Source organism: Typha latifolia, chromosome 6, assembly GCF_019914945.1.
Source record: "Typha latifolia isolate L0001 chromosome 6, TyphaL0001v2, whole genome shotgun sequence".
Lineage (NCBI taxonomy): Eukaryota > Viridiplantae > Streptophyta > Magnoliopsida > Poales > Typhaceae > Typha > Typha latifolia.
Genome location: NC_133091.1, coordinates 6,371,133 through 6,433,366, shown reverse-complemented (window position 1 = coordinate 6,433,366; position 62,234 = coordinate 6,371,133). Strand labels below are relative to the sequence as shown.

The following is a 62,234-nucleotide window of genomic DNA, read 5'->3' as shown; positions in this document are numbered from 1 at the left end:
AAGTTGATAAGAAAAAGCATGAGGGTACCCGAGTAGGTGCCAGGGTTAGGGGTGTATGATGTGATGATTATGGTCGCTGATATGCAATATCTTGTGGCCCATGTCCGAAGTTAATTGAGTCTGTGCGCACAGACAATCGGACACCTACCGTTCGCTAGGGCATGCGTGTGACGAGTTACCCTCATGTGATTTGAGGAACCCGATCTGGATGGATTTTGATATACCCTTAGCGTATAGTATGGTATGATTATGAGCCTTTGAGCAGAATGATGAGATCAAGTACCGGGTGTTGACTGTGCACAGTGGTCTAGTATGATGATGTTATCCAAAGTTGATATTGATGACTGAGATGTTGAAAAAGTATATGATTTTATTATCATCTAGTATACCTTATTTTCGAGTGGTCATTATGCATCATATATATGTGGTTGTATTTGATATCATAACATGGTCATGGTCAGCAAGCATCATATGTGTCATATTTGAAAGAGTTATGATGATGACATAACATTGAGATTTGTTTATACATTGTCGAGAATTATATTTGATCAGTTAGGATATAATATCCACTATACATTTATATATTATTGAGGATACATTTATATACTCATTCATGACATAATGCTATTTTTGATTTATATTATTCAGTATATGATTTACTCTCTGTTTGGTATCACTGGTTCGAGGTAAAGTCTATTCACTGAGCCTTTAGCTTATGACTCTCCTTATTTCTTTTTTAGTTCCCTCAGATATGTGGTATGTGATAGCAACTTGAGATATCTTATTAAAGTGATGATGAGGTGAGCTATAGATGCGAGACAATATAGATGATAGTTTATATAGAAATTGAGTTATATTATTATTTGATATTTGTACTCCATTGTATTAGATGTTGAGATTATTAAGTTTTGATACTTTGACGATATTGATAGAAATAATTTGTGATGTTAGTATATTGAGAATTTATTTGAGCGACTAATGAATAAGAAGAGATATTACTAAATCATGCGTTGATGTTATTGATATTGAGGTGTTATAGTCTATAGAGCATAATCTTGGATATATAAACTTATTCATATGTTGTGATAAAGTGTAGAAATTTGTAAATATGTGGAAATATATATTTTGTACAGAAGAATTATTATCGGTAGATTTGAGGTTATTCGGAGTAGACATGGCATATTTTTGGATTTTTGATCTTTTATGGATATATTTGATATTAGAAGGTTGATGTAAAGAGATATATGTGTAGAGAGACTATTCTGATTTTTATGAAAGTTATAAATATGGATTGTGGATGGATGAGTAAGACATATGATGATTTTGTATAGTGGAAAAGAAATTAAGTGATGTGATATAGATGATTGTAGATTATATATAGAAAAGAATTTTCAGACGACTAGTATGATAAATTATGTTTGCAAGATACTTGTGTTAGTAGGTATGACATTTTGATTGTATCAATAAGATAGGTGATTTAGTATGGATATGTGTGTCTAACAATATTGTTAGAAGATTAATGTCTCATTTAAATCCTTGAGTTGATTACCAAATGAGTAATGGGTATAGGAAATATGGCATGGATACAATTATTGGATTGTGAATGATGTTAGTAGTTGAGAAGTAATGTATATCTTTCTGGATGACATAATAGTAGGTTTAGTTTAGAAGTTGCTGATTGTGTGAATTTGATTAGATAGAAAGAATGATAATAAAATGAATTATATAGGGTGATGATAGTTGTTAAAGTTGATAGTCTCGGGATATATCTTGTATGACAGTGAAAATATATTATAGTTATTAGTTTAGTTTTGAACATTGATTTAGAGGATAAGAATATTATAGCCTGAAGATCGTGTATGTTGAGTGAAAAATTTTAATTACAGGTATACATTCTTATTTTATTATGATTATTAGGTGATATTAATGATGTTGTAGAAGGATGTTGATGCTACTATACGATTAATTTGTGCAGTATATATAGTGGACTTTGTATAAAGGATGTGATAGAATATTAAATTGAGACTCTTGAAGAAATATGAGGTTTAAGTGATTTAATTAGGAATGAGATATGTTGGTATAAATATTAAATTGAGATATTATGTGTTTTGACATGTTAGTTGTTCCGATGATACTAATTGGAGAGATAATTTGATAGAGTTATTCATAGAACCTATAGACTTGATCATTTGTTATGACTGATAGATAATTTGGAAGTTGAACTAATTGCTTAATAGGACGATAATGAAAGAAATATAGAGGACTATGATATTTCATGTACAATGTTTCGACGGATGTTTATTATACTGATAGATGATAAACAGATAATGATGTATAGGAAAGTGATTATATTAGCAATTATTTAACCGTTGACTTACATGTTCGATTATTACTAGAGGTTATTGAGTGAGCCTTTTTGAATTATGAGATTGATTTAATGATTGTAAAAACTTACAGGTTTACATTTAAGTCTTAAGATAAAGACATTTGATTGGAAGATAATGATTTCATGTTTGGGAGATAATGATTTCATGATTGGTTCTATTATAGTTTGTGGAAATTTGATCTTTTAATAAATTGCAAAGTTAAGGATGTGAGAAGGTTGTTATCTATATTTTTGGATGTCTTCTAATCTATAGGAATCAGTTAGTGTCAGTTAGTTTATTAGCATATCATAATAGCATTATGAATTCGGGAGATTAATCTTAGTAACTTTAGTTCATGTATAATGATTTTATAGATTTGTTTAAGATGTGTTTATGTATTTTTAAAAGATCAAATATGATAAATTAGTATATAATTGTGTGGCAATGGATTAATATTATGAACTGAATATTTCTACTTATCTTTATAACTAGTTAGATTTACATTATAAATAAACATCTAATGTTAAGAATATACTATTATTATAAAAGGTCAGATATGAATTAAGAATAAAAGAGTTGCTTCAGATAAAATAGTCTAAGAATGATATTATAAAATAAAATAAAATAAAAAGGCTAAATATATAATTATATATATATATATAGTATATCTATTAATCTAATAGATATATAAATAAATAAATAAATATAAGTATGACCTATATTTAAAAGTAATAGCTTATAAGATAATTAATCATTAATTATACTAAGTGTAATTAATAACAATATATTGATGAATATATATTATTAATAAAATAATTAATGTCTAAATAATCTAATTGCATTAATTAATAAAGAAAATATCTAAATAAATAAATAAAAATAAAATAAAATAATTTAAGAGAGCATTTAGTGCTAGGCTCGGCCTAGCACTGTTGCAGAAAGAGGAGGAGGAACCGAGGAAGAAAAAGAAAGTAGGAAGAAAAAGAAAGGAAGAGAAGGAAGAAGAGAAGGGAGAGAGAGGAGGGGAGGGAGGAGAGACGGGCCGGTGAGGAGGGGCTCGGCCGCTGCTAGCCAGCCAGTGGCCAGCCTCTCGCTAACGGCTTAGTTCCTACAAACCCGTGAGAGAAAATGAAAGAAAGGGAGAGAGAGAGGAGAGAGAGGAGAGAGAGGAGGAGGAGGAGGAGGAGAAGGAGGAGGAGGAGGAGGAAGGCTCAGCGACACTTGGTGAAGGTGGTAGTGGTGGGTTCCAAGGACGGCGGTGATAGGCTAGTATCGGCAAGAGAGAGAGAGAGAGAGGTTTAGAAGGATAGAGAGGCAGTAGAGGGAGGATGACGGCGGCGACGGGGCTCGCCACGCCAGCTGGCCGGGCCAACGGCTCGTGCTGCCCCCACGGCAGGTGAGAAAATTTTCTCACCTGCTAGGCTCGACTTGGGCACGAGGTCAGCCACAATGTGGCCGGTCGCGTTGTCCCCAAATTGTTTTTTTATTTTATTAATTTTTTAAAGATAGGTTGTTACAATGCGACACCCCTAGGCTGAAAGACATTTTGTGCTCTATGGTTAGGGTTTGGGCTATTGGTGGAAGATATGAAGTGCATGTATCTCGAGGCATGCTGAATTTTTATGATGTGATTCAACCACCTCGCATGAACGAGTTGGGAACCCATGAGCAAGATTTGGGGCCCGAGTGCGAGCCCAAGAACGATTGAGCCAGATCCGCACGAAGCTTAAGCGCAATGCGAGCATGTTGGCTATTAAGGTGATCATCGAGCGGGCCGAACCAGGTTTGGGTTGAGCTTTTCGGGTCAAGTGGGCTTAAATATGTGTTCACATCCTGACCTACCAATCACTGGAGCTAGGCCGGGTCCGGGCCGGGCTAGAATATTCTAGTCCATACTGCCCACTAGCCCATTAGATATTGGGCTTGAGTTGGGTATAATAAGTCTAACATTATGGGTTAAGTAATGGGCTTATATGAAGACATTTTGTTATCTTTTACGAAAACATATTTATATATTAATATATAGTTTACTATATATCCAATGTTGGACTAAAAAAAAATTATAGGAATACTCACGCAATATGGGTCAGGCCATAGATGAGAGTAGTGGTTGGGCTTTGGGCCTAGCCGAGTAGGCAAAGGCTTAGCCCATGCCGCCCATTACCATCTTGGGCTCGGGTTGGGTCGGCTCGGGCTTAGCTCGATTAAAGCCGGGCGGGTTTGAGCCAGATTTGGGTGAGTCAGGCCTAATGATTATCTCTAGTTGGTGGGTGGATTGTTACTAATCATTTGAGGACAAGGTGTCAAAAGTGTGGTGGATTGGTATAATCTAACCATGGAAGTCCAGTTAGTTAGGTCGAGTCGAGTCGAGTCTCATCAGTTGATTTTGCTTATTATTTTTAATTTTGAATTAAAACCGATAATCTATAATATAAGCCTAGTAAGGCGAATTAGATCTAACCTGCTATGACTCTATTCCCATAAATAGGAGTGGTCGTGAATTAATTAGGGTATCGTAGAATGAATATTAGCTTTAGCAATTTTATTATCGTGCATTTATCGTTTTATTGTAGCCGTTAGATCGTCTTTATTTTTCTAAGAGTAGATCTTAACTTTAGAATCCTTCTAAGTTTTCAAACCTTAGCCACCATCTTCTTCCATGAGCTACCCAGTCTTACGGTCGACCACCACAATCCCACAGTCACTCACCACCCTCTGATGACTGCCACAATATCGAATATTTACAATTCTAACCAATTTCAATCTTCTTTCAGTGTTTTATTTTTTTATCTTTTCACCCTGACTTCGGTATCATGTCAAACAAGAGCTAAAAGAACCATATCTTATGAGGCCACCACTCATAAAAATTTTAAAATTTTCTTACGAATAAATCAGACCAAATCTGGTTCTAACACTAGCGGACCATGACGAGGTGCTAAAGAGATTGAAGATCCATCTAGTGGTGGCCTAGAAAACCAAACATTACTTACATCCATAATAACTAATCGCTTGGAATGTTCCAAAATCTGATCTTTAAGGACTCCCCTCGCCACCCTTTGCATTTAGAGTACATTTCCCAACTCAAGTTTCAAAATCATCCAAATAGACAAAATTCACCAACAGCAATCAATAAATCAACCCCCAAACTCATTGACAATTATCTCACACGGCAAGACCTCACGGGTTAAGCACAAAACTACTCCAAATCTTACCAAATAGAAAAAAAAGAACAATGATCAATCGAGGCATTAGCAAACGAACCTAATGGAGACAAAACCAAGCAAGAAAGGAAAGATAGAGTTCTGTTTCATTCTTTGCTAATGGAAATAGAATTTCATATCTACTATCAGAGAGGGCAAGAAAGTTCACGAAGACCAACTAGGGGTGTAAACGAGCTGAGCTTGAGCGAGCGGAATCTAGCTCAGGTTGGGCTTGAAATCAATTTCGAGCCTAGTTTGTTATTCAGGCTCAGCTCAGCTCAAATTGAGCCGAGCCCGAGCCCGAGTCGACCTTGAGCATGAGTTCGAGCTTGATTGGAGGAGGCAACATCGACGATGACGGCTTGCCGAAAGATGAGGAGGAGGTCGATGGAGACGGCGGCTGCGACGACTTACCAAAAGAGGTGGCTACGGTGACGGCTTGCCGAAGGAAGAGGAGATGGAGGCAGTGGCAGCAACTTGTTGAAGGAGGAAGAGGCCAGATGAGGAGGCAACTTGTCGAAGGAGGAGGCCGAAAAAGTAGGAGTTGTTTTAATAAATATTCCTTCGATTGGTGAGGTATGCAATTGAAAAGGACAACCACAAGTTTTAAGTAATAAATATACATTGTACTTCTACTCTTACCCATCAATATCTAGTAAATAAGGACCATGACCTGTCTAGGCGAGCTTAGCTAGCCAAAATGTTGACCCTAGTCTACTACACCTATTTGAATTGTCTTTTGAGATAAATGAGCCTATCGAGCCGAGCTTGCACGAGCCGACTTCGGCTAGAAATTCAAATCGGGCCTTAATTTTGAGCTCAGGCTCGACTCAGTTTGAGTCGAGCCGAGTCAAGCCCGAGCTTTAATCGAGGCTCATTTATTTTGACACCCCTAAGACCAACACAGTATTAGGGCTGTCAGGCTTGACAAGCGACTCGGGCTTGGCTCGGCTCGGCTTGGGTGAAGCTCGAGCCTGGCTCGGCTCGGTCAGAGCTGAGCCGAGCCCGAGCCGTCGTAACAGGCTCAAAATTAATATCAAGCCGAGCCTGAACTGGAGCCGACTCGCTCAAGCTCGGCTCGATAGGCTCGATAGGCTCGATAGCCTGACTAGCTATAACTAAGGACACATGGCATAAAGAAATATTATCATGTGACCCTCACTGACCCATCCTCACCTGTAACCCATTCAATATTCATCACCCTCACCTACCCCACCCTCACCCATCACTTCACCCTGCCCATCACGTCACCTTCCCCGTCCTCAATTTCCTCACCCACCCCACCCTCACCTTGACCCTCACTCTCACCCTCACCCTCGTCCACCCGATCACCACATTCACCATCTCCTTGTTGTCGCCTCCTCCTCCATCTGTCTTCGACTCCTTCGGCAAGCCGCCGTCCATGCTGCCATCGCCTCATTATCTAATCAAGCCCGAGCTTTGCTTGGGCTCGACTCGGGCTGAGCTCGAGCTCGGCTCGAGTTGAGCTGAGCCGAGCCTGAGCAAAATTATGAGGCTCGAAAGTAATTTCAAGCCGAGCCTGAGCCAGAGCCGGCTCGCTCAGGCTCGGCTCGTTTACACCCCTACACAGTATTCTCCTTGTCTTTCTCCCAATACTACCAAAATCTATTTTTGTTCAAAAGATTTCTCCTTATTTATAGGGGTGGCTTCTTATCTAGAACCCATGTTGGGACTGCTACCTTTAGTGGGGCCGAAGCTGAAGCTCTCAAGAAAAGCTCGTGAGGCAAAACTCACCAAGATAGCGATCAAGATCGATTTTGAAACACTAACCAACATTAGCATACTTTTGTGCCCGGTTTGCTAATACATTTCATTTTAACCGAAAGAAAAAAATAAGCAGTCTCACACTACTAACTATGGCCAAGGCACGATATTCACCCCGTCTCGGATGATATAAAGATTGCTGCTGCTTAGCCGACAACAAAATATGATTTGATCCTCGAAAGATAAATCTAATACATACAATCTGGGATGAGAACACTTCTCAAGATGAAGACCAAATTGAATTGTGTCATTCACGTAGCCAATAAATATATAAATAAAAAGCATGTCACAGCATTCAAAGGAGAAGTCTAAGGAGATTGTATATTTTAACAAAAAATATATATAAGCCCCCCTCACTAAATGGAATAGGAATGTACTTATTTTAGAATAAGCCTCTTTATTCTTGTACAATAACCACACAACAACTTACCTTATACTAGTGTACTAATTCAATATTCTCTCTTATCTTATTCTATACAACTTTTAAAAAATAATTAAATAATAACTCGCAAATACTATTTTACTCATAGATTAGACACTACTTAATTACACATCACCTTTGAGATTCTATTTCTCTTCTATCTTTTCTTTTAAATACTGGTTATCTTAGCAACAGTTGAGATTTATTTTCTCTTCTCTATCTCTTCTTTTAAAAATTAGTCATATCATCTATAGTTAAAATTTTATCCTTTTTTAACTAATAAATTCTGCAAAAATATAAAAAAACATTAAGCTCTCTCTTTTCCTGTAGTGCGGGCTTATAACCCCGTAGTGCATGATTATTTTCTCATAGTGCATGAGTATTTTATATAAAGTGGGAGGTTATTTTTCTGTAGTGTGGGCTTATAGTCATGTATTACCCCGTAGTGCTTTCTTATTTCATCGTCGTATATGGTTATTTTACATAAAGTCCCGCATTATCCTGCATTATCTCCTTATTTCTTTATAGTGCATGTTTATTTTACATAGTGTGAGATTATTTTATCGTAATGCAGGCTTATAACTCTATAGTACCTCGCAGTGCATGATTATTTTTTTTATAGTGCAGGTATCTAAAGTATTTTAAGTCCGCAATTGTAATAAAAAATATTGTAATTTTAGATAAATATATATTACTTCTACTACTTTATATCCAATCAAATAAAGATATCTTTGTCATTTGGTGTCAAATGTCACAGATTCTTAATACAAATTTTTAATTTTTTTAATATTTTAATATTAATTTTATGTCACATTAATCGTAATTATTCTTCTTATACTAGTATTGAACTAAACATTATAATAACTTATACTAGTATTAGCTCTTTCTTAAAATTTAGAATAGTAATGCATATTCTAACCTTATTCCTCATGTGAACATAGCTTAAAAAATTTAATTTTATTGAATCATGATAGAAGAACAATTTTTCTATGCAAAAGATAATCTTACATGGTTAGAAAAAGATAATCTTATAGCATCAATTCTCTTGTGAAATAAATTCTACACCGGTAAAACTATGCTCATTTCTTATACTTGCATAAGAGAGATTATGCCGGTATAAGCTATTCTAGTATTTTTTTTTGTAACTAATATAATGTTTAATAACTACACTTGATGTGAGATAAAATTACAATAATAGTTTGTCAAATAACTAAAATGCCCTTTACGATAGATGGATGCAGAGAAGAGAGAGAAAGTGATTGAAATGGTAGTTGATTAAAGTGATGTCTTCTCAAAAAGTAAAATAATAATTAGTAAATATAAAAATACTGGATAGAAGAAGAGGATAGAGGTAGGTGTTAACAAACTAGTATTGAGATAAATAATTGTTTACTTACTATACTAGTATAATGAGGCTTATACTAGAATAACATTATTCTTATATAGATAGATATGGAGTCTTGTGTAGCGTAATATGGGACTACATAAATATACAGCACTACAGACAGACAAATAGACTGCAATTTAGGATGATGGCAATTTCAGACCTTTTCTTCAGTAGAACCATTGGATCAATCATTCACTATCATCCACAGCCGGAACTGCACTATTCCCTGACGATTCCCATCGAGCAATCAGACCGTCCCAAGAAGAGCTGACTAGCATAGGATAGTAAGGATGCCAACTGCAATCTCTAACGGTCAACTGATGGCCCTCAAGCCTAGCAACTTGGTCTCCAGTTAGCTGGGACAACGACCAAGACAATTGTGCTTAGCTAGACTTAAATGAAGTTAGACGGTCACATACAGTTTACATCATGGTTGAGATAATAATCACTAAGCTGTTTGTACACCATTGTTTGAAGTTAGTTCAAAGAAATGGAAGATAATACATTTGCAATTGTGCACTAAACTGATAAGTGAGTTTACTATGCTTTGGATGTAGCAAGAGTGACAAAGTAATAACTTCATAAAAGGGAGATAGCATACCACATCGTAAATATAGACTGAAGAGTCATAGGACCCTGTATAGATGTATTTCTGGCCCGTGCTGAAACAGGATATAAAAGCAAATGAGAAGTACTGATTTTACTGAATGAAAAAGTCCCCAAACAAGATTAATTTCATAGCCTTGATATATGAATCTAGCGAGTGCTATTAACTATTTAACTGAAGGCTCTCCTCAGTCTCCACATAAAGGATTAGTCTAGTGTTGGTGTTGCTATTTGTAATATAAAAGCAAGAGTTGTCAATAAAAAGGATTTGTCTAGTGTTAATTATTTAACTGAAGGCTCTCCTCAGTCTTCCACATAAAGGATTGTAAATTTAATCTGGGGGGTCTTAATTCTGAGACCTAGTTATCTCTACAAAAGATAAATATGTGACGAAAACTTAACCTGTATGAAGGAGAGAAATAACATCGAATTAAGGTCCGCAGGACTTGGTGACCCTGATATGAAGATACTGATTGATCCTTTGGATGTCTCAGATGCTTATACTGCGCTGGGTACTGCATATATCTATAATCCCAATCAGAAGTTCTTCCTCTTGTTCCTCTTGTACTGCATTAGGAAATGTTGGCAATTATATAAGAAGCCTAGCAAACCTCAATGAAGGAACTTCATTATATAGAGATCTTCAAAATTTAATCCAAAACCATTTAAGAAATTGGACTTGACAACTCATTCTAGCATCCAATGTGCAAAAAAGCTCTCTTCTTACAAAAGCTTTTTTAATTTAATAAATACAAAACCATCACGTGTTCAACTATCTGTTCCCACAGGTGATAGGATCATAGGATTGACAAAAATTTGAAAAAGAAACCAAATATCCATTAACTACAAAGTACAAATGCTACAATAACACATTAAATAAAAAGCTTGGTTTACATTAGGTAAATTAGGAGAATCGTCAAAATGACAGCCCTGATCCACTGGATTAAGTCCTGTAGAGCAGATTGATGGAATTTCTATACATCAGAACTCTGGTGAACTGTGCCTAGCCATCCTGGATATACTTGTGTAAGGTCTACTTAAGTTCGGAGTATTGGAAAACCAATTGACTCAAAAGCTTGAATAACTATGTAATGGACTATCAATGTATAGCATGACTCAAGCATGCCCTCTCGGGTCCATTCCCTATAAAACATACATGGATAAATGATGGATAAAAGGGAATGTGGCCCTTCCATGTTGCAGCAGAATAGTTAATAAAAATAGGGAAATCCTAAATCAAGAGCCACGATTTGATAAAGTAACAATTCTGTCTTGTTCACCACAAAGGGAATAACTGAATTTCCTAGCTGGTAGAAACCATACTATAATCAATTTGTTCACGACGGTATCAGTGCCCCACCGAATTTGATAGCATCTCTTTGAGAAACCATAGAAGTACACTAGTACAGAGGGTTCTCCATGAGAGCATTTGAAAGGAGCTGCAACTCTTTAAAGTGGAGAATCCCAGGTAGGCAAAATGAGGATAATAAGGAGAATGGAGAAAAAGAAGCCGAGAGAACACAAGAAAGGCAGGAAGCGAAGCAAAGATGGAGTAACTCTGACAAAAATGGTAAGTCTGAAAATGTTTTGTGACATTGTGGCCTTTGGAAAATTAATGGACACAAGGAAGAAGTCTTGGAACTTGGAAATGCCATCATTGTTGTACCCAAAGGTGAAAGCCAAAGAACTTGTGTGGCTTCTACAGAACGTGTAACTACACTAGATGGGCAGTCCCGTCCCCCCTCGAACATAAGAGATGTTTCGAACATTGAAAAGGAACAGGAAGGCCACCCTTAATTCTACCAAGAATGAAGCTGATGAACTTCGAAAGTAGAAGCCACAGATTCGAATTGATTACTAATGGCAAGGACTAGTCTAACTAAAATAGTAGATTCAAAAGCATGTTAGGAGCTCTTCCACTTAAAATGAGTATAACATCCTTAGTAATTGATGATCTCGATAAAAAGAAAATCTTTGAGAGCTTACTGCAGAAACTAACACTTCTAATCACTCTACATCCACATCTCTATCCTCTAAATTGGATCCATAAGCAGATGCAAAAGAAATAGACTAACAAAATACCACCAAATTTAACATATGAGTAAGGCTACTAGTAAAGTGAACATTTCTTAGGACATCTCTAAAGTAATCCTTAGGAATCCTTGAAGATTTGCACGTCTATTTTAAGAAGTTAAAGTACCAGCTAGAACAGCAGTAAAACAATATCTCTAGCTGGATGTAGATTCTCATTTATCCAACCTGCATATTTATGCAACACAGTCTTAAATAATAAAGATAAAAAAGAATGTCAACAAGCTCCCTAAGTGGGGGTAATTAGGCCCAAGGTTCCGAAACTCGGTACTAGAATCGGAATCGGCCGTTAGAAAAAATAATACATATCAGCCGTATCGACAGTATCGGTCGTATCGGCCCCTCGTATCGGATCAAATTATTTTTATTACGTAAAATTCTAAATATTATTTAGATTGCAGAAAATTCTAATAATTTATAAAAAATAATAGAAAAAAAGAAAAAAATAGTTACATAAAAAGCCTACAAACTAAAGAAAAGAGGAAAATCTCTCTAAGCTATTATTCTATAGCAGTAAGAAAAGAGGAAAAAAAGAAATGAGAAAAAACACTCATTCTAGTTCACCAAAGTGTGGACTAGCTAGAGGGGCTCACTAGATTGACCACCGAATGAGTTCGATGAAGTGTGAGAGTGGGATGAGAGTGTGTGTGAGAAATGGAGGGTAAAAGCTAAAAATTTAAAAAGAAGACAGTTAATGACATTAATTACTAATACCTCCTACTTTAGATACATGTTATATTCGACCTGAATCTTAAAAAAAGAAATTTCAGTTGAAACAACCGGGTCCGGATTGGCCGATTTTGGGATCCATGATTAGGCCTAATAGTATTGTATCAAATGACATCACCCTAAATATGATCCTCTAAAATATAATGTGCATTGACTATCATTCATTAAATGGTATGCCCTCAAAAATAAATACCCTTTATCTCTAATGCATGTCCATTATTATTTCAGCAAGATCACCTAGAATATATTTTTGAGTCAAGATTTGAGAGGGCACCTGGAAGTACATGTTTAAGACTAGGCATGACTTGTTTATATGAATAATTATGTCATCTAGGCTACGCCATATACCTATCACTTTTTCATGTATATGAATGGTGTTTCTACTTTCTACACTTCAACTTTCTATAGTGAAGTATGTACTGGTTAATCTTAACAGTTGAGTTACAAAACCGATGATTTCAAGTTTCTGTAAGTGTCCTAGAGTACCCAGGTCTCTGATATGGCCAAACTCAATTTAGATGGTCCACTAAAACTGTGAGCTAGCCAGAGTGAGTAAACACATCATGTCTGGTTTGTTTGTTATTGATACTTTAACCATGTTAGATTGTTGGTGACAGTTAATATACACTGTGAAGATATGTGGGTTTCGTCTTAATCTGATCAGACAGTTAACAAGTTTAAATCAAGTAGCCACCCTTAGTTTGCTCATGACAATCTTCAAGTTATTAGAAATGTGGATGTGGGTGCAGTGCTGTGCAACATAGCTGTAAGTTTGGGAGCATGATTGGATCCAAAATAATCGCATACTTCAGAAAGAATCATGCCATAAAACAATATCAGCATAGCACTTCTTTTTGACCAGTCTAAGCAAGAAAGTTGGGTTAGGGGACAGACAACATATACATATGAGTGGATAAGGATACAAGGGATACAGTACATACCAATCAGCACTAGAGGACATCTTCCTGATGTCCCACATTTTAATAGTTTGGTCTTTTCCATTGGAAATAAAATAATGACCATCTTCGCGGCTATCAATAAATGTAATACCTTCCAAATGTCCAATCAATACTCCAACTGCTTGTCCTTCTGCATTAGAGCAACGCCTGTCCCATACCTGAAGACTACATAAATTATACCATGAAAATGAAGATAAGAGAAGCAGATCTTATATATACAAAGAGAAGAAAGGTTTAAGAAATTGTTACATGTTACTCTGGTCTGAAGATCAACTTTAAGAATAACAATAGCAAATTCTCTTTTATCTAAAAGGGCTTCATGCACGAGGTTCTGATTAAAGCAGGTTTGGGAGAAGATAGTACATAGCTTTAGCTCTATTGCTTGAACATTTGTTTGACTCTAATTAATGCATATATGCTCATCCCAAGAAATCAGTCATTCACTTCAGTAGTATACTGGCTGCAATATGTTATGATACACGACAGTTGAATATAGTAACAAAGAAAAATAACAACCTTCAGAAAAAAGCAACAAGGGAAGAGACACGAATATCTTCAATTCTTTATCCTACATTTCCAGAAGCAAGAGTATAAAAAGAAATTTGGAATTAGCATGCTTTAAGTCTTTAAGATAGACATTAGAGAAGACCAACTTTATCTAATACCTATTGCATGTGTTGCTTTCCTAGTGGCATCCATCCAAATATTATACATGCATCATAGAAAAATAAGTGGAGTTTTGGACTACCTTTACACTTTATCTTTATAGACTATTGGAATGTACACTGTACATCTTTAAAGCGGAACTTAATAGCATAGCATTATATAAGTGTGGAAATTGCTGAGAGTAGAGCAATTTATTGCAGTTGAAGGATCTAGTGAAAATCGAGAATAAGAACAGTATGTCGTCAGCTGATTCTAATACGCAGCTATATGACCTTAATATCCATAAGATTGGCACTTCATCTACTGATTCCTCTGTCTTACACTTATATTCTTGCCATATAGTTTCTAGCTAAATGAATAAACATTCATTGGCTAGTGAATTAATGATGAAAATGGTTAAGCTAGAGGAAGATAATACCAGATCTCTCTCAAGAACCAATATACAAATCAGGTATTAAAACTTTTCATTGTTAAATTCTTTGTGGTCTATATTGATGATATTTTAGTATGTGCTTGCACAGAGCACAGAGATTGAGCATGAAGGAATTTGGGGAAAGTTTTACTTGTCCTACGTGCTATGGGACTATAGGTCAATTTGAAGAAGGCATTCCATGTTGATGAAAGTAAAGGTTAAAGAAGTACATTAATGGTTAACACCAATTGTCGTCTGTCAATTATGAAGCTGCTGCTCGTCTACCTCGTCTCATCAGTACCAGGCTCATGTACCGGCCAAAGCTTTACTCTGTTGGCCTCGTGTCGTAGGTACTCTCCCTTTAAGTCCTCATGGCTCGGGTGGTTGTAGAGATGAGCTCTATGGCCGTTGATCATGGAGTAGTGACTATCGGTGTTGATCGCTCGTCGTATATGCCTCATAGGGTCGGTGTTGTTGCAAGGGAGGTGGAGAGCTTGCGGTGTGGCCAATGGATCTCCGGCAGTGGTGATCGCCGGTGGCCTCTCTCTCTTTCGTCGATTGCCTTGAGGATGAAGGCAAGGTTGGGTTCGGGTTCAACTCGGGTTGTCAGGCTTGACGAGTGGCTCGGGCTTGGCTTGGGCTCAGCTCGACTGAAGATCGAGTCCGGCTCGGCTCGGTTAGAGCTGAGCCGAGCCCAAGCCGTTGTAACAGGCTCGGAATTAATATTGAGCCTAGCCTGAGCTGGAGCTGGCTCGCTTAAGCTCGGCTCAATAGGCTCGATAGCCTGACTAGCTATAACTAAGAACACGTGGCATAAAGAAATATTGCCACGTGTCCCTCACAACCCCACCTTCACCTTCACCCTCACCCGTAACCCATCCATCACCCTCACCCACCCTCACCTGCTCCACTCTCACCCATCACATCACCCTCCCCTATCACGCCACCCTCCCCACCCTCACCCATCACCCTTAAGTCCCTCACCCACCCCACCCTCACCTTCACCCTCACCCTCACCCTCATCCACCCGATCACCACTCATTGCCTCACCCCACGCGCCGCCACCTCCTCTATCTCTGTTGGCCTCCATCGGCAAGCCACCACCACGGCGCCACATCCTCCTCTCCGTCGGGCTCCTCCTCCTCCGTCGGCCTCCTCATCTCGGCGTTGGCCTCCTCTTCTTCGTCCACTTCGTCGGCTTCCTCCTCCTTCATTCACCATCTCCTCGTAGTCTCCTCCTCCATCCGTCTTCGACTCCTTTGGCAAGCCGCCGTCCATGCCGCCACCCCCCACGTCGCCATCGCCTCATCCTCTAATCAAGCCCGAGCTTTGCTCGGGCTCGGTTCGGGCTCGGTTAGGCTTAGCTCGAGCTCGACTCGAGTTGAGCTGAGCCGAGCCGAGCCTGAGCAGCTCGCTCAGGCTCGGCTCGTTTAGACCCCTAGACCATTCAACTCGAGCCCACCCTTTTTATATTTCGGGTTTGGGTCCGGATTTTGGATCCAAGGACCTGACCCGATCCAAATCAGTAAGTTAGCCTGCAACACAGTCCATGATTATTATTAGGTTTGGGCGTTGGCCCAGCCCAACCCTTTGGGCTTTAATTAGCCTATTTTAACCATTTAATTAGTTTTAAAGTTCAAGAATCATGATATTGAATAAATTAAAATATGTTATTTATTTATTATCAAAGATGGTGAATTTTCTTGGCATGGGAATTAAAATTTCAATCAATTCATTTAAATTCAGGTGAATGGGTTCGCTCCCATTTTTATCCGTCTTGTATTTTATACTTTTTACATGATCACGTATATCTCTGTGTGCAAATAAATGTCTTATTTCTGTGTGCTAATTAATTATTATAATTTTGTGCACAAAATATATGACATAGTGCATTGTTATACTTTGTGCAAATAACAATTTTAATGATCATGAATATTAGTGAAAAAATATAATTAATATTTGGTATGACTTAGAGAATAGTCCTGGTATAGATCACTTGCGACTATCCGTATTGACTTAAGTCTACTTGAAAGTCCAGGAGAAAATTCTATTTTAAATCACTGAGATGCCTTTCTTAGATAACTCTGGCGGGGTTAGAGAATAGTCCTAGGTTAGATTGAAAGACTTCTTGTAGTGATTTTAGTCTTTTTCAATGACTAGTGAAAGAGACAGAGAGAGTGTATCATATAGTGACACCTCTTGGTGACTCTTAAAGAAGGAAACAGGGTACGTAATAACACATTCTGATGACTCCAACTAGATCAACTATAAGAAAATAACCTGAACGTCATCTCAAGATGACTTCTTATTGATATGGATTCATAGGGCATTTACTCAATTGAGACATATGACATTATTATTATTGAGACAAATTCAATATATTGATACTAAGCATGTTAGTAGATATGACTTACTTTGTTATTATTTGTGCCGTTATTATTATTACTGTTGTTATAAGCATGTTTAGTGAGATTGTCATTTTTATATCGGTGGACTTCGATTTATTTAAAGTTATGTTTATAGATTCAGATTTATTTGGCTTTTGAATGGATTTCACTTATTGAACTATAGTTGTTGGCTTATAGAATCCCTCATCTAACATTTTAGGTACTGGTCAACATAGCGATTGAGTGAGATGTACCGAGACCTTACCTCCACTAAGAATTTACCTTTTTTAACTTTCAGTTCTATTAGTCTTTATGTTTTAAACTATCTGTTAATTCAGTTTGGTTAAAGACACATTAGTGGTAACATTGGTCATTTTCATTATTGTTGGGTTATATTTATTGAAGTTAGATATTTCTATTAAATTCTCATCATTGTGGACTTAAAAAAGTTATTTATTAAGGCTTCGTGAATCTCAAGTGTATTGAGGTACATGACTAGTCAGGATTCCGATTTTGGGTTGTGATATTCAGGTCCAAGTTTACCAAGATTTGACAAATTATTTGAAGTTAAATGTGATGCTTCAGTTATAGGAATAAGCATCATTTTATTACAAATAGAGTGAACAGTGGAATTCTTCAGTGAGAAGCTTAATTAAACTCAAAAGAAGTGGACAATGTAAGAACAAAAAAAAGTTAGAGGGTCGCACGTGCAGTGCATGTGCACCCCCTTCCTTCCCTTATCCTTCGCAGTTACACGACGAAGGAGTGGCCGAGAGATTCCGGCCACTCTGAATCCGAGTTTAATCCCAAATTTAGATTCAAAAACCTATCCTATTAAATCAAAACCCTAGTATTTTCTCATACGTCGCTCTCTCTCTCTCTCTATATATATATATATATCTCTTTCCCATCGAAGCACCCACCGTCGAATTAGAGTGTCGAAGCACTGTCAGAGTGATCGAAGACCACTCAATGAATCGCCGGTCAGTCCTCGCCCATCCCTCATAATTAGTTTAAAGTTAATAACTTAGAATAGAAATACCTATTTTTTTCTGGGGTGAAGCGACGTCGTCAGTGAATCAAGCCGGCTGGCGGCTTTGGGTCATTGCCGCTCATGTGTCAGAGTTTCGTGTCGTTGGCCTCGTGCCGTAATGCTACTTTGGAGCCCTCGTGGCTTGGTTTGTGGTAGAAGACGATTCCATGGCCGCCGGCCATGGAGTTGAGCTGTTTGTCGTCAATGATGGCTTCTCCTCCACCTTGCGTAGTCTACGTGGTCGTGAGAGTGTTGGGGAGCTTGGGGTGTGGCCGGTGGACCGTTGACAACGGTGGTCGTCAGCGGACACTCTCTCCTTCTCTTCCTCGCGTCGATCACCATAGGAGAAGATCTAGTTTGGGCTCGGGTTAAACTCGAGCCAACCCTTTTATTCATTTTGCGGGTTCGGGTTCTGGTTTTGATTTTGAATCCAAAGACTCGACCCGAACTACCTTAATGGAGGGTAGGCTATAAGTTAGCCTGTAGCCCAGTCCATTATGATTTGGTTGGGCCTTGGCACAGCCCGATTAATAGATTGGTGTAGGCTACGGGCCAGTCGCAGCCCAGCCCAATCCAATGGGTTTAAATCAAAGCATTTTAGCTATTTATTTAGCTTTAAATCTTAGAAATCATGATATTATTTAATTTAAAATTTATTGTTATTTATTATTAAAGGTGATGAATTTAGCATGTGGACTAGAGATTTAAAATTTCAGTTATTTTAATTAAACTCAAGTGAGTGGGTTCACTCACATAATTATTCTATTGTATTTCGTACCTTTTGTTAGACCACGCATTTCTCTGTGTGAAAATTTATTTATTATATTTTCTATGTGAAATTTATTTATTATAATTCTGTGCATAGAAATATATAATTTAGTGCATCGATATACTTCGTGCAAATTGCAAATTTTAGTAGGAAAAAATATAACTAGTATCTGGTATGACTTAGAGAACAGTCGTGATATAGATCGTTTGAGACTTTCCATGGTGACTCAAGTCTAACTAGAAGTTTAGAGAAAAATCTTACTTCAGATCACTACAATGACTTTCTTAGGTGACTCTGGCGGAGTTAGGGTACAGTCTCAGGTTGGATTAAAAAACTTCCTAAGATGACTCTAATCTCTCTCAACGGTTAGTGAAAGAGATATGGTGTATTTATTATATAGTGACACATCCTAATGTCCCTAACTGGTGGGGACACCAGTTTTCATCACGTTTATTCTCGTAAGCACAAAAAGGCTGCACCCATGGCCCTTCAGCTTAATGAGGGTTGTGACTAGTCACCTTCAAGGATTATTTTCGTATTTTATCTTTTACTTTATTTTGCCTATATAAAGGTTTGTAATCATCTTTTATGGGTTAATGAATATTTTGAGAGCTTTTGCATATTGAGTATTTGTTGGTGGATTCCAATGTCGGTGGATTCCGACACCCTGATTGGTGGATTCCACGGGTTTGACTATTTTTCCTTACTTCTTCTCAACTCTACCATCGAGACGTTGTCCTACATCAGCTTTGGTATCAGAACAGATCATTTTCTAGTTTATGGACGCTCCACTGCTTGGATTCTATGCAGCGCCTCATCTTTTCTTCATCAGATCAATCGCTCCACGAACACCAGATCGCTACGAGATCCGTCGCCCGATAACATTAGGATCCGGAACCGAGTTACGCGAGGAGATCACCCTCAACGAGGAAAATAATAAACCATTACCATCACCAAATCTCTACACAAGGAGATCATCACAAGTAAGCTTTATTTAATAGATTTTCTTTCCCCGTTTTAGATAAAAAAAAAGAGCGTCTCTGAAAAAAAAATCAAATTTTAAAATTCAGTTTATTTGTTTCATCTTTAACTTTAATTTTGAATTTCAAAAATTTTAAAATTTAGAAATTCAAATTTAGAAGATAATTTTTTTCTTAGTTATCTTTCCTTAGTTTTGGAAAATTAGTTTCTATAATTTTGAAATTAATTTCCATAATTTTGGAGATTAGTTTCCACAATTTTAGAGAGTAGTTTCCATAATTTTGGGAATTAATTTCCATAATTTTAGGGAGTAATTTCCATAATTTTTGGGAATTAGTTCCCATAATTTTAGGATTAATACCTATCTTATCTACCTTCCTAACTTAATCCCAACCAACCTAAAACCTAAACCCATTAACCCACTAGCATAAACCTCTCATCATTCAAAAACCCAAAGATCACTAACCAACTAAGCCCACTAGCCTAACCTAGCTCATCTTTTAGCCTTAGTGAATCGGAAGAAACCTACCCAAACCCAACCCGATTACCCACAACCCACAACCCACACCTACCTAACTAAACCCAATCTCCTCCAACCGAACCAACCCGATCCAAACCCATCGTCATCTTCCTCCTCTTTAGCCCAAGCCATCACTCACATCCATCATCCCATCTTCCTCTGTTCGCCGACGCTGCCGCCGACCTCCACGGACGCCGCCGTTGCTGATTTCCATGGCCCTTGCTTTGCCGTGCCACCATCTTCACCACCGCCACTGCCTATTGCTGCCGTTGCAACCCACCTCCAGCCGCTGCAATCCCTGCCGTAGCCATCCGCCGCTGCAGCCTCATCGCAGCTATCCCTGCCGCTGAACCTTGCCGCAGCCTCCCCTGCTGTTGTTCCCCGCCACTAGGGCTTGGCTGCCCTTGCCGTAGCCATCTCAGTTGCTGCGACCACTGTTGCCGCAGCCCATCTCCACCGCCACCGCCGCCGCCGCCGCCCGTCGCTCGCTGCTGCCGTCGTTGTAGCCCTTGCGCGGTCCTACCACTGCATCGTTGCAACCACCGCAGCCATTCTTGTAGCCCCCTATCGCCGCCGCTGTCCCTGCCACCGCAACCATCGCCACTGCCGTTGTTGTCGGATTCCGGCCACCGTTGTCACGACCACCAGCCTCCGTGGACGTGCGATATTCGGTAACATCCGTCTTTTCTTTACTATTATTTGTTAGTCTTAAAATAGCAACTGTCTTTCTGTCGGTGTGAATTATAACCATATTGAGCCTGTTATTGCCTACTTATTGCCTACCTATTACATTGCTTAATTCATTTGTTTTATTTTGACAAGCGCTTGAGCCTGCTATTGCCTACCTATTTCTTTTTGCTTGTTAAAAAAAAATAAAACAAGTGGTTAACACTACAGTTCCCGTCTATAGTTAAAATAAAACAAGTAGAACTAGCTAGGTTAGAGGGAAAGTCTTGACATATCTACAGTTCCCGTCTCGATCTTGGGAGCTTGTACTACTGGTTTGTAATTTTTTTGTTGAGTCTGACTGGCTTTTACTGAAAACTTTATAAGTGGCTGTAGGTTATTCTGGTTATTACTCTCTTATTGTTCGCTATGATCTCTTAGCTTGCATATTATCATTCATTTATTGCATTTATTTTTTTAGTGGTAGAGACAAATTATATGAACTTCGTAGTGGTAGGAGAGTCTCTCACTCTTCATTCCAGTTTATTATAGAACCCAATACCATAGAAGATTTTCGTCGCGTTTTACAAGAATCCATTGAAACTATTACGACTAAATTGGATGACTTCAATGCTCGTCTTGAGGCTATTGAGATGTCTCGTGACCAATATGAGATCAAGAGTGACGTCGGTGCGTCCAACACGGGTACCACGCGTGCCGCTCCTAATGTCGAGACCCCATCGACAGGCCCTATACTACCCTCACCATGAGAGAGGTCCTGAGAGAGAACCTCATAGGCAAAATTATCGTGAAGATACATTTGATTTTCACAATAACAGGGGATTTAGAGGCAATGTCGCCTTTAGAGAATCTTAAAACCATGACAATTAAATTATAAAAATATTAAGGTGGATGCCCCAACTTTTGACGGTCGCTTAGATCCTGCTGTATTTATTGATTGGCTCCATGAGATAGACCACTTCTTTGAGTAGTATGATCTATCGGAACACCGACGCGTTAGATTTGCCCAATTAAACTAGTCGGCCAAGCCAAACTATTTTGGCAAAGTATAGAGCAACTTTTAGTGCGACGAAACCAACCTCCCATAATTCATTAGCATAAAATGAAAGAAAAATTAAAAGAAAAATATTTGCCACATTCTTATCTTGGTAACCTTTTAGATTAATGGAGTAATTTTAAACAAGGAAATAGACCTGTGAGTGATTATGTCTCCTAATTTGAGGAATACATTTTGAGGTGTAATGTTGTGGAGGATGAGATGATGACACTGAGTCGTTTTAGGCGTGGCCTTAACGATGGCATTTAAAGAGAGTTAGTTTTTCGGGAGGTTACCTCCTTGGATCAGGCTTACACTCTTGCGTTGAACTACGAGATGGTTAATAGGCAACAATTTCCTAGGCGACCAATTGGGCGCACCCTTCCCAGTTATGCTCCTGCTGGCGTAAAAGCTCTACCACCATCGGTACCTACCAAAACTATCCAAATTGCCATACCTACCCAACCTGACAAAGGAAAGGAGCCCCTCTATGAAACTGCACCTATTAATGATTCTCGTCAATGTTACAAATGCAGACAAGTTGGTCATGTAGCATCAAACTGTCCTTGAAAGACCCTTTATCTTGGGGAACAAAATGATACTATTGGGGAAAATGAGCTCGATGAACAAGTTTATGAACCTGACCTAGATAATGTCCAAGATAGTGACAAAAATCGTGATTATGGAGACCATACTGTTGGTGTCGTTCGTTGCACTTTGACGTAACCCCGAGAGACCGATGATTGGCGAAGGAATGCAATATTCCACACTTACATTAAATGTTAGAAAAAAGATTGCAAAGTCATCATCGACAATGGGAGTTGTATTAACGCCGTCTCTTTTATCATTGTATCTCACTTGGCGTTAAAATCTATACCTCATCCGAATCCTTATAAGGTATCTTGGGTAAATAATTTTTTCATTGCTATAAATGAGAGATGCCTCGTTCCTATCACATTCCTTTCTTATAAGGAAGATGTGTGGTGTGACATTATGCCGATGGATGTAGGGCATATCATTTTGGGCCACCCTTGGTTGTTTGATCATGATGTAACTATTTTTGGGCGTTCCAACTCATGCTCCTTCACTTTTGAAGGCAAAAAGATTAAGATAAATCCTATGCGCCCTAAAATAATTAATAAAGATAACAAGAAAAATGCTCCAAGTAAAAAGGTTTTGCACATAATAAATTCTAAGGAATTTGAAAAGGAAGCAACCCAAGGCTCTATTGTGTTTGCCTTAGTGGCTCGTGAAGTTGGGAGCACTACCCTCACTCCATCATCCGACGAATCTGCTCTTATACTAAATGAGTTTCAAAATGTGTTCCTGGATGATCTGCCGGACCAATTGTTTCCTTTGCGCGATATCCAACATGCAATTTACTTTGTCCCTAGAGCTTCTCTCCCAAACTTGCCACACTTTCGAATGAGCCCCAAAGAACATGCTGAACTACAACATCAGGTAAATGAACTTTTTATGAAGGGTTTCATCCGTGAGAGCCTAAGCCCTTGTGTTGTGCCTGCCTTGCTCACGCCAAAGAAGGATGGGTCTTGGCGTATGTGTGTCGATAGTTGAGCCATCAATAAAATAACAGTCAAATATCATTTTCCCATTCCATGACTTGATGACATGCTTGATATGATGGCGGGAGCTTCAATTTTCTCTAAGATCGATCTTAAAAGTGGTTACCACCAAATCTGAATTCCCTTAGGCGATGAATGAAAAACTGCTTTTAAGACAAAAGACGAGTTGTATGAATGGTTGGTAATGCCTTTCGGTTTATCAAATGCCCCAAGCACTTTCATGCATGTTATGACACAAGTGCTTCGCCCATTCATGGGAAAATTTTTTGTGGTGTATTTTGATGACATTTTAATTTATAATCGATCAAAAGAGCTTCATTTGGACCATTTGCGTCAAGTCTGTCTAGCGCTTCGTGCTGCTCAACTCTTTGGCAATAGGAAGAACTGTTATTTTCTTGTCGATCAAGTCATCTTCTTAGGATTTGTGGTTACTTTAAAAGGAGTCTGTGCCGACCCTGAAAAGATCAAGGCAATTGTTGATTGGCCGGAACCACGAAATATTCATGTTGTGCGTAGCTTTCATGGCCTTGCTACTTTTTATCGACGCTTCATTCGAGGGTTTAGTACTATCATGTCGCCGATCACTGCTTGCTTGAAGAAAGAAGATTTTCATTACAGTAAGATAGCAAATAAGGCTTTTGAAGAAATTAAGAGGAAAATGACAATAGCGTCTGTAATGCGTCTTCTTGACTTTTCTAAAGCCTTCGAGGTGGAATGTGATGCCTCAGGCATCGGGATCGACGGTGTCCTTAGCCAGGAACACCATCTTATTACGATAAAGAATTTTATACGGTTATTCAAGCTTTACGCTATTGGTGCCATTATTTACTTCCGCATGAGTTTGTACTTTATTCCGACTACAAAGCTCTTCGATTCCTAAATTCTCAGAAGAAACTAAATTTGAGACATGCTCGTTGGATTGAGTTCTTACAGGTGTATACTTTTGTACTCAAACATAGAGCTGGGGTTGAGAATAATGTAGCTGATGCGCTTAGCCGAAGGGTTAACCTTTTGTCTGCCATTAGCATCAAAGTCACTGGGTTTGACAAAATGAAGGAGGATTATACAACTTGCTCGGACTTTGGCGAAATCGTTCTAACTTTGTTAATTGATCCGAACTTAGCTTTGGATAGTTATTCCCTCCAAGACGGTTACCTATTTAAGGCTAACAAGCTTTGTGTTCCCCGTACGTCCGTGCGTGACTTCCTTATTTGGGAGATCCATGCCGATGGCCTATCGGGTCATTTTGGACGTGATAAGACAATTGAGGAATTGGAGCGCCAATTCTATTAGCCAAGTCTCAAACGTAATGTCGCAAAATTAGTTGGTCAATATAGGACTTGTCAGTTACCAAAGCATAGAAAACAAAACACTGGGCTTTACACCCCATTACCTGTGCCTGATCACCAATGGTAGGATGTTAGTATGAATTTTTCCTGGGATTGCCTTGCACATTTGGAAAACATGATTCAATCCTCATGATTGTGAATTGCTTCTCTAAGATGGCCCATTCTATTCCTAGTGCTAAGACCTTTGATGTGTCTCATATGGCCAAATTGTACTTTGCCCATATCGTCAAGTTATATGGTCTTCCAAAAACTATTGTTTCCGACCGGAATGTTCGCTTTATGAGCTATTTTTGGAAAACCTTATGGCACATGGTTGGCACAAAATTAAAATTTTCTACTGCCTATCATCCTCAAACCGATGATCAAACCGAGGTCGTTAATCGCAGTCTTGGAAATCTTTTGCGCCATCTCGTGGGTAATCATAACAAAAACTGGGATGCCATTCTTCCTATAGCTAAATTGCATATAATAACTCCATTAATAGGTCTATTGGCCTGAGCCCATTTGAAGTTGTTCATAGTTTTAAAGCACGCAAACCTCTAGATCTGTTGCCTATGCCATCTCATTCTAGAGTCTCTGAGTCTGCCGAAGCATTTGCACATCATGTTCATTCTTTGCATCAAGAGCTCACTACGCGAATTGAGGCGAGTAATCGCCAGTATAAAATACATGCCGACTTGGACAAACGTGCCAAGGAGTTCGATGCTGGAGATCATGTTATGATTCGTCTTAGACCCGAACGATTCCCTTCAGGAGCTGTTCGGAAGTTGCACACCCATAGTGCAGGACCTTTCCGAGTTCTGAAACGTGTAGGTGCTAATGCTTATGTCATTGATATTCCCCCTAATTATGGCATTAGTTATATTTTTAATATTGAGGATCTAGCAGCCTATCAACTACCTATGCACATTCCCACCGAACCCTATGATACATCTACTACCCTTCCAGACATTCCTGCTGTGCCACATACCACTTCTCCTTTCCCATCCACATCACCAGAAAAGATATACGCTATTTTGGATGATCAAATAACATCTACTACAGAAGGAGGGGTTCACCGTTTTCTTGTTCGATGGCACGGGCGACTAGAGTCTGATTGTACGTGGATCACTTGCGAGGAGTTATAGCAGCTTGACCATAATATTTTGGAGTACTATCAGAGCCACTCGACTGGGTCAAGTTTCTTCTACTCCGGGAGAGTTGGTGAGGACACCACTTTTCGTCACGTTTATTCTCGTAAACACAAAAGAGCTGCACCTATGGCCCTTTGGCTTAACGAGGGTTGTGACTAATCACCTTCTAGGATTATTTTCATCTTTTGTCTTTTACTTTATTTTGCCTATATAAAGGCTTGCAATCATCTTTTATGGATTAATGAATATTTTAAAAGCTTTTGCATATTGAGTGTTTGTTGGTGGATTCCAACGTCAGTGGATTCCGACACCTCGATTGGTGGATTCCATGGGTTTGATTATTTTTCCCTACTTCTTCTTCTCAACTCTACAATCGAGACGTTGTCCTGTATCACTAATTGAATTAACTATGAGGAAAAAAAATTTGAGCACCATCTCAAGGTGACTTTTAGTTGATATAGATCCAAAAAATATAGACACAATTGAGACAAATAACATTATTATTAAGAAAAATTTCAGTATGTTCAAACTGAGCATGTTATGAGATATGACTTTTTGTTATTATTATTGTTATTATTGTTACTTTAAGAACATGTTTAGTGGAATTGCCATTCTATATCATTGGATTTAGATTTTATTTAAGAATTTAATTAGCTTTTGAGTGGATTCTACTCAGTGAGCTATAATTGTTGGCTCATGAATTTTTCCATCATAATATTTTTGATAATGGTCAGCGTGATGACTGAGCGAGATGCACCGGAACCCCAACTCTACTTAGAACTTACCCTTTACCTTTCCGTTCTTTTGGTCTTTATGTTTTAGACTATGCTAATTCAATTTGCTTAGGGACATATTAGTGATGACACTGGCTATTTTTATTATGATTGGGTTAAATTATATAAATCAAATTCTTTTTTTTATTAATTCTTATCATTGTGTAAGATTTCATGTATCTCAAGCGTATTGAGGTATATGGCCGGTCATGATTCCGATTTTGGGGCATGACAGACAACAATAATTTAATGTCATAATCAAGAGCCTTAAATAATGGGGGAATTACTTAAATTTATAAATAATAAACATAAATTAACATAACGCGCGTCACTAGTTAGGTTTCACACAAAAAGAGCAAAATAAAGTTGTAGATGCTCTAAATAAAATTATCAAATAGCCCCAATATTATCTCATTGCATACAAAGATTATTAGGTTTAATTGTTTAAAAGAGCTTTATGGGAGGATGACAACTCCAAAGTGATCTGGAAAAGTGTAAGGCTAGACAACCTACAGGTGGTTTCCAGATGCACAATAATCATATATTCAGAGGTAATATTTTATGCCTTCCTTGAATTTCTTTGCCAGAAAAATTCATCGAAGATTCACATGGAGGGGGTTCTAAGTGAACATTTGGAAAGAGACAAAACAGTGGCTAATCTCGAAGAATGACACAATTGGCCTCAATTAAGATGTAGGTTGTGAAAAAGCTTTTCTATATGTCAAACTGCAAAAGGTCAGTCTCAAAATAGAGGTCTTTATATGTGTTTATTCGTTCCTAAAGCTATCTGGAAGGGCTCGTTTATGGATTTTGCCTTAGATCTCCCTCATACACAACAAGAAGTAGACCCTGTTATTGTTATGGTTGAGAGATTTCTCAGAAGTCACATTCTATTTTTACCGGAAGACCTCCGATTATTCTTTCCTTAGAATTGAGATTACTAGACATCATGGAATTTCGAGTCAAGTACTTCTGGTCATGATTCAGAGTTCCTGACTCACCTCTCTATGATGAACAATCATAAGTTAAAATATTCTTTTCCACTTGAGTGCTAATTAAACACATCAGGGAATTAATTCAGCTCAAGGATTCCATACTTGCCTACTCTGTTTATGAGATCCTGTGATGACCTCAAATTCATATGGTTTAACATCTTGCTTCTGTATCCATATCGTCTAGAGTACTTCAGCAGTTCGGTCAACAATAAATTGTTTCATCTCAAAAACAACAAAGTAAAGAAAAAAAGAACCGCTTAATGCAGTGAAAAATATGTCTTCCATGCATTGAATCCAAAATTTATTTGCAACACAAATGAATATATTACTGTAATGTCTTCATCGATGACACAAGAAATTGGGCCAAGAAGGTAAATAATATATCAGAACTTCAATAACAGGCCCTATGTAATCCTTAATCCTTCATAAAACTGCTCAGATTCAAATTAGAAAGCTATTCTCACTTTTGTAGTTTGAACATATCTCATAGTTTTACCATGCAGAACAAAGTAGCAAAGATTACCTTGCACAGATTATCATCACTTCCAGAGTAAATGATATGGCCAGTTTCATCAGCAAATGTCACTGTGTTCACATCAGACTGGAAATATAAAGGAAAAGAATAGGATCTCAGTTATGATATAAATATGTACTCTCGTACATAATAGTGACATGATGAATAAAACTTTCCTACTGGCTGAGAAGGAGAAACTTTGACTGAATATGAGTATGGTATTTATGATCAATTGGATTTTATCTGTTTTATGGTCTGTTATCACCTTCTCTTTCATAGTGAACATCCATAAAAAAAAAATTTAGCATGTCAGGATTCTAATTATAGGTTTGGTTAGTTGATATGAACTAACCAAACATTACTTGGTTTCTACATAATATTATAACATATTTACAACTAGGTGGCTGCATGAGGCTCTTTCCAATACACTGTTACTCGCAACATCACCTCTTCTTTCCAATAAAACTACCATTCTCTAACTATTTGAGCATTTACTCTTCTAGAGTAGTTGATGAGTTATCATAATATTAAATCAGAGATGCTGAGTTCGAATCTTGTCATGCTCATTTGTTATTTAAAATATAATATCTACATCCATTTAAATCAAGTTCACTTCAAAGGCCTATCAAAATGCGTCAACGCAAAAATGAGGGAATATTAAAATATAAGATATAAATTATTATTCTGATAGCTTAAGTTTTTAGAGTAGTCAGTAAATTATCAATTACGAAGTCCTAGAGCTAAAGGTCACCAAGAAGTCCCAAGTCTAATTAAACTAGACTTAGATCCATGAATAGCATAGAGCAATACCTAAGATGACCAGTTTTGCTCACATTCATGCATGTTTGCTGCCGAGCAGTATTCAAATCCAAAAATGCCTCAAGCTGAATACTACTAGTAATGTGATGTGAGTGGAATTGCTGCAACAAGGAAAGCTGAGAGCTTGTTTTCCCGATTTAGGACTCGCACAAATAGTAATAACTTGTCTTTGTTATCATTTTGGACTCAATCGCCTATCCTTTGAGATAAAAGTAATAATACCAACATAGTTTCTCTTCAACATCCTAGAAAATGCACAGAGGGCCTAAGAAAATCCATGTACAACAATATTAAAGTGATTTCATTTCTTTAGGTTGATAACATCTATTAGTGAGATCATAGTTCTCTAAACATTTTTATATTTTGGTCCAAAGCAAGGTAAATTCAACTTAAGTCAATATAGCACGATTTGATAATATATTATATAATTCCTGTACTAGCATTTCAAACTCAATAATCTATGCTATTATTTAATGAGCACTTGGTAAATCAGTACCTTTGTCCTTTAATACTCCTGCTACAAGTTGATTAATAGTGATGAATCTTGTGGAAGATAAACCCTACAGTCTACCCAAAAAGATGGGGAGAACTTGCAAAAGTGAATGTACACAATTAAAATCCAGCAGGAGAAAGGCCACGAACGATTATGAATCTCATACATATCTCTTGTATTTTGATCTTTAATAGCATCTTATTATGTTATAGCTTTATCAAGATGTAGCTCTTCCATATCTTTCATGAAACTATTTTCCTACCTAATTAACACATGACAAAATAAAAATAAGCAACTACAAACAGTTTGGACTAGAGGTTTGTTCTTGTTTTTGTTGTTGGAAATTAACCTAACATCATAAACAAAATCTGAGACTAAAGAGTGAAATCAATGACACAGAATATTCATTAAGTCGAACAGTTAACAGGCTAACTCTTCTTTAATAGGCCCACTAGTACCATGCTTCTTGAGAGTTGCTGATAGCCTGATATATACATGCTAGTCTAATTTTCTTAAAGAAAAAAGCATCATATGAAATAAGCATCATAAGAAACTAGATTTACATACAATTTTCATTCCAGTAAGAAAAAATTCATACCGAATGAGCTGAAATACGTGATGTTGGTTTATTTGCTTGAAGGTCGTAAACATAGATTGAGTTGTCACTGCTGCCAGCAACAATTTCTCGGCCATCAGATGAAAATTTTACAGAAAATATACCAAAGGAGTATACCACATCCTCGTGAAAAGAGAAATCTAGGCCATCATGAAGGTCCTGCACAATGATATTGATGAATCTAGTCATCTTAGTATCATGTTATCTAGGTCAGCAAAAATCTACTCACCGACATTGACATGCATCCAGAAAACAATGATAAAGATTTTGACAGTTAAGACACTGAATACAAGGAAAAAAATTCATGAAGATGAATATACAATCAAGATTATTAACTGTCAGGAGCAATTTGCAGATGTAAACATTTTGGAATATATGAACAACCTGAAAGCAGCCTTTCACCATATATACACAGGTAAACTTTCCTGAATGCGCAGGATAATTCTGTGAGCCTGCTAACTGTTGTCCATCAGTGAGTTGAATTACACTTCAACATTTAGAAACCAGAACTTAAAACACAAATTATTGAAGATCATGTGCAGTGCACGTAGACCTCCTTCCCTCTCTTTTGCCCAAAACGCGACGAGGGAGTTGGTCATGATTTTCTCGGCTGCGATTGGCGGGTTCCTTAACAACAAACCCTAGAAAAGCCCTACTTATAAAAACCCTAGAAAAGATTCACATATTGATTATTATTTTTCTCAAATTCAATAAGATCTATTTGATATTAATGATATAATACAATCACTCTTTGGAGCATCAGACCTAAACATCATTATTTTCAAACTTATGGTGATTATGATGACGACCAAAGAAATTTACGAGAGCCAACTCGATAGTAATCAAATTTTGACTTTTGTGTAAGTTAGTACTTTTATTCAATTTTTAAGGCTCATATGTGAATAATTATTATTTTTGTATTTTTTTATCGTATTTTTAAAATTTTTCTATATTTGTAAATAATATTTAGAATTTTATGTAATTAAAAAATCCGATCTGATCCGAGCGATTGATAAGGCCGATACAAATCGTTTTTTCGGAAAGTCGATCCCGATCCCGATCCTGATTTTTTAAACCTTGATTATAACTAACTTATTTCATTTAATAATAATATTTTCATCTAATATCATCAAAGTCAAAGGGCATTTTTGGTCCATTAATTTTACATATCATCTATTTTCCTCTAAAACCATCACATTTTTTGCCTTTTCAAATCACATCAAGGGTAATCATTACACTCTTAACTAGTTCTCAACCAATCTAAACCATAATTAACAAATGGAGCTAGCTAGCCATATTCAGGTCTTAATCTTAAACAAAATAGAGCCTAACAATTTAAGCTTTGAGATCAATTGGTTATCTAACAACGAATTAGACCCAGGAAGATGGGATCAGCATGCAAGCTTAGTTAAACTCGATGAAGTAAGGATCCTAAGGCCTGGGTTAGGACAAGGGTGCCAAGAGTTGAATTACGGACTCTGACTGTTGGGATTCATGGTGACTCATGAAAAGTGATTATATGAAAGAGTCAAACTCTTAAGAGCAAGTGGAGATCGGAATAGAAATTGGGCAAAAGTCTTGATAAAAAATATTGAAATAGACTTAAGGAGTAGTAGTTGATGTGAGGTTTATATGTGAAGGAGACACTGTTGAGAAATTAAATGTGAGAATTTAGTCTCATATGGTAAAGGAAAAAAGTGAAAGGGTTGATCTACTGACATAGAACTTTAAATTCTCACGTATCAATTTATCCTAAGGAGTTAGGCAAATGACATATTAAAATGCATGGCCAACATTTGGGTAATTTTTAAGAGTTGACTTGGGTTGTAAGGTTTGTGTTAAGCAAGGTTAGCAGTAGGCGTGGCAAAATTTGACCTGACCAGATAACCCGACACGATAACTCGACTCTTAATCGGGTTTGGATTTAATATAATCGAGTTCGAGATGTAAACGGGTCAACCCGCCTAACCCGTTTAATAAATGGGTTGTATATATATATATATAAGTAACTAAAAACCCTAATCTAATCCTCTCTCTAAAATCTCAATCTCTCCACTCTCCAGCCGCCTCAACCTTTCAAAAGGAGAAAAAAATTTCTCCCCCATCTCTCTAGACGCGACCACCTGTCGTCGCGTGTTCACTCCCCATCTCCACCTACCACGATGCTGTCGTCTCCGCTCCTCGTCTATCGCTTGCCGCCACGTCTACGCTCCCCGTCTCTACCTGCCGCGGCGTTGTCGTATCCACTCCCCTTCTCCGCCTGCCGTCGTGTCTTCGCTCACCGTCTCTGCCTTCCGCGACTATCTGCTGCCTGTTGCGGTGCCTCCATCCCTGTCTCCGCATGTCCTCCCTTCCTCTCTTTGGTACATTTACTCTCCTCCAACCACCTCTCTGTCTCCGACCACACCGACTGCCTCTCCCGCCTCGTCTTTCTCGGCAAATCTGGTGCTCGCCTCCATAGGAGCCAGCTCCTGGAGCCTTGCCTCCACCACTACCGCTTCGCCAACTCTGACAATGACCCCCACTGAAAGCTAAGCCAATTTGAATTTAGTTTTACTAAATATTCTCGTAATAATGTAAATTTGCTAGATTTGTGTAATTGTGTGATTTTTTTTTTGTCTTTGTAAATGGGTATTGTTGTGTAAATGGGTTAAATGGATGTAAACAAGTTAAATGGATTATATAGACGGGTTAAATAGGTTGTATGGACGGGTTAAATGGGTTGTCAGGTTAAATGGGTTGAATAAAAAATATAACATGTTTATTATCCGGGTTAAATGGGGTTAAATGGGTTGTACAAAAAATATAATCCGTTTATTAAATGGGTTAAATGAGTAATGTCATGTTACCCGTTTAATAAAAGGGCAGTGTTCGTGTATAGAAAAATTGACCAATTTATTAAACGGGTCGTGTTCGTGTTAATACTATCTTGACCTGACCCGAACTCGAACCAGGCTAACCCAACCCGATTGCCACCCCTAGTTAGTAGTGTCAGTTGGCACGTCCCATATCAACTAGCACGTGCTTGCCTACAGGGGTGCATGACAATCGACATGGGTCAAGTGATACTCCAAAGCCTCCAATAAGCCAATAACCATTAAGGTTTAGCATTTTGTTTCTTTATCTGTCACTTGTCATGTTTTCTAAATTTAAAAAAAAATCTACATTTTAAAATAATATTTAGAATTTTATGTAATTAAAAAAATCCAATCCGATCTGGCGACCGATCTGGCCAATACATATCATTTTTTTAGAAGGACAATCTCGATCTCGATCCAAGTTTTTTGAACCTTGGTTAAAACTCAAAAGACAATGATCTTTTCCCTAACAAAGCAACAACGCTTGTTCTAAGTAAAAACTTAAAACATGATGATGTTTTTCCTTGACAAATCAGCAACTCCTATTAGAATGTAGAACACTCTCTTTTATTTAGGTGGCATCCACCAAAAATTTTTTCACATGAATAGAGGTTATTAAGTTCAGCACAAACAAACATGCCTCCTAGTAGTTGTGAAATCTAAATCAAAGAAATGAAGATGTCCTTGTACATCGGGAATAATCTATAAGATTATAAGAGAAATGCTGAGTTGGGTAAAGTGTTAAGAACATTTAAGAAAATTGGCATCATGGACTTAAAATTGTGTTGGGAAAATCAGAGTCTATAGAGAAGGTAACTAACATACAGTAATATTAGCATGTGATTCCTTTGCATCAGTTCCAACATTGACAATGTGAACAACAGGTGACATGCTGGAATATACCTGCAGTTTTTAACAGTGGTTATCATTAAAAATGCTTCACCGGATATTACAAGTACATTGCATGGCAAAATAAGATCTAATGATTGATAATTATCAATATTGATGCTTGACAAGGTAAGGCTGGACATAGGATATCATTTAGCCAACAAAGGAAAAGTTTAGCTGCTAATAACTTGTCTAAAAGTAATATTATGATATCCTAAATCCTAATAGAAATTGCCACCTGGTCATGCAGAAGAGCAAAAAACAAAATGATTATATGTTTAAAACATCATGCTGCAACTATATTTTATTGCACATCTCATCCGTGATTCACCAAAAGGAATGATTGTTTCGGAATACATAGTCAAATATTTTGGTTCTAAATATAATGGATTTGAATAGGTATCCATGACCAACATTCAGTATCCTCTTGCAAGAAATTTTCTCTTCATCACTAATTTAGTGGTATTGATAAGAGGAATCGAAGATATCATAAAGCAAATAATATCCAACTAAATGCAGATGTCTAAGCATATGTGTCTTTTTGAAGGAGATGTTGCCAGAGTAAGTTCAAGATCTCATCTCAGTGTGTACCCAATGGTCACATTTGCATTATACTAACCAAGAGATAAAATAATACGTTGCATTTGAACTGCAAAACTATTGACAGCTAAGAAATTATACTATGAGAGAAATAACAGCATAAGTTGTTTATTTCTATGAATGACTAGTCATTATTTTGTGGCCTTTCAATAGGATAGGGGACATATTACTCAAAACAAGATAATAAAAGAAGCATATATTCATTGAAGTTTTCTGGAAGTTTACAAGATAGTGCATATCAGGAGAAAGGGATGTATCTGTTATCGTCCATCGCAATCTTCTTGCAAGGACATCCTTTTTCAATTTCCATCCATTATCTACATCATATATCCTGATGTGGCTACCCTGATTAGTAATAAAATCACAAGAAGGAAACCAATGACTGGTTAGATCTGTGACAAAAAAATATAGTTCTATGTTACATTAAATATTCCCCATCCAATGTAAAATGTTACTGTTGCATGTCCAAGATGAAAGTACCTGAAATCCAGCAACAAAAAGTGATCCATCTGCAGAGAACTGAGAAACGTATGCTCGTGTGTCCATTTTATCGATCAGCCTTGGACCATTGACAGGCAAATAATGACCAAGAACATGTGAGCAATCAGCTGAAGAGAATTTCCCTTTTCCAGAGCAATTAACCTCTCTACCTGACAACATCCTGGTTGTTGATATTGGCATATTCCGGCCGATACCAATGCCCTTACAGGTACATTCACTAGGTTTTGATCTAAGTCGGGTGAGATGAAAAATTTCATTATCTAATCTGAAAAGTTCATGATTACTTTCTCTCGAGCAAGCTCCATCATCAATCTGCTCACAATTGTAGACATAGTCTGTCTCCATCCTACTCATACCATAACCCATAGCCCTCTTTGGCAGAAGACGTCACTTAATAGGAATCAAATCTTCAAAAATTCAAATTTTGCCAGCCCTGCACCGTGACAATATTGCTGGCTAACTTTTGATAGTCGATAGTAGCCTAAAAATTGAATTTTCAGTGATAGTTAGTTAAGATATAGCATGTATTTGCAGAAAGAATGAAACGTCTAATCATTAAATTGGACGGATTTCAATTCCTATTTTCTTCGAATACACTTTTCCAATACTTTGTTGGGATTTGATGTGATTTCAGAAATAAAGGTTGGAATTGTCATGAATTGTCAACTTTAATTCATTTCAAAACAAATGAAGCTAAATTATACTTAATCTGTTTCTAAGCTTGCAGATGTCAATTGCCTTTCCAAATTGATTGGACTCTTAATTGAAACCAGCCGAAGCTTACTGATATTTGCTGCGCACTGACTCTGAAAGTAAAAGCAGCTTGTTGACAAGATCAAAAAAGTTGAAGGTGTACAAGTAGAAAGAACAAGAACACAAGCACATCTTTGTTTTCTTTCTTTTTCTTGTTCCAATTACAAATCATAGAATTTACCTTATTTGATTCAAAGAAGCATAATTTTTATAACTGAAAAAAATAACTTCCGAAACATCCCAACTCATTTCACTTTCCCATATCTCGCTACCAACCGCATTCTATCATCAAAAGTCAAGCTGAAGCAGAACGAACACAGAGCCAAGTTTTTAAAAATGTTAAATCTAGAGTTCAAAGACTTCTCATAAATCAAAGAAAACAACAATAACATAGATTAAATGGCAATTGTTCCCTCTCTCTCTCTCTCTCTCTCTCTCTCTCTCTCTCTCTCTCTCTCTCTCTCTCTCTCTCTCTCTCTCTCTCTCTCTCTCTCTCTATACAAAGAAGAACCCAATATTTAAGCGCCTTTGAGCACAAATATTACATCAGGAATAAACAATACTAGTAGCGATTTCAACTTTAAATTGAATAGCTTCCAATGTTCAAGTGATACAAAAAACTAGCAAAACATATGAATCTCCCTCACCTTCGGAGGCGTTGAGCGAGTTCGGGAGTTTACCGGTAGGATAGGATTTGGGTCGCGCGAGGATGATTAATCGAGGCAAGCGTTAATATCTGGATAGAAGATAACTTTGAATCCAGAAGGCAGCCACTATTAATTCCCCAACATATGATATCCATAGGTTTGGGAAGTTTTTGGAGGAGTTATTGATTGAGGGAAAGAAACAAGCAATGAGCAAAGGTAAACGATCCACGTCCGAAGGTTCGGCGGTGAGGTCGTGAATTAAGGATCGGATATATGGCCAGGCATACGAACTCAGTCTTACAACCGTAGTGGTTGTGCGTAATTCTGTTCCCTTGATCAGTGGAAATATGCGGCGTATTTTTATTTTATTTTTTTAAAAATTAGACCATGGGCTCATTCAGAAGAGAAAGCAGATTACAATGGAAGTCGGGCGGTGGATCTATCCACACTTTGCTACCCGCTTTACAATTGCAAACTTTGCTAAGTTGTTAGCTGCCCTAATTGGTTTTCGCTGTCATCTTTAGAGCCTTATACTTTTGCTCCATCCTCACAGCCTTCTCAAAAGCTTCCTCAAGAGTAGTAGGACAAAGAGCACGAATATCCGCCTGTATCTCATCCCGCAGCTCTGAAATAAATATGCTCATCAATGTTGGTTCGGGCCAAGGTGGCTTACAACAACTACTAACTCTTTCAAACTCAGCTTGGTACTCCAATACGGTCGTCCTCTGAACCATTTTGCTTAGTGTGGCAGCAAAATCTTCACATGCCGCTGTCCCAAATCTGCGTGTAGTCCTCCTACAAAAATCAGCCTATCCGGTAAATCCTTCACCACGAATAACCGATCTATACCAATGAAATGCCGTTCCTTGAAGGTGAAAGCTTGCTATCTGGACCTTTGCATCTTCTGCTGTACCTTGACAATCAAAATATTGTTCAACTTGAAACACCCAATCCGTTGGATCACCGCCTTAGAATTTTGGAAAGTCCAAGCGTGCGGTTATCCCCTAAATAGCATCGTCGGGTTCGCGAAAGATCCTTAGTTCATGTCTAAACCTTAGTGCATGTTGATCACCTTCTCTAAATCCCCGAGCACGTCCATCACCATCTCCAAAGAGATCAATCTCATCCTCAAAGTGCCAATCCTCCTCATCGACGAAGTTCACCGGTGCCGCATGCCTCTCCGTTTCCACCATCGCCGGTCTTGAGTTTTGTAATGGAGGTGGGAGATGATGTGTAGGCATAGGTAAGAGGGGATCATTGATACTCACATGACGCACCTGGACCTATGGGGTATCGATTCAATGAGGTCCCACTGCTGGTCCTTCTTGAGGCTCCGATCATCGTCGAGGAGATGATGAACCTAATCGATTCATTATATATTCCTTAAAATCATTGTGATCCTTTTGAATTGCATCAACTATATGCAGCAATATTTGGAATATGCCCCTAAGTTCATCCGCTAAGCCCATATTCACACCCATGGACCTTAGTTGACTCAATCCTGCCGTGGTCGCTCTAAAGAAATCGGCCTCACAGTTAGGGTCATCGTGGATTGAATCTTCCCTTGTCGGTGTGCTCTCCATAGGTCTCCTTGTTGATGTCATCTTCCTTATTTATTCTGCTTATGTAGTTTAATTAGAGTCTAAGTAGGTTAGAGTTTATTTAATTAGCTAAGTTCAGTTTAGTTAACTTATGCATAGTCTTAGGAAAATATTCTACATATATTCAAAAGTAGTCCTAATATTATGAAACCACTTGGAGAAGATCGATGACGTCCTGATCTATAACTTTTGTATCCAAGGTTTCTCCAAATTAGGACTCTATCTCTGGCGGAATAAAGAAACATTCCATGAAAGATAAGAAAGGCTGATTTAGCTAAGTCATGTTTATTTCTAGGTCATATTTATCTTTAATATAAGTTAATAAGGCAAATTATAATAAAAGTTGATTTAGGGTTAGCCTCTATAAATATGTGGAGTGCAGCCCTAATTGATTATCATTGAAGGAATCTGAGTTTAGCCAAGTTATTATTTTCATCCTTATCTTTTACCGTAGCCGTTAGATCATATTTATTTTTCTAGGAGTAGATCATAGCCGTAGAAGCATCCCGACCTTTCAAACCCTAGCCATCTTCCACCACCACCAGCCACCCTATCTTACGGCCATCCACCACCACTCTTAGCTGTCCACCACCCTCCGACGACCGTCACAACATCAGTTAATTACTATTCTGCTCTACTTCGACTTTGCTCCACTATTTTAACCATAACTTTTCATCCAAATCTCTGATTGACTTCATTCTAAATCCATTAGATCCGGAACTTCTGAGATTACTACCCATCAAAATCTCAGGATTATCCTACGGACGGATCATTCCAAATATGGTTCATAACATTTAAAGGAGTGATCAGAACACATTATTCATCAAGCTTGGAACATCGCTGGAGCGTTTGTTAGGATGAAAAGCATAACTCAGAACTCATAGTTGCTATCATGAGTCCAAAAGGCGGTCTTGTGCACATCTACTGGATGCACTCGAATATGATAGTAACCAGCGGGTAAGTTGAGCTTGCTGAAATATGTAGCCCCTGCTAACTCGTTAAGTAGCTCCTCAATTACCGAAATAGGATACCGGTCCTTGACTATAATAGAGTTCAGTGCCCTATAATCGACACAAAATCTCCTACTATCTTTCTTCTACACCAACAAATTGGGGGAAGAATATGCACTGCGGCTAAGCTGTATAATCCCTTATGTGAGCATCTCCTTCACCATTCATGTAATCTCCTCCTTTTGTACTTGAGGGTACCTATAAGGTCTCACATTAGCTGGCCTTGCTCCTGGTACGATCTCAATGCAGTGATATGCATCTCATACCAATGGCAATCCCTTCGGCTCTTCAAAAAAAGCCGCATACTCCTGTAACAAACTCTGCAAATCAGCTAGAACGCTTAATATCTTCATCTTGAATGACCAACTGCATCATAAAAGCATCGTCATTGTGGCTAGACAACCCCAAGAGAGGTTGCAAGGTGTTGCCCGATTGTGGACGCGCTCCATCCAATCGGACCCATCTACAATTGTGCTTGAAGGTGAGGCACATCTAACTAAAATCAACGGTCATAGGCCCAAGGCTCTACAACCACTGTATCCCTAATACGATGTTCGTGCTATGGAGTGCAATCAAATACAAGTCCATGACAAAGGTATGGCCCTAAACTCGAACCTGAATTGCACTACATTTATTGTTGGCTCTGCTAGGTTTTAAGTGTTGGCAATTATGTACAAAATATTCTAAGTATTTTTATACATGTACATGAGCATTTATACAAATCTAGAAAGTATTTGGTTTGAAGAATAGCAAGATCAAAGGAGAAAAAGTTTTCAAGTTCACAGCGTGTTTGCACAGACAGAGAGCAGCGTTCACAAGCGTGTTCGAACGCGAACGCTGGCGTTTGCACAGACAGAGAGCAGAATTCACAAGCGCGTTCGAACGTGAGCGCAAGCGTTAGACCTATTCCAGATGGATCAAATTAAGGATATTGGAAAGCTAGAATGAGAGCTTACTTGATTTCTATAGATAAGCGAGTATGGATTGCCGTAGTGAACGGTTGGAGTGCACCAATGTACATGGTGAATGATAAGCTTGTTGAGAAACCGATGTAGTCATGGGATAGGGCAGATTATGAAAAAGTTGGATGGAATATCAAGACAATAAATACAATTTTTAGTTATGTTTCCTCGAAAAAATTTAGAAGAATTTAGAAGAATTTCTACTTGTGAGATAGCAAAAGAAGCATTGACGATCTTAGAAACTACTCATGAAGGAACCATGGCTGTAAAACTTTCGAAACTTCAGAGGTTGATTACTAGTTTTGAAACTCTATGAATAGAAGAGAATGAGACATTTGATGAGTTCTATGTAAAGCTGAGTGATATAGTCAACTCCAATTTCAACTTAGGAGAGAAAATTCATGAAAACAGAATTGTTTGTAAGATTCTTAGGTCTCTTCCAGAAATATTTTAGGTGAAAGTTACAGCTATTGAGGAAAGTAAGACATTGAGGTTGAATAGTTGGTAGGAAACCTACAAATATTTGAGTCCAGCCTTTCAAAACCTAGGAAGTCCAAAGGTATGACCTTAACCACTATTGAACAAAATTTATAGGAGTCTGATGATGAAAGTGATTTAGATGTTGAGATATTGACTATGTTAGTTAAAAAGTTAAATAAATTTTTTCAGAAGCCAAACAAGTTAAATCCTAAAAAACTGAGAAAAACAAAGCCTTTGTAAAAAAAAGAATCCTGTGAGTTCGAATACTAGGGTGAGCAACAACAATTTGAAACAGAAAAATAAAAATTTTGATAATAAAGTTTGATGTTTTTAATGTTATGGGTTTGGACACATCGCACAAAAATGCCCTAATCGTCTTAAGAGGAAGGGTAAAGCTACGAAAGTCACTTGGGATGACTCAGATGAATCTGATGAAGATTCTGAGAAAGACCAAGAGAACTTTGTAGCTTTTGTCTCCTCTCTTTTTAATACTGACTCTGTTGTTGATTTTGATAGTACATATGAATAGGATGTGTTACCAGCTGAAGAAGAAGAATTAGAAATACAAAAGGCCTATGATGATTTGTACTTGGAGTCATTTAAACTCAAGAAGAGCAATCTTAAATTTTTTCAACGACTCAAGGTAATCGAACCATAAAGAAATCAATTTGATGAGAAGTACAAACTGGAACTTAAACGTGTCCAAAACCTTATTCAACAACTTGACGATGCAAACGATAAGATGAAGGCTGATGAAATTGAACTAGAGCGATTGCAGAAGGAAGTGACATTTCTTAAAGAGAAGAACAAACTTGACGAGATTTTAAACGCTCAGATTTTTGGAAAAGAGAGGTATGGAGTTGGATACACTGGTAATTCAAATAATAACAAAACTGTCTTTATTTCTGCGGGTATACAAAAGGAAGGAAACCTGAGCTCATTAACCGTATTTACAAAGCAATCCTGGATGAATGTCTCTAAACTGAAGATGAATCAACAAACTGGTAAATCTTCAACGACGCAAAAGGTAAACTTTAGACATACTCCTCAATAAAAGGTGAGTAAAGAAGGGTTTATTCCGACATGCTTTCAATGTGGCATTCTAGGGCATATTTGACCTCATTGCAATTTTTTACAAAAACCTAGGAGTGCCTTCATTTATGGGGTGAAGACAAAGGCCATATGGGTCAAGAAAAGTGACTTGAAATGTTATGTTGTGCATACTGCCTTGAAAGCTTTAAATTCTGACATATGATATATTAGACAGTGACTGTTCAAGACATATGTCGGGCGACAAATCTTTATTTTCTAATTTAGAAGAGCATGAAAGGGGAGTTGTGATATTTGGAGATGGCAGAGGCGGTGAAGATGTGCGGCGGTGACGGCGAGAAGCCGTCGGTGAGAAGGAGAGAAAGAGAGAGGTGATAGAGAGAGAGAGAGGAGGGTAAGAGAGAGTGAGAGAGAGAGTTAGAGAGAGTTAGAGAGAGAGAGAGCTATAGAGAGAGAGAGAGACGGTGAAGGGTGCGGCGGCGACGACGGTGAAGGCGAGAAGTCGTCAGCGAGAAGGAGAGAAAGAGAGAGGTGCTAGAGAAAGAGACAGAGAGGAGGGTAAGAGGGAGAATGAGAGAGAACGCGTAAGATAGAGAGAGAGACGGCTTGGCCGGGCCGGCGGTTGTGGGTGCACGTGGCGCCCTCAACGTGCGCCCACAACACCAAAATTATTTATTTTATTTTTTTAAATTTTTTTCTTTTTGTCTCTTATTTATTTATTTAATATATGCATTATTATATTATTATTATTATTATTTATTTATTTATTTTTCTAGGTTATTACATTTTCCTTCCCCCCTATAAAAAATTTTGACCTCAAAATTTAGATCATACTAAAACACAAAATCAACATTATTGGTCTGACGACTTTCTCCACAAATCAACAATCCTAATATAACTCCTTTAGATCCATAACTCGTACATCATTTACTGCTCTCTAATCCCTAACTCCTAATTTTTCACAATCAAAAATAATCTCAATATAAGAATCAATTTTCTAAATCCAAGCCAATCCGGTAATTGCACTATCGTTATGCAAACATTAGTTCTAGAAAAATATTTATAATAATACTCGTCCTTAACAAAGAATATTTTTTTTGCTAACTAATCGCATACACTAATACTAAAGTATAGAAAGTGTTGACATCAATTAATTGCATCATGTTATACTCCAAGGTACCTAAACCTGTCCAAATCTATCACTTCTCCTGCTAAACTGCAACCATATAATAATGAAATGACACAATTACCTATAATAATATAATACAACTTATTTAAATAAATTATCTAAAAAATCTATGGCATATATACTCCGATCTCAAACATGCATTAAACTATTATCGCTCAATACTATCACTAATATTAGATAGAACGATAAATACAAGTTATTTCAAAAACATCCGAAATACTTAATTCATGCTTCTCTTTCTAGACAAATAATGTCACTAATCTAAACATACTCAACATCATCCGATTTCCTAATAAAATTTAGGCGATAGCACAAACTCTTTTATTTAAAGTGTACTACTCATATGCTTAAACTATTATAGAAATTACGAAATAAATCAATATAGGATATCACACCTATCTATATAAGATTACAATATCAACTTGTATTCATAATACATTCTTCAAACTAACATACAGTTCATCAACTCCAATCTATCAATGTTAATCATAATGCAACGTCAAACGAATTTATACACCCTTCTGATTCTCCACATTATCTTCCTTCTTAATCTGTAATATCTGAAAGATTAAATTTAAACTATCTCAAGCAACATACATGATAAACTTTATAATGATCTTTCCATCAATCATTTCTGTATCCAAACTATTTATTCCTCGATTCACATAATTTCAGTTTGATCATTATCTATTTAATTACTATCACTACTAGTATATCCACCAAAATATCACTTAATGATATCGATATTGAGATCCAAAGACTATCTACTGAGTTCTACTAATTAATCCAATAATCTCTTCAATATCTCGACAGATACACTCATGTACACTTACAGCCATGACCATCATTCTAAAAGTCTCGCTCAATAACCTTTAGTAATAATCGAACATGGAAGCCAACGGTTAAACAAATACTAATATAATCACTTTCTTATATATCATTATTTGTTTATCATCTAGCGGTATAATAAACATTCATTGATACACTATATATGAAATATCATAGCCCTCTGTATTCCCTTCATTACCGTCCTATGAAGCAATTAGATCAACTTCTAAATCATCTATCAGTCATAATAAATAATCACATCTATAGGTTCTATGAATAACTCAATCAAATTATCTCTCCAATTAGTATCGTCGAAACAACTAACCTGTCCAAGTACATAATATCTCAATTTAATATCTATGATTAAAAATTAACATATCTCATTTTTAATTAAATCATTTAAACCTCATATTGCTTCAAGAGTCCCAACTTAATATTCTATCACATCCTCTATATAAATTGCACCACATATACTGAACAATTTAATCTTATCGCATCATCAAAATCCTTCTATAACATCATTAATATCACCTAATAATCATGAAAAATAAGTCTGTATATTTTTAATTAAAATTCATCACCCAAGACACACAAACGTCATGCTATAATATTTTTATCCTCTAAATCAATGTCCAAAACTAAACTAATAATAAAAATATACTTTCACTGTCATATATGTCATGAGACTATTAACTTAGTAACTATCATTACTCCATATAATTCCTTTCATTTTCATTCTTTTCATCTAATCATATTCATATAATTAGCAACTACTAAACTAAACCTACTATCGTGTCATCCAGAAATACATACATTAAGTCTCAACTACTGACATCACTCACAATCCAATAACTGTATTCATGTCATATTTCCTTTGCTTATTACCCTATTTGGTAATCATCAACTTAAAGATTTAAACGAGGCGTTCATCTTCTAGTAATATTATTGGACAAACACATCCCTATTAAATCATCCATCTTGTCGGTACAATTAAAATTTTATACCTACTAACACAAGTATCTTACAAACATAATATATCATACCACTCATTCCAAAAATTCTTTTCTATATACAATCTACAATCATCTATATTACATCACCTAATATCTTTTTCACTATACAAAATCATCATATGTCTTACTCATCCATCCACAATCCATAATTAGAATCCTCATAAAAATTAGAATAGTCTCTCTGCACATATATCTCTTTACATCAATCTCCTAATCTCAAATATATCCATAAAAGATAAAAAATCCTAAAAATATGCTATATTTGTTCAAAATAACATCTAATCTACTAATAATAATTCTTCTGCATAAATAAATATCTCCACATGTTTAGGAATTTCTACATTTTATCACATCATATGAACATGTCAACATCTCCAATATTATGCTCCACAGACTATAACACCTCGACATCGATAACATCAATGCATGATTTAGTAATATCTCTTCCTATTCATTAGTCGCTCAGATAAATTCTCAATATACCAATATCATAAATTATTTCTACCAATATCGTCAAGTATCAAAACTTAATAATCTCAACATCACAACCTAGATTTCTATCTCAACCAATTAATATCAAACTCATCGAGATCGACTACTAGCATAACCCTAAACCAAATCAACAACTAGTGTACTTGATGGTTTGCTAGATCATCCTTAAACCTAGGCTCCGATACCACCTGAATTGTAACGCCCCCGCCCGGCATAGGCATGTGCACTACCACGCGACCACACGGCACGCGTGATGCACTCGATAGGTCAGGCGGGGTCCGTCACGCATAGATACACTCATGTACACTTACAGTCATGACCATCAAATAATACCTGTTAACATATCCATGCTCACATAATCCAACACCAAATAAATCATACTATCAGCCAAATAAGCATGTTAACATATGAATATCCAAGTCCACAATAATATATATTAGACCACTACATAATCTAGCAGGACCCACATAGGCCACAATAAACCATTAAGATACAACTAAACAACTGATACACGAGTACACTATAATCTAACATGTATTATACAAATCATCATCTGATATAATAAAGTACAAATATAATAAACAATGATACAACTCAATTTCTATACAAATTATCATCTATACCGTCTCACACCTATAGCTCACCTCATCAATCTAAAATATCTTCTCGGGATATCTCAAGTTGCTATCACGTACCACATATCTGATGTAGTTAAAAAAGAAATAAAGATAATGATGAGCAAAAGGCTTAGTGAATAGACCTTACCCCGAATCAGTGATGCCAAATAGAGAGTAAATTATGTACTGGATAATATGAATTAGAAAGAGTATCATATCATGAATGAATATATGAATATATCATCAATAATATATAAATAAAAAGTAGATAACATATCATAACTGATAAAAGTATATAATCCTCGACAATGAGTAAACAAATCTCCATGTCATACTATCATCATAACTTTCTCTCAAATATGACACATGATGCATGCCAACCTTGACCATGCTATGATATCAAATACAATCATATATGATATATATTGACCACTCGATAATCAAGTAATCAGATGATAATGAAATCATATGCATTTCTCAATATCTTAGTCATCAATGTCATCTCTATATGTCATCATCATACTAGACTACTGTGCATAGTCAACACTTGGTACCCGGTCTTAACATCATGTTTGAAGGCTTAGAGCATACTCCGCCACCCGCAAGAGTATCTCACATATATCCATACCCTGCCACCCACAAGGGTATCAACATCCATCCAGACCGAGCACCCTCTTAGCTGATAGAAACTTCGTGAGGATAACTCGCCACATATGCCCTAGTGAACGGCATGTGTCCGAATGTCTGTTGCGCACACAGATTAACGACCTCGGACGTACGGCATGTGTCCGAACGTCTCATACGTTTAAATTGAAAAAGGCCATTTACGAGCTAAAACAAGCTCCAAGAGCTTGGTATGAGAAGTTGACCACTTTTTTAGTGGATGTGGGGGTTCACTCGAGAGGGAGTGGACAAGACATTGTTTATTAGACGTGAGAACAAGATTTTGGTTATGGCACAAATATATGAGGATGATATTGTCTTTGGGGCAATGAATCAATTTTTAGCTAAGGAGTTTGCAGATCTCATGCACAGTCATTTTGAGATGAGCATGATGGGTGAGTTGAAGTTCTTTTTAGGACTTCAAATTACTCAATTGGAGAGAGGGATTTTTATTGCTCAAACCAAGTATGCTAAGGATCTAGTGACTAAACGGGTTATAATTTGAGTGATACATTAGAGTTGATCATAATATGCTCTTGATGATTTGATTGATCTATGTATGACCTATTTTATTTAATTGTCATATTCTATATATTGAATCTATTTTGAATTTAGAAGTGCATCTCCAAAAAATATTTTTAGATTTTTTTTACTGATTTAAAACAAATTAGTGCCTATCGTGTTCAAATGCGCAGACTAGTGCGTTCGAACGCACTCGTGGGTTCTTTAAATATTGCATCCGAAACCAAGGGTTTTCATCTTCCTCCTTTCAAACCCTAAAAACCCTTCATTTTCTCTCTCCCAAATCTTCAAGATCTTCACGTTTTTCATCAAATTTTTTACTCTAAACTCTTTCAAAGGATATTTCTCCTCCGGATCTAGAGTCTTTTGGTCGAATCATCAAGATTTTCATCACTTTTTGCGAGGTATGATCATGCATACAATTATTATTTTTTTATTCATATTAGCCTCTTAATCTTGGTTAATTTCGTGTGTTTTCAAGTTTTGATCACGATAGAGTTTCTATCTTGATGTTTCTTGAGGGATTGAACGTGACAAATTTGGTTTTTCTAGTGGAAGATGGATTTCACTTAGGGATTTCATGGTTTCTATGATTTTTTGGCTTTCTTGTTATTTTTTGTATGCTTTGGGCCTGTGTTGAATCTTGTGATCTGTTTTTCTCTCTAGAATGCCTAAAAAAGCTGCAGTTTCCAAGAAGCCAAGGCCGCCTTCCTCACCATCTTTGGCTCCAAAGTTCTCTTCATCAAATGCAGCAGGGAGATACAAACACAATTTTGGCACTCGTCCGATAATCTGTGAAAGGCCAGTTTTTATCTTTGATTTTGCCACCTTGGTGATAGAAAAGATGTTCACTGAGCGAGAATGGCTGTCAGTGTGTCGGATGGACGGGACAGCGTATGTGGAGGTTGTTCGGGAGTTTTTTTTAGTAATGCCACTATTTTGGAACGATGTATATGGTCCACCATCCGAGGGGTATCTATGTACTTGGACTCTGAAATCATCCATACTGAATTCCAACTTCCTGATGGCGAGTTCCAGTATCCCACTTCTAAGCCTCTTCTTGCTGTTCAAGATTTTGCTAGTGATGTATTAATACAAGGAGAAGAGTGGATAGGTAACATGATGCCACATGCGAAACGGACATCGGTGGCTCGCATGTTACTCGGAATTCCAGTATCAGTCAGGACCAGGCCTTCCTCCTTCATGCGATACTGTCAGGGGTTTTTATTGATTTGGCTGCTATAATTTATGATTCTATTTTGATAGCTGCACAAAAAGAAGCTCATCGTGAGGGTCTGCCATTTAGTATTTTCATCACTAAACTGTGCGCGCAGAGTGGTGTGAGAGTGGACACCACAGAAGCATCAGTTTCTACCTAGAAACTATTGGATCATATCACAATTAAGAGGAGTCAAGCTCATGATCCACCATCTCCTTACAAGCTGACCTCCTTTTCCGTCGCTGAACGTCGATCACACCGACAGTTCTAATGATAGCTCTGACGATAACTCATATCATCCTGAGGGAGAGTTTCCATAGTTCTCTGAACAATTTGATCAGCTTAGCACTCAAGTGCAGGACTTACAGTTAGCCGTGAATGACTTACAGGCTGAGCAAGCTCGTCAGGGTACAGTGCTCAACTCAGTTTTGTCGATTCTCCATCGTAAGTTTCCTCCTAGTTTTTAGTCTTTGGTAATTTGTGTCAAAAAGGGGGAGAGTTAGTTTAGAAGAGATCGTGTGTTTAAGGGGAGTAAGGTGTGAGTTTAGGAGTTTAGGGGGAGTTTATTATATGATAATTTGCTTGATAACTTGAATTTGCTTAATAACTTGTGTTTGCTTGATAACTTGACATGCATTATTGTGTTTGAATTGTTTAGTGAATGAATGATCTTTCACTTCAAGTTATTTTTACTTGATCTTGGATTGGTATGTTTTTTATTTGTAGGGATTGAAGTGCTAAAACTTTTAGAGTTGTTGAATGCTCATTTAGGATTCTTTGTAATTATTGTAAACTAGATGTTTTGTCACAAATTGCCAAAGGGGGAGATTGTTAGGTTTTTAGTATTGACAATTGTGTACAAAATATTCTAAGTATTTTTATACATGTACATGAGCATTTATACAAGTCTAGAAAGTATTTGGTTTGAAGAATTACAAGATCAAAGGAGAAATTTTTTTGAGTTCACAGCGTGTTCGCACAGACAGAGAGCAGCGTTCACAAGCGCGTTCGAACGCGAGCGCAGGCGTTCGCACAAACAGTGAGTGGTCTTTCTACGCGTTCGAACGCACCTTGCTACGTTCACAGCACGTTCACACATCCAGAGGAGTGTACTTGCCCGTTCGAACACAACCTGTGAAAATTAAGTCACCGCGTTCGAACGCACTTAGGCCCGTTCGAACGCACCTGAGATTAAGTCAAGCCGTTAGAACGCACCCGGACCGCGTTCGAACGAACCTACGAAGTTTGCAATTTTGAGACTTTCGTGAGTTTGGATAAGACTTGGACTTGGCTCTATCTTGGAGATCATATATAAGTATTGTGATGCCATAACTCTAGAGTGGTTGGTGAAGCAATTTGAAGGAGAACTCTTGAGGCTACATCATTTCTTCAACCAACAAGATCCTACTCTTCTACAAGGCTTAGTCTTTCATCTTAAGGGCTATCTAGACGAAAGATCAATCTCGAGGGCTATTGAGGTTGGATATCAATCACGAGAAGTGGTGAATCGTGGATTCTAGCGAGTAAGACTGAGAAGAACAAAGTCATTGGGATCGATGGGTTGTTTTGTGAGTCAGTCTTGTAATTGCTACTATTCTAGTGATTAGTTTTGATCCGAGTTTGGATCCGTGATTTTTTCCCATTTGGGTTTTTCCACGTTAAAATCTTGGCATCCATCTTTGCTTTAGTTTTTTAATATTTCTTCTGCTTTTCACTTAAGGAAAGGAGTGATATCATTGCCTAGGGTTTAGATACATACGTGTATCTAGGCGTTATTTCATGCTCTAAGCATCGTATCATCACCAATGGTGACGTCAAACCCCATAGTCGACTCGGAAGTGAGTCCTATCTTCCTTACTAGCCGCTCATCAAGGAAGTTGTGCGTTCTCTTCGTGTCAATGAGGATATGCATTGTATGCTTCCTTATCAATCTGTCCACGTGAAGGGTGAAAAAACCCCTAGACACACGTATGTATCTAAACACTAGGCAATGATATTTTTCGTTTGCTTAAGTAAACATTGGAAAAATATTAAAAACGAAAGCAGAGATGAACGTCAAGATTTTAACGTGGAAAAATCCAAACGGGAAAAAACCACGGATCCAAACTCGGATCAAAACCAATCACTAAAATATTAGCAGTTATAAGACTGACTCACAAAATAACCCGTCGATCCAAACGACTTTGTTCCTCTCAGTCTTGATCGCTAGAACCCACGATTCACTGCTTCTCGTGATTGAAGTCCAATCTCAGTAGCCTTCGAGATTTATCTTTCGTCTAGATAGCCCTTAACACGAAAGATTAAGATCTATGGATGCGAAGGACCTTGTTTTTTGAAGTAGCAATGTAGCCTCCAAAAAGTCTCCTTAAATAATCTTCTTCCCCACCCTTAAGTTAGGGCAACACTATCCTTATATATGATCTCCAAGATAGAGCCAAATCCAAGTTATATTCGTACTCACGAAAATCCAATAAATTGCAAACTTCATAGGTGCGTTCGAACGCGACCCGTGTGCGTTCGAACGGCCTGACTTGATCTCAGGTGCGTTCGAACGGGCCCAAGTGCGTTCGAACGCAACAGCTTGAATTCTTCACGTTGCGTTCGAATGCGTTTGTGAACGCTGCTCTCGGTCTGTGTGAACGCAGTACCCGCGTTCGAACGCATTTGTGAACGCTGCTCTCGGTCTGTGTGAACGCAGTGCCCGCGTTCGAACGCGTTTGTGAACGCGGCTCTCTGTCTGTGTGAACGCAGTATCTGCGTTCGAACACGTTTGTGAACGCGCGGTGTAAACTCGACGGCTTTTCTCTAATAATCTTGCAATTCTTCAAACGAGAGATATTCTAGACTTGTGTAAAGCTCATATACATGAAAAAATATACTTAGAATATTTTGTACACAATTGCCAACAAATAAAAACCTAACAATCTCCCCCTTTGGCAATTTGTGATAAAACACCTAGGTTACAAGATATTACACAGACTTCAAATGAGCAATCAACAAGACTAGAATATTTTGCACATCAATCTCTGCAAATAAACATATACCAATCCAAGATCAAGTGAAAATAACTTGAAATGAATAAACAATCCAACCACAAGTTATCAATGGAGCATAAGTTCAAAAGTACTTAAACAGACAAAGTTCACAATTTCTCCAAGCAAAGTTATAAGCAAGATTAGAAAGACAGAAAGACTCTAATAAACTCCCCCTATTGCCATGCTCCCCCTACACACGTAAACTCTAAAACTTTAAACTCGCACCACACACGACACACTAGACACTCTCCCCCTTTTTGACACAAATGCCAAAGACTAGGAACGCGGAGGGAACTGACGATGAAGAAACCATGAAGGCCCTAATTGAAACCCATCTTTCACTTGAAAACGCTAAGATATCACATTCAATCGCACAAGAAACATCAAGATATTAACTTTAACATGATCAAAACTTGAAACCGCACGAAATCAATCAAGATCAAGAGACTTAATTGAATAAAAAATAAGAAAATTGATGAATGATCATACCTCGCAAAAAGTGAAGAAAATCTTGAAGTTTCGGCCAAAAGACTTTAAAAGGGTTTGAAGTGAAAATTTTGATGAAAAAGATGAAGATCTTGAGGATTTGGATTTTTTTTTAAATTTAAACTAAAACAAATCAAAATTATTTTTGGAGATGCACTTCTAGAAAATTCAAAATAGATTCAAGACATAGAATATGACAATCAAATGAAATAAGTCATACACAGATCAATCAAATCATCAAGAGCATATTATAATCAATTCTAATGCATCACTCAAAATTAAATTAATCTTGATTGATCATAACGATATGCATATGCAAGATGAGCATAGATAACATGAACCAATCTTTTTAAACAAACTTTTCTATATAAACAATGATGCAACACAGTAGTCAAACCGACTTAGTATTGAAATTTTGCACTTTTCGACTTATTCTCCATAACATAACAGGAATTTTCCTGTATTATTTTTTATATATAAACCAATATAGGTGCAATGATGACTTTCACACATGAGTAGGTAGCCCTTTTCTTGTAATACAAATCAAACAAAGTGCAAGAAGAAATTCACATATATATTTTTTTTGAATTTGCATATAATGTACTGAGTCAAACTGGACTCGAAACAAGACGGCTTTCACACTAACTCATTGTAGCCCTTTTCATTGATCTTTTATGAACATATTTTTTATGACTAAGCATGAGGTCAAACTGTGCAAATCAAAGTTAATAATGAGCTATTTAAAAAAATATTCATGATATCATGCTCACACAATAATACACATACGTTATGAGTGCATTAAACTTTTTATTATTATAGAAGTCGAGGGAGTGACAAAATCAAAATTGAAACAATATGCTACAAGATGACAAAATTGACTATAATAACTCATAATCAAGAGAAAATCATATTTTTATGTCAAGAGTATATTATTGAATCTAGGAGTGCATCAATTTTTTTTTTATAGCAAAAACTCTCGACAAATCTGAAACTAAAAGCAAAGAAAATTTCAGAGTAAAATAAAACCTAAAAAGAAACGAAAAAAAAACTCATAAAAATGAAACATGCAAACCAAAACAAAAAGAAAATCAATCCAAAGCACAAATTCCTAAAGAAGTACGAAGATACTTAAATCTCTGTAAATCCAAAGGTTTTGTAAACAAATCACCTTTCTTGACCCATATGGCCTTTGTTTTCATCCCATAAATAAAAGCACTTCTTGGTTTTTGCAAAAGTTTGCAATGAGGTCGAATATGCCCTAGAATGCCGCAATGATAGCATGTCGGAACAAACCTTTTTCTACTCACCTTTTGTCGAGGAGTGTGACTAGAGTTTGCCTTTGGTACCGTCGAAGATTCACCAGTTTGTATATTCAAGTTCTGTTTAGAAGGGTTCATCTAGGATTGCTTTGTAAATGCGGTTGTTGGCTTCAGATATTCCTCCTTTTGTATACCTGCAGAAACAAATATAGTTTTATTATTATTTAAATTACTAGTGTATCCAACACCATAACCTGTCTTTTCAGAGATCTAAGCTTTTAGAATCTCATCAAGTTTGTTCTTCCCTTTTAGAAATGTCACTTCCTTATTCAATCACTCTAGTTCAATTTCATCAGCCTTCATTTTATTTTTCGCATTGTCAAGTTGTTCAGAAAGGTCTTTGACATGTTCAAGCTCCAATTTGTACTTCTCCTCAAATTTAATTCTTTCTAGTTCAATTACCTTGAGTCGTTGATGTAGTCTAAGATTGCTTTTCTTGAGTTTAAACGACTCTAGGTATAGGTCATTATATGCCTTCTGAATTTCAAATTCATCTTCTTCAGCTGGTAACATAACCTGATCATCTGTACTATCAGTATCAATAACGGAATCAATATTAAGTAGAGAAGAGACAAAAGCTATAAAGTTTTCTTCGTCTTTTCTAGAATCATCATCAGATTCATCTGAGTCATCCCAAGTAACTTTCATAGCTTTACCCTTCTTCTTAAGGCGATTAGGGCATTCTTGTGCGATGTGTCCAAAACCAGAACATTCAAAACATTGAACTTTATTCTCAGAATTCTTATTTTTCTGTTTGACATTGTTGTTGGTACCACCTGTATTTGAACTCACAGTATTCTTCTTTTTCACAAAGGCTTTGCTTTCATCAAGTTTTTCAGCATTCAACTTGTTTGGCTTCCGAAAGAATTTATTGAACTTTTTGACAAACTTGGTCAACATCTCAACATCTAAATCACCTTCATCATTAGACTCCTCTAAATTTTGTTCAACTGTGGATATGGCCCTTTGGACTTCCTTGGTTTTGAAAGACTTGACTCAAATGTTTGTAGATTTCCTACCAATTGTTCAACTTTCATAGAATCGATATCCTTACTTTCCTCAATAGTTGTAACTTTTGCCTGAAACCTTTCTGGAAGAGACCTAAAGATCTTACGGACAATTCTGTTTTCAGGAATTTTCTCTCCTAGGTTGAAACTGGAGTTGACTATATCACTCAGCTTTGCATAGAACTCATCAAATGTCTCATTCTCCTCCATACGCAGGGTTTCAAAACTAGTAGTCAACCTCTGAAGTTTTGAAAGTTTTACAGCCATAGTTCCTTCATGAGTTGTTTCTAAGATCGTCCAAGCTTCTTTTGCTATCTCACAAGTAGAAATTCTTCTAAATTTTTCCGAGGAAACACAACTAAAAATTGCATTTATTGCCTTGCTATTCCATCCAACTTTTTCATAGTCTGACCTATCCCATGACTCTATCGGTTTATCAGCAAGTTTATCATCCACCATGTACATTGGTGGACTCCAACCATTCACAACGGCAAACCATACTCGTTCATCTATAGACTTCAAGTAAGCTCTCATCCTAGCTTTCCAATATCCATAATTTGATCCATCTAGGATAGGAGGTCTAATAGATGATGGTCCATCTCTATGAAAATCCATGCCTATCTGATCTCTCTCAAAGGTGAGAGAACCGGCTCTGATACCAAATGAAAAAACCCCTAGACACACGTATGTATCTAAACACTAGGCAATGATATTTTTCGTTTGCTTAAGTAAACATTAGAAGAAATATTAAAAATGAAAGCAGAGATGAACGTCAAGATTTTAACGTGGAAAAATCCAAACGGGAAAAAACCACGGATCCAAACTTGAATCAAAACCAATCACTAAAATATTAGCAGTTACAAGACTGACTCACAAAATAACCCGTCGATCCAAACGACTTTGTTCCTCTCAGTCTTGATCGCTAGAACCCACGATTCACTGCTTCTCGTGATTGAAGTCCAATCTCAGTAGCCCTCGAGATTTATCTTTCGTCTAGATAGCCCTTAACACGAAAGATTAAGATCTATGGATGCGAAGGACCTTGTTTTTTGAAGTAGCAATGTAGCCTCCAAAAAGTCTCCTTAAATAATCTTCTTCCCCACCCTTAAGTTAGGGCAACACTATCCTTATATATGATCTCCAAGATAGAGCCAAATCCAAGTTATATTCGTACTCACGAAAATCCAATAAATTGCAAACTTCATAGGTGCGTTCGAACGCAACCCGTGTGCGTTCGAACGGCCTGACTTGATCTCAAGTGCGTTCGAACGGGCCCAAGTGCGTTCGAACGCAACAGCTTGAATTCTTCAGGTTGCGTTCGAACGCTTTTGTGAACGCTGCTCTCGGTCTATGTGAACGCAGTACCCGCGTTCGGACGCGTTTGTGAACGCTGCTCTCGGTCTGTGTGAATGCACTGCCCGCGTTCGAACGCATTTGTGAACGCTGCTCTCAGTCTGTGCGAACGCAGTGCCCGCGTTCGAACGCGTTTGTGAACGCTGCTCTCGGTCTGTGTGAACGCAGTGCCCGCGTTCGAACGCGTTTGTGAACGCGGCTCTCTGTCTGTGTGAACGCAGTATCCGCGTTCGAACGCGTTTGTGAACGCGGTGTGAACTCGACGGCTTTTATCCAATAATCTTGCAATTCTTCAAACCAGAGATATTCTAGACTTGTGTAAAGCTCATATACATGAAAAAATATACTTAGAATATTTTGTACACAATTGCCAACAAATAAAAACCTAACAAAGGGTCTTTAGAGGTGTTGTGGATCTAGAGTAGGCGTGGAGAGAAATGCTCGCTCTTATCTCCTCCACCTCAGTCTCCTCTACCTCGATCTACTGCTACTCATCCATCATGTACTCTGTAACACCCTCATCATCAATGGGATTGTCCTCCTCGGCCTCACCATCAATAAGCATCACTGAACTGGTTTGTCACGCACATTGATGACCTGGCATGAACTTCTCATCGCATCTAAAATACAACCCCTTGGCCTTTCACTCCTCCACCTGGGCAGGTGTGAGAGTCCGTACAGGGGCCTAAGGAGCTGTCTTCACATCTGAAGAACTGCAAAAAAAAGGTCATGGTCTAGTTGGACCAAGAAGGGTCCTTAGCGGATAACCCAGTCGTTAGGGCTGCCCTGTTTCATCTACTGCTTGTTAACCCATGGTTGCTTCATATGCCCTCTAAGTGCTCAATGTTTGTCTTCCATAAGCAAGGCGTCCTCCAATGCTTGCCCCAGGTTCAGCAGTCGCAAGGCATGTACATCAGTTTGAATTTCTTCCCTTAATCCAACAATAAAGGTGGCTTTGAGTGTCGGTCCGTCTAAGGTGGTACACAACGACTAGACACCCTTTCAAACTCTTCATGGTAAGCCCTTATTGTTGTCTTTTGGACCGTATTCATCAACAAAGTATCAAAATCCTCGTACCCTGATGATCCAAATAGCTTGTAAATCAAACGGTAAAACTCTTCCCGAGTTGCTATTCCTCTATGCATCGTCGTCAAGCAATACCACCGTAATGCCGTGTCCTCCAAATGAAAAGATGCAAGGAGCACCTTTTCATCTTCTTTGGTGCCATGGAAGTCCAAATTTTTTTTCCTCGACACAATGAAGTTAATCCAGTGAGTCACCTCCTTTGAATTTGAGGAATTCTAACTGCACTGTTCGCCCATGGATATCGGTACCATGGTTTGGATTAAAGTGAGCTCCATCCCTAATCTGGGGAGGATGCTCCTTGGGCTATGCCATCTCTCTATGGCATCCTCTCGCTGCAGTCATGATGCTATCTTCTTCCTCTTCTCTCTCAATCTAGGGATTATCATTTTCTTCATCGGCAAATCGCACTCATTGGCGAGGCTCCACTTTCCTAAGTTTCAGCATGGTTTCCCTCCGTGGTCCTTGGTTAACCAATCGAACCATCATGGAGGTTTTAGGGGTGGAAGACCTGGGTACTTATGGTCCTTGATTGGACCCCTCTGGGATCGGTCGCAACAACCCAGTGTTTTGTTGCGCCATCATTTGACTCAAGGTTTCGATAGTTTGGGCAAGGATGGTGGAGAAGGTATGTTCCAATGCTTCAATGGACCTTGATAGCATCTCTATGTTCGGGTCGAGGATGGTAGATGTAGGACGAAATGCTGTGTTCATGTGGTCTTCTTGCCCTTCATTACTTGATGTAGGATTTGTAGAATTTCACTCTCCCATGCGTGTGGATGTCTCCCCTTTTTCTTCTCTTCTTTGAGCTGCCATAGATCTAGTGGTTGACATCATTGCGGATGCGCACCAAGGAAAGCTGGCTCTGATACAAACTTGTTGTGGCCGCTTTTGGTGAAAGATGAGTTTTTATCCGATTTGATAATCTGGACAAAAATTAGCACGAAACTTGCGTAGGTAACTAGGATCGATCTAACCATTGGATTGATCTGAGAATGTTGTTCCACTATGAATTAGGAATCCAACGCAACTAGAATCACGATAATTGAATGAGTAGATCGAAAGTTACTTATGAAATAGTAACCAAAGATCAGGAGATAGTGGGATGGACGTGGAATACATGGTTAGGATTATGGAAGATGCTTATGGTATGATAGATGAATTAGTTCTTGGAACTGGATGGGGGGTGGATGGAGCTTCTAAGTATGGCTGGTTGCTAGAGAGAAGTGGGAGAAGTGATGGAAGATTAACCTCGGTCGTAGATGATAACTTGGGTTGGATACCAAGAAGGAGGAAGGAAGAGGAAGAAGATGGCTCAAGCCTAGATGAAAACTAATTCCAATGATCAATAATCAATAGAGGCTGCTCTTCCATATATATAGAGGCTATCCCCAAATCTAAAATCCCTAAACAAATTATATTACAACTCAACTTAATCCTAAACAAGTCATATTACAATTCAACTTTCTTGTCATACGTTTGAATGCACCTTGATCACGTTCTAACGGCAAAAACACGTTCTTTGTATGTACGAATGGCCTTGTTTGAATGCCATCTATTTGCTTTCGAATGCACTTGCCAGAAATAAGCTCTAGTTGAGTGTTGGAGGCGAGAGACACATATTTCATCTCATAGTTGGGGAGGCCACCATGATTTTGTAGGATGTGGCGATACTTTTGGGTTTGCTGTCCATGGTCCAACTGTCACTGGTAGCACATATTATAAATGGCTAGAGTTGTGTCTAAAGCTTTTAGGAGTTATGCCACCTCAGACTGTTATGCGAGGTTCATCGATCCGAATGCAATGATTGTGTGACACATGCTAATGATCAAACTATACGGCGATATGCTCAGGCCTATATTTTTTTTACTTTTGGGTGGGTGCATTTTGGCTAACAAGTTAGGAGCTACGGTCCAGTTGATTTATTTACCTCTACTATGGAACTTGTAGTACACTAGCACGATTAGCAGCGGTAGTGCAACACTAGCAGTACTTATCGAGAGTTATGTCGAACTTCTCACCTCGGCGCATTGAAGATAGCTGGCCCCTCATCTTATTTCAGGTATAATCTACTTCTATTTGTTAGGCTCCCACCTCCTATCGAAGCAGTTGGTGATCAGATTGAGCACCATGGGGCCTAGGGTGACCAGCCACCCGTAATACTACCACCACCACCCGTAGTACCACCCCTACTTGCAGATCTACATGGTGCAAAATGGTAGTGCCGCTTGACTTTTGAGCACAATTCGGCACCACATGTATTGCAATACTATAGAGATCAGCTAGATCAACAAAGAGATGACCGGGTAGTTGATAGTTAATAATAGAAAGTAAACATCTATTTTTCACAATCCGACACCACATGTATCTTTCACTAATTATTTTGCTATAATGTAGATGATATGGGAGCCAACACTAAGGTGTCATAGCTACTTTACCTACCATATGGGCATCAGATAGTCACATACGGAGGACTAAAGCTCCACTCATATGCTTTGATGTGGTGGAGTGGCATTTTCCTAATCGTGTTATGCGATAGTTTGGTTGCATACAGTAGATCCTAGTAGCATGTAATACAAAGGATGCACTTCATGAGGTCGATAAGCATGGAAAAAGTAGTTATCACTAGCAAACGCATCATGCAGCATACATTCGTATATAGGAGCAGTGGATAGATAGAGTAGTGAATGAGGCCCCACATATTAAATTAATGGGATTTGCTGACCCCTATATGGAGTGGTATAGAATGATCACACGATGCCTTATTTCTCCTTTATCTAATCAACCCTACATGTAATTTCATCCATCTGGTAGCATCATTGAGACTATGGTATGTATAGTTTTTTACAATTGAATTTATTATTTATAATATTATGTATACTTGACTTGCGGTTTATGTAACAACCCAATCCCAAAAAAAAAAAAAAAATTTGCATGGGCACGACGTGGCCGGCCACAGTGTGACCGGCCTCGTGCCCATGCAGTGGGGCTGCGTGGGGGAGGTGCCACGCACCCCCCCTCGCGTCGCCGCAGCTACCGCCAACCTCCCACCGCCTTCCCTCTCTCTCTTTAAATTTCTCTCTCTCTCTCTCTCTCTCTCTCTCTCTCTCTCTCTCTTTCGCCGAGGCCGGACTATCGCCGCTGCCGCCACCTCCACGAGCGCCGGTGAGCTCTTTCTCCTCCTCTTTCTTCTTCTCTCTTCTTCTCTCTCTCTCTCTCACTATCTCTCTCTCTCTCACTATCTCTCTCTCTCTCTCTCTCTCTCTCTCTCTCTCTCTCTTTCTTACCTTGGGCTCGGGCCCGTCGGAGCTGAGCCACCGGCAGATGGCTGGCCACCAGCTGCCGGTGCCCTCCCCGCCGGCCCGGGTCCGCACCTCCCTCCTCCTTCTTCCCTTCTTCTCTTTTCTTCTCTTCTCTTCTCTTCTTCTTCTTCTTCCTTTCTTTCTCCTCCTTCTTTCTTCTTCTTCATCTTCCTCGGTTTTTCTTCCTTTCGCAATAGTCTTGGGCTCGGCCAAAGATCAGCATGTAGTAGTAGTGCGAGCCTTGACACTATGACAAGGGATTGCTCCCTTTTAATTTGTTTATATTAATCATATGATTTAGTTTCTAAAATATAGGTAAATCAGTTATCTAGATGATTGATTATTTTGATAATTTATACTCACTAACATAAGTATTAGCTAAGTATTATTAGTATAATAATTTATTAATTATAGTTATAAGTACTTGCATATGATTATATATAGTTTTGCCACTGTTTATTAGATTAATACATGTAATCATATTGATAATAATCTTATATTTTATATAGTTAGTTCTATTAAAAATAATTAAATTTTATAAGTTTCTATTAACGTTTATGTATGCTTATACATGCATATATTTAATACATTTGAGTATTCAATGTGTTTCTAGCACCTTATTATTATTATATATTATTTTCTATGCAATAAAATGCTGAGCTCAGATAATTACTTTTGAATTTATGAATAATGATTAATATATGTATGATTAGTAACTAGTTAAGTAAAAGTAATCATTGCCAAATAATTGAATAAGGTTATCATAATTATATATATATAATGTATATCAAGTTATTTAATAAAATCAAATAATTTATTATATTTTACACCAATGAATTCTAAATGGGATAAACAGCTGACATCATATCATTTAAATATTTTCAGACCCCGAACCCCTTATGTGAGACCCGTGGATCCTGACAATGAGTTGATGTTTGACTGACGGACGTGAGAGATGCGTGGATGCGTGGTTCGTGTCTTCTTATCAGACTGTGAGTAGTCTTATTCCTTAGACGCCTTTCTCAAATTAGGTTATATTATATATTTGTGTATATGCATATTTTGGCCTCCAGCATGATTATATGATTTTATCTAGAGATTATTATAGTCGAGCATATTTTATCATGCATTCGATTATGCTGATTTGGAATAAGAGTACATTGGTGATATATATAGAGATGATCAGAGATGATTCTCTTTGTTATGATTGTTTACCGAGTTGATCGTAGCATGAGTATGCATGTAATAGATTAGCATGAGTATGCATGTGTTGACGATACGGTTGGAGACTACATTGCATCATTTTCTCTTGATTCCTATTCCACCTAAATTCTGTTATGCATTGACTTGTTATCGCATTTGGATATATGCATATGATTTGTCGTTTAGAAGGAAAGCATGAAATGTGATTGATAGGATAGTTGATAGAAAGCGTGAGGATACCCGAGTGGGCGCGAGGGTTAGGACGCACTTGGTGGATGATTGATCGCTCGACATGGTCGCGATCCGTTGGCCTTACGTCCGAGGTCGTTAGTACGTGTGCGCGGCGAACATTCGGACACATGCCGTTCGCCGGGGCATATGTGGCGAGTTATCCTCACGAGGTTTCTATCAACTATGTGGGTGCCCGGTCCGGATGGATGTTGATACCCTAGCGGGTGGCGGGGTATGGTTATATTAGAGATACTCTTGCGGGTGGCGGAGTATGCTCTGAGCCTTTGGACATGATGTTGAGACCGGATACCGAGTATTGACTGTGCACAGTGGTCTAGTATGATGATATTATACTGAGATGTCGGTGATGATCGTGATGTTGAGAAATGCATATGATTTCATTTTTATCTGACATACCTGATTATTGAGGGGTCAATATATATCATATATGGTTGCATTTGATATCATCGCATGGTCATGGTCGGCATGCATCATATATTATATTTGATAGAGAGTTATGATGATCATATGACATGGAGATTTATTTATTCATTGTCGAGGATTGTATACTTTTATCAGTATGACATATTATCTACTTTTCAATTATGTATTATTGAGGATGCATTCATATACTCATTCATGACATGATGTTGCTTTCTAATTCATATTATCCAAGTACATGATTTACTCTCTGTTTGGCATCACGATTCGGGGTAAGGTCTATTATTTGAGCCTTTTGCTCATGACTCTCTTTATTTCTTTTCTAACCCCTCGGGTTTGTGGTATGTGATAGCGACACGAGATATCTTGAGAAGATATTTTAGAGTGATGATGAGGTGAGCTATAGATGCGAGATGGTATAGATGATGGTTTATATAGAAATTGAGTTGTACTAGTATTTGATATTTGTACTCTTTTGTATTAGACGATGATTTGTATAATACGAGGTCGAATCATAGTGTACTCTTGTATCGGTTGTTTAATGGTATCTTGATGGTTTGTTGTGGCTGTG

At 37.7% G+C, this 62,234-nt stretch overlaps 1 protein-coding gene across 2 annotated transcripts; it reads right to left on the bottom strand.

The window, feature by feature from the left end:
• Nucleotides 1-9,124: 9,124 nt before the first annotated feature.
• LOC140791527 (LEC14B protein-like) lies at nt 9,125-36,798 on the bottom strand. 2 transcript variants are annotated; one of them, XM_073142141.1, is made up of 10 exons: nt 36,558-36,798; nt 35,137-35,638; nt 34,882-35,001; nt 33,994-34,071; nt 30,293-30,469; nt 28,392-28,469; nt 13,527-13,702; nt 10,168-10,332; nt 9,761-9,821; nt 9,125-9,515 (listed from the first exon to the last, which is right to left on the bottom strand). In XM_073142141.1, the coding sequence occupies exons 2-10, from the start codon at nt 35,521-35,523 to the stop codon at nt 9,348-9,350; spliced, it is 1,410 nt and encodes a 469-aa protein (XP_072998242.1). In that variant the 5' UTR covers nt 35,524-35,638; nt 36,558-36,798; the 3' UTR covers nt 9,125-9,347. The 2 variants fall into 2 exon arrangements, with proteins under 2 accessions (XP_072998242.1, XP_072998243.1); XM_073142142.1 differs by having other exon boundaries at nt 36,591-36,731.
• Nucleotides 36,799-62,234: the final 25,436 nt, after the last annotated feature.

Coding starts and splice junctions, on each gene's coding strand:
- LOC140791527 (XM_073142141.1), bottom strand. CDS start 35,523: ATGGGTTATGGTATGAGTAGGATGGAGACAGACTATGTCTACAATTGT. Junction 13,703..28,391: donor GTGATGATAATCTGTGCAAG/GTAATCTTTGCT, acceptor TGTAGTCTTCAG/GTATGGGACAGGCGTTGCTC. Junction 9,516..9,760: donor CAGTCTATATTTACGATGTG/GTATGCTATCTC, acceptor TCGTTGTCCCAG/CTAACTGGAGACCAAGTTGC.